The sequence below is a fragment of the Symphalangus syndactylus genome, chromosome 1 (genome assembly GCF_028878055.3).
Source record: "Symphalangus syndactylus isolate Jambi chromosome 1, NHGRI_mSymSyn1-v2.1_pri, whole genome shotgun sequence".
NCBI lineage: Eukaryota > Metazoa > Chordata > Mammalia > Primates > Hylobatidae > Symphalangus > Symphalangus syndactylus.
Window position 1 is genome coordinate 84,294,443 of NC_072423.2, and position 72,089 is coordinate 84,366,531.

Genomic DNA, 72,089 nt, shown 5'->3' on the forward strand with positions numbered 1-72,089 from the left:
GTAAAATTTAAAAAATGAATAAATAAAATTAAAAAAAATAAAAGAAAATAATTTTTCTTCTCTGGGCCGGGCATGGTGGGTCATGCCTGTAATCTCAGCACTTTGGGAGGTCGAGGCAGGTGGATCACGAGGTCAGGAGATCGAGACCATCCTGGCTAACACGTTGAAACCCTGTCTCTACTAAAAATATAAAAAATTAGCCTGGTGTGGTGGCGAGCGCCTGTAGTCCCAGCTACTCAGGAGGCTGAGGCAGGAGAATGGCATGAACCCGGGAGGCGGAGCTTGCAGTGAGATGAGATCATGCCACTGCACTCCAGCCTGGGCGACAGAGGAAGACTCTGTCTCAAAAAAAAAAAAAAAAAAAAAAATTATTTTTCTTTTCTTTTCAGACTGAGTTGATTCGAAGAACTGGTTTTTGAGCTCTAAGATTCTTTCCTCAGCACCATCTATTCTGCTGTTAATACTTCAAATTGGTTCTTTCTTAAAATGTCTGTATCATCTCTTGAACCATTTACCTGAATTTCTTGGATTCCTTAGATTGCGTTTTAAATTTCTTCTTAATCCTGATCATTTTTATTGCTACCCAGATTCTGAATTCTATGCATGTCATTTCAGTCATTTCTGACTGGTTAAGAACCATTCCTGGAAATCTAGTGGGCTCACTTTAAGGTAAAGGGACACTCTGGCTTTTTGAATTCCTAGAGTTCTTGTGCTAATTCTTTCTCATCTGGGAGGACTGTTGTTCCTTTAACTGTGATGTAAATTGAGTATAGTCAGTTGGCTTTGTTTCTAGATGTTTTCAGAGGGCCAAGGCTCTGTAAAGTCTTTATTTGTGACTGTATGCATGCCCTTTGTTTCACAGGAGGGTATAATAGCAAAATATTTTTGGTGTTGTCGTTTGGGCTGCTATCCAGGAGATGATGCTTAGGAGTAATGGCCAGTAGATGAGCTCTGACTCAGCTGCATGGCTTCTTTTGTAGTTTCTTTTGTGTGCCTGCTGTGTGGAGGGGAGAGAAGTGACCCCTCTCACCAGCTTCACTCCTGGATCAGAGGAGCCCCTTCTGATCATTGGAACCATACCTGCATTTCTTTTGTTAGGCATTCCAGGCCACAGGACTCCCTTGAGCAGAAGCTTCATTAGGGAGGTAGCCCACCTCCTTTCAAGACCAGCTCTGCAGAAGACAGCCACGCCAGATTATGAACTTGTGCATCTCACCCCTCTCAGTCCTCTGAGAATGTAAGGTCGTCTCCCACACAAGTACAAGCCATAGATCTTGGATTGGTGCTCCCAACCTGCATGCCATAGCCCTGGGGCACCAGAACTAGCTCACAGCTTAATTCTCTGTACCCTAGGGGTTGTGTACTGAGTGTGCTGGAGAATCCAAAATGCTCCCACCCCACCAGTTACATATTGAAGTGGAGCAAAACATCCAGGCTGGGCAACAGAGTTTGCACTGTGCATACACTTCTGTGGGGTAGCCAGGCAGGGGCCATGGTGGGGGCTAGAAGGCAGGAAATTCTGCAGAACAGATATGCCCCAGTTCCAAGGGGAAACTGGCTCTGCTTTCTCCAAGCCTAGCAGTCAGCTGGGGATAGAGCTTCCCAAAGGGAGATTTAGAGCCCTAGGGGATGGGCACCTATGGCCATGTTCTACTGGAGCTCTTCTATGCACGAAGGCCCCCAGCTCCACTCCAATGAAGCCGTGTCTCTGTCTACTCTCTGGATAGATTCTCCTGCCAGCTCAAATGTTCATCATGACATGGGGTTGCCTCTAGCTAAGATCTCAGAGGTTCACAGTGAGAGTGAGCCATTCCACAGTCCTTTCTCTCATCCAGTCCCCAGGAGCTATTTGGGGACTTGGAGCTAGCTCTAGCATTCAAGTATTCCACTCAGGGTTTCCAGCTTCTTTTATCTTCAACCTCAGAGTCTGCATTACTTCTCCATTCACTCTCAGTGTTTTCTCTCTGAAGATCTGTTCATATTATGTTGGTTTACTCATAATTTGGTTTCTCCCAATGGGAGCAGAACTTCTTGGCTGTGTCTGATCAGTCATTTTGCCCTCTCCTGAATAATCAGTATCTGTAGTTACTTTAAGTATAAATGAATTACATTATCCATTCAAGAGGCAGAAATCGTCAGAATTAATTTAATAAACATCACCCAAATATATGCTTCCTGCAGATTATTCTCATAATTTAAATTGTTGTTTTAGTTTTAGAAAATACAATGAAAATAAAATTGAGAAGATATCTTTTCTAAAAAAATTAAAGAAATGAACACATATTTTGTTGATGTAGAGTTTAATAAGTGTTTATATGGCAAGGAATATGAGCTTCTGTGCAATAACTAAAGAAAACATTGAATCAGAAGCAAGGGATGTTGATAAGAACTTGACATTTAATTGAGATATAAAACTTGAAGATTAGTTTGCCTAAAGAAAAGGAAAAACCTATTTGTGTGTGTTATACTCAGTTTTTGCTGTGGAGCCCAAAATAATGTATTTATACGTACTAGAAATATTCATTAGTGACATTTGCCTCTATCATAGCTTCCTAGAGCAATATTCCATATTGACCATTAAATTACAAAGTTTTCACTGCTTCATAAAAAAGCTATAGAAGGCATTTCTTTTTTACCACCTTTGTTCTTTACACTACAGATCAAGTGGTAAAGCATGGTAATCACTAAAGAGGAAAACATGGAGGTCATTTTATTATTACGAAAAAAAAAAAAGGAACTGAATTTCAGCTGCAAGTACATAAAGTGTAGAAACCCACAGAACACAACCACCACTATCAGACAAGAAACATATGTGAAGAAAGTTTTTTACTGCTCTCTGCAGAATGCATTCAACAAATAGTTAATAGAATCAGCATGGAGGACATTAGGACTACCAGAAGAAAGAATATCAAATTGAGTACCGAAAATAGTGTAATCAACATTTCTATTCCTCATGCATTTGAGTCCACCATGGCTAAGAAAGAAACATTTTAACAGCAGAAATAACTTACGACATTGGAGCCATAGAAGGTCAATGTAAAAATCTTTATAGTGACCATCAGAGCTTAAAGGGTACTATAAAGCTATGGAATACCCACCAGCACATGACAAAGTTCCTGAGACATAACATTTTATAGCAGAAGGCTATGGATGTCCACATAGTGGTCATAGGCCATGGCTGATGAGATGAAAAGTTCACTAATAATGAATATAATGAAGAAAGCCATCTGCATGGTATATGCATGACAGGGAATGGCATTTCTAGCCACAACGAAGTTTACCAGTATCTTGGGATAAATGACCTTAGAATTACCAAGATCAATAAAATTCAGCCACCCGATTTAAAAAATACACAAGTGTTGTGTAGACCCAAGTCCACATTGTTCAAAATGATTATGTATTCTTTGCTCGCCGCTGTGAATGTGTAGATGATGAGGAAGACCCATAAAAGGGGGAGCTGCAGTTCAAGCCGCCTTGTGATTTCCATCGGAATGAATTCAGTGAGCACTGTTAGATTCTTTTGGCCCATTTAGTCCAGTTATCTCTTCCAGGAAGAAACAGAGCAGTTGTTATAAGCTATTATGTAATGTCATCCAAACAAATTATAACATTTGTAGACAAAAGGTGTTATTCATCATAGGAAATAAACATTATTTCCACATCTGATCCTAAAATTAAAAAAAAAACAAGGAAACTTCTATCAAAAGAAGGGACCCATATTAAATACACACATAATTATGATGTAAGTTAAACTGTAAATATCAATAATGTTTGGAACACATCAATTAATAACAAAATTATATAGTTATTAATATAGGAATGTTAGACTTTATTTCATCTACACAGTGGCATCACAGTTTTGTTTTTCTAGTATACTTCCATATTTTCCAAAGAATTCTTGTGGAATTGTGATATTATTAAACAGTGAGATAGAGATAGCATGAAGCTACTGTAGTTTAAATTTTAGTTTCCCTCACTTGCACTTTCTGGACAGGGATTTAACAATAAACTCACAAGTAATATGTCTTTGTAAAAATTCCCAAAGCAAAGATATTTTAACCATGACCAATTAAGGCCACTTTCCCTTAATATTCTGACTTCCACTTCATCACACTTTATCTGACAAAACAGTGCATTAGCATATCTGCAGGCATTTTTAGGACCCAGCTAACAAAGGATTGAGTTAATGATACTTTGATGTTTAATGGCGATATTTACATGGTTCAAAATCAATGACATTATTAAATAATGCTATCTCTTTTGGTGTAGGAATGATCACTAAGAACACCCTTACCACCAAATGTGCAGAGATTTGAAATTTGGAATTTCATTAATAAAATAATATTTATAGATTTTATGATTTTTTGATCATTGGTTTATGACAAAATTTGTATTATTTTTTCTTTTAAATATTTACATATATTTCAACTTAAATGTGTAATTTTACTTTTTAAGAAAAAAGACAAATTCCCTAATAATTACCAACATGTGCCTCTTTCCTACTAAAATATTTGTTTTATGTCAATACAGAGGGATTATGAATATTTAATTTTATGTTTTATTTCTTTTAAGAGATCAATGTGAAAATAACAGAGTTTAGAGGGCATTTAAAAGCATTGAGCATTTATTACATCACATATAAATTACTGTTTATTTCTAATATTGCCCAGTAGAATACAGATCATTACACTGTGATTTTTCAAACATTTCAGTGATAAGTACTGGTCCTCTATTTAATCTAATTAATGTGGAACATGAGCAAAAAAAAGTGGAACAGGTCTGATTAAAGTTAGTAAAATCTGCTTTAGCCTAATCTCTTTGTCTCTCCTCTTCTACCATTCAGTTTCTCTTCAATGAAAACATGGAACTCTGCAAGCGTGAATTTCAATTCGAGCAGTAGTTGCATTTTAAAATATTATTCAGTCAAATAAAATACAGAATTTAGTTATAACTTAATGGAATGCCAGCTTTAACCCACACAACTATCAAGTAGAACCTTCTGGGAGTCCACCCCAAGGTCCAAACCTATAGCGTAGAGGAGTTAGAACACTCTCACCTTGTGGAAGTTAACAGCAACTGATTAGTTTTACGTGTAGATCTTGCTGTTCTGACTCAGAAAGTAAGGACAGGGGAGGAGAGCAAGACTGGAGATTGGTAAGCTGTCTGCAGCCATCCTTCCCAGATGAAACTGTTCTTTCTTCATTGAATTCCATTCTGTCTTTCTGACTCTTTCCTCCCTTACAAGTAAGAACCGTAAGTCCAGCATTTTTGAAAACATTCTTTTGAACTCACAAGATTTCAGGGTATGCCTTCAAAGGATTTTATTGTAGAATAGGAGATGCAGTGGACTGAACAAAGGAATTCAGTATTGCAGCCACAGTGTCACTGCTTTGAAGTGTTTAAATTTTGCCAATAATTCTTTGTTGGGAGAAAAGCTGAGTGTTGAGACAGAAGCTGAGGCAGGGCTTGCATGTCTGCTAGACTTGCTGGCTCCTTGCTTCTAGCACTCCTGTTATCTCAAGCAGTCATATGTTTCTCATTCACTTGATACACTGTTTCCTTTCAACTCCCCACATCCTCATCAACTGTTTGTTTGAGCACCAATAAATAGGGCGGTCTCCCAGAGCTTCGGGACTTCGTAGCTTCCACACTCGCGATGGCCCCTGGTCCCAATTTCTCTCTCAAACTGTCTTTTTCTCACGCCTTTGACTCCGCCGGACTTCATTGCCCCCAAGACCTGGTGTTGGGTCTGAGCACCCCAACATTCCTGATACCCCGGCGAAGGAACGCTAGAGCGTGTGAAAGCAGAGGACGCATCATCAAAGGACACCCGAGGTCGTCTAAAAGAAGTTCCGTGGGAAAGCTGAACACTCGGAAGAACCAGGGTAACAATGGGACGAAGTGAATGCAGACATTCTGCTTATTTAATTTTTTTAAAGCCTTTGTTATGAAGTGGGGGAGTAAAAGTTAGTAGTCGGAGTTTGTTACCACTTTTTAGTACAGTAAAGCAGTTTTGCCCATGGTTCCCGGAACAGGGGACTATGGAGTTGGATGAATGGGAGAGAATTGGAGAGATTTTTTTTAAAAAGGTGTATAAAGACAGAGCAGTGACAGGTACAGCGGAGGGTGCTGCTGAGGCGATGATGGCAGAGGGTCCCGAGGAAGCCCAAGGCTGCCCTTCTGGGCACGACGAAGGTGGAGGGGGCCACGAGTCCGTCCCTTCCATGAGAGGCCCACCTGCCGCCACTGTCCCATGCCCCCATGACGACCCTCAGGCCAAACCCCAGGCCCCTGGCCAGCCCACAGCCCGGGGCCTCACGGCTGTGCCTGACAAATCGGAGCTGCCCCCGCGAGCTCAGGAAGTGCTGGGAGGGTGCTGGGCTGCCGAAGTGCCCAAGGCCACAGCCCACGGGAGAGACCGAGTGCTCCCGGAAAGTGCACGAGTGGCTGTAGCAGTCCTGCTGCAGCTATCTCATCTGGCACAGCCGGCCTGGGCCTGGCCGTCTTCCCCGCTTGCTGTAGTCCCCAACAGTCCCCGCAGAGCTTCCCTTCGGACAGCACTGCCATCCCCGTGGCTGGGCTATTGTACCCCTTCTACTTCCTGAGTCCTGGGCCCCAGGCCCTGACCCCAGGACAGCTGCTGGCATCAGCACCCGGGCTCCAGTCGCTGGCCTGGGACCCCGGGCTTCTCATGTGCAGGCATCAGTCTGGGCCACTCCAGTGAGGAAGGTAGGATCAGCAGCCCCTTCGTGAAGCCTGAGTGAGACCGGGCAACAGGCAGGCAGAGAATATGTTATTCCATCCTTGGCCCAGGATGGTGAATTTCTTTATTCTCTTCTTTGTAAAAGCAACCATTGTCTTAAGCATTATGCACCTCAGTGGGATAAAGGATATCTCTAAGTTTGCTATGCATTATATAATGGAAAAAATAGATAAAGACGTATCAGTGGAAGACTTGCAGAAAATGATGGTTGTGGCTCTTATATACAGATTATTAGTTTGTTTCTATGAGATAATTTGCATCTGGGGAGCAGGTGGAGCTACCCCAGGGAAGTTCTTGGTAGGGCTTCGAGTTGTGACATGTGATACATTAGTGCTTATTGCACTGTCGGGTTTTAGTGATTCTTTCCTCGAATGTTAGCATTACAGTGTCCACTACATGAGCTTTGATCAAGAATATTTCAATTGCTTCTTTTTTCCCTGCTTGCATCTCACTGCTGTTTTTTCAGCATAATCGAACAGCCTATGATATTGTGGCAGGAACCACTGTGGTAAAAATAAATGGGGTCAGATGATGCCCCCAAAGCCCTGATTTCCACATGCTATAATGACAAGACTAAATTATGTATCAAGGCCATCAATATCCCTGGGTTACACTAATCGATGATTTAGAAATTAAAGCAGTCACTCCAGTGTGATACAGGTGACTACTCTGAAAGTATTGATTTTACTTAAATGCCAAAGAACTTGTCTAGAAGAAAAACCTGTTAAATTCACATATTAAAATTTTTAGATAAAAAAGGCAAATGATTTTATAAACAATGGACAATATATACTTAAGACCTAAGGCATTTTCTTAAGATCTAAGCATTTTCAGCTTTGAAATCTCCAAATGAAACTTTAAAATTTATTTTGGTTTATCCCAAAATAATGGAAAATGTCCAGTTGTGTATTGTAAATATCTATGTAACTCATCTTTTAGTTCACACTTCCTGGGGAGCCACCAAAGAAAGTACCCACAGGAGTTAGGGGACCCTTACCCTGAGGAACAGTTGGCCTATTACTTGGAAGGTCTAGTCTAAATTTAAAAGGTGCTACTGTACATATGGGAATAATTGACTCTGATTGTACTGGAGAGATTCAATTAGTTATTAGTTCCTCTCCGTGTTCTGCCTCCCCAAGAGAAAGAATTGCTCAGTTGTTGCTGTTACCTTATATAAAACTAGGAAGCAGCACAGTGAAAAGAACAGGAGGCTTTGGTAATAACAATCCAGCAGGAAAGGCTGTGTATTGGGTTAATCAAGTGTCTGATAAAAGACCTATTTGCACAGTAACTGTTCAGGGAAAATATTTTGAAGGACTAGTAGATACTGGAGCTGTTTTCTCTATTATTGCTATAAATCAATGGCCCCAGCACTGGCCTAAGCAAAAGGCATCCATTGGTATTGTTGGAGTAGGAGCTGCCTCAGAAGTTTTTCAAAATTCCTTGATTTTACCATGTCAAAGGCCGAATAGTCAGGAAGGGACAATCCAACCTATCATTACACCTATTCCTGTCAATTTATGGGGTAGAGATTTATTGCAACAATGGGAAGCTGAAATACCTATTCCTATGGATCAATATAGCAATCATAGTAGACAAATGATGAAAAATATGGGATATCACCGGGAAAAGGACTAGGAAAATATAAAAATGGCCAATCAGAACCTTTAGAATTAAAAGGGCAAACAGATCAGACAGAATTGGGGTGTCATTTTTAGGAGCAACGATTGTTGAGCCTCCAGCTCCCAATCCTCTTGTTTGGCTGTCAAACCGGTTTGGGTGGAGCAATGGCCACTGAAACAGGAAAAACTGGAGGCTTTAAAAGAACTGGTGCAGGAACAATTTCAAAAGGGACATATAGAGCCTACTTTCTCCCCTTGGAATTCTCTTGTATTTTTCATTAAGAAAAAATCAGGGAAATGGAGAATGTTAACAGATTTAAGGGCTGCTAATGCTGTGATTCAACCCATGGGTGTGCTACAACCAGGGCTGCCCTCTCCAGCAATGATACCAAAATAGTGACCTCTCATAGTGATCTAAAGGATTGCTTTTTTATCATTCCTTTGGCTGCCCAAGATTATGAAAAACTTGCTTTTATTGTTCCCACCATAAATAATGAAGAACCAGTGGACAGATACCATTGGAAAGTATTACCACAAGGCATGCTAAGTAGCCGGACTATTTGTCAAACTTATGTGAGAAAGCTATTAAGCCAGTTAGAAGATAGTTTAAAAAATGTTATATCATCCATTACATGGATGATATTCTGTGTACAGCTGAGACTAGGGAAGAATTGATGTTGTGCTACAAACGGTTATAAAAGACCATAAATGTGGCAGGGTTAATTATAGCCCCCAATAAAATTGAAACTTCTACTCCCTTTCAATATCTAGGAATGAAGGTAAAGCAAAGTGCTATTAAGCTTCAAAAGGTTCAAATTCAAAAAGATAATATAGAAACCTTAAATTATTTCCAAAAGTTATTAGGAGACATTAATTGGATTTGTCCAACTTTAGGCATTCCTACCTATGCTATATCTCACCTCTTTTTTACTTTACGAGGTGATTCAAACCTTAACAGTAAATGCTTCATGTCCAAAAAAGCATGGGAGGAACATCAATTAATTGAGGAAAAAATTCAGCAAGATCAACCCATGACTGCAGCTAAACAACACTTGATAGGACAAAGGAAAATAAAAAGGCTGGATGAGATATATGGTAGAGGGATGCACATACAAAGAGCTGAGAAAAAGGAAAGATAATTTTATGGGAAGAAGATTTGCTTGTGTCTCTCCATGTGACAATCAGGTGCCTGTGTGAGTGCCCACCAAACATCTGAAGATCTATCATGAACCACAGCATCTAGTGGACCCACCTGTACAGTGCAAATTGAAGGCTTAAGGATTGCTTTTTTGCTATACTGTTGCACAAGAAGGATAAGCCTCGATTTGCTTTTTCTATGGTTTCTGTTAATCAGAAAAAGCCTGCTTCTCATTATCAATGGTAAGTTTTACCCCCATGATAATTAACCAAAGGGCAGAAGCTGAGTTACAAATGCTTCAGCAATGGCATGCCTCCCAGCTACAGCCACAAATGTTTTTGCTTGTGTTTCTGTACATTTACTAACATGGGGGTGAGGGTATGCTGTGTTTTTGCAGGAGATGAACAAACCATGTAGATGCCCTCAAGATGTGTATGACCATGGAACAGGAGACTGGAAGGACCCATGGATCCCAACCATGGACTGGGTTCCCCCAGTATGAGCCATGCTGAGAAACTGCTGGAGCACCAGTGTTTTACCTATAGATGCTTAATGGACCAATGCTTTCTGACTGAACTCCTCTCTACCCTGAATACAAGAGACCCTAATAGGTAGGCAGGAGTATGATCACCCCTATTCAGCATGAAGAAGTTACAGAAAACAGACCTTCATCCTTCTGCAACCCCTACGATTAAGGGTCCTCTTGTAAAAGGGAAAGGGGAGCTATGTAGTAGGAAGCATTCAAACCAGATCAACTCCATTTTGAATAAGGGCTAAGAAAAATGAAGCTGGATCACCAAGTGGCAATTAAGGGCTGCACAGCCTGCAATTGCCTTGCTTAATTTAAAGAGGCCACGTTATGCTAATAATGATAACTGTGGTGGTTTCTACAAAACAGAAGGGGGCATGTTGGGAGAAAAGCTGAGTATTAGGAGAGAAGTTGAGGCAGGGCTCGCACGTCTGCTAGACTTGCTGGCTCCTTGCTTCTAGCACTCCCATTATCTCAAGCAGCCATGTTTTTCTCGTTAACCTGATACACTGTTTCCTTTCAACACCCACATCTTCACTAAGTGTTTGTTTAAGCACCAATAAATAGCATGGGCTCCCAGAGCTTGGGGCCTTGGCAGCCTCCACACTCACGATGGCCCCCTGGTCCCACTTTCTCTCTCAAACTGTCTTTTTCTCATTCCTTTGACTCCGCTGGACTTTGTCGCCCCCACCACCTGGGGTTGAGTCTGATCACCCCAACAATTCTTCCTGTGTTTAAGTCTGTCTTCATATCCAGTGTCAGTTATCTCCTTTTGAAGAAGTGTGAACTCTTTCACTTTGTACATGATTCTTGTGTGGAAAAGGATATCTCTGGTCTCCTTTTAATATTTTAATGTTTATATTTTAAATGTAACAATGTAGGGCTAAACATTAGGGCAGAAATAATACAGAAAGTATGCAAATGACTGATTTTTCTATCTTCAGGCACAGTAATATCAGTTAGAAAGTTTTTGAGGTTCAGGGTTTTCTCAGTAACTTCATAAGTCTTAAAAGCCATTCTATTTATTTCAGTCTACTAAATGATTCTAATGCCCATTGTTAAAAAAACAAAACAAAACCCCTCAAAGACAGAAGCAGCCCAGGAGGAAAAAGAAAGGATTAAAAATATTTTAAGTTTTTGCATTTGGTGTCCTTAAATTAAAATTATTTTTAGTTTGTAAACTATTGCCATAAAAATACTTATAAAATATTCTCTTTAAAATATCAAATTATATATTAATATAATATTTGTTATTTTTCAAACCTGGATATCATTACCTGTATTTTCTCTAAAAATTCTAACCTTAATGCATTCTAACAGGTAAGCTTACTTATAAATTTTTTAGGTGATTTTAACTTCCTCTTTACTTGAAATATCTAAACATCACATTCAACTCTCACAAAACAAATAGGTATAGGTCATCTGTTCAATTCATAGGATTTAGTGCTCTCTAACACCATATTAGTCCAGAGAACTCCAATTAGCAGAGATGATACTGAAGTTTTGTAGTGTATTTGGAGGAATCGGCTCTCGTTGACCATTTATGTGTCTATATCAGAAGTTAGTAGTCATAAGAAATGACCAACCCTGGGTGATAATGAAAATATATGCCAATTCTTATCGTCTCACCTTTAATGAGTTGAATTTTCTTCTCTCGGTTTACTTGTGCTTTGGGTAGGAAGAAATAATGGTTTGACATTATGTTTTCTTCTAAAAGTACTTTTTATTGTTGTGAATTTATGTGTATGATATGAGTTCAAGTTTATTCCTCTCTTTGTTACTCTCTGAAGAAATGTGTAATTCCTTCAAATGATTTTGCCCAAATTATCTGAGATACTTTAGGAAATCAACATGGCACATGGATACATATGTAACAAACCTGCACATTGTGCACATGTACCCTAAAACCCTAAAGTATAATAAAAAAAAAAAAAGGAAAAAAAAAATGTTGTCTTTTTATGCCTACTAATTACCTAGGACACCCTACACGTTCACCAGAGAGGATACATAAGGGATATCTCAAAGAAAAGAAACAACAACAATAAATGGTCTCTACAGTACTGTGGAGAACCACATGACATAAAGGTATTCACTCACTCACACAGAGCCAACTATAAGTAACAGCTGAAAATATTTTGACATAACTTTTAACTAAATCTGAAAGAGTTATAAAAGTAATGGTGAACTCATAAATGATACTATCATCATCAAATGGAATTTTTTCTTTGAATTTATTAAAATATATGGTAGGCAGTAGGTTGGAATGTATTATTTAACCCACACATGTAAGATATTACTGTTCTCATATTGAATGTAACAATGTAGGGCTGAACATTAGGGCAGAAATAATACAAAAAATATGCAAATGACTGATTTTTCTATCTTCAGGTGCAATAATATCAGTTAGAAATTTTTTGAGGTTCAGGGTTTTCTCAGTAACTTCATAAGTCTTAAAAGCCATTCTATTTATTTCAGTCTACTAAATACATATTGAGAGAGCTTCAAGCTCAGATAAACTGTAATTTTCCTGGAATCTCATTGATATTGAAAGATTTGAAATTAAAGCCTCATATCTAAAGGAGTGATATATATATATACACACACGTGTATCATATGACATATATATCATACATGTATGTGTGTGTGTCTTTTTTTTCTATAGAAAACCTGTAACAATTGTTGTAATGCATTGTGTAGTGTTTTCTTTAATGGTGGTGTTTCCTGAGCTGATGCCACAACTGTTGGATAATGTTCAGTATAACCTTATTGGGAGTAAATTCTAGTAAAATATTGTATGCCTCCTTTCCTGTAACATTTCATCTGTGTACTCTTCCTCCATGGCTTCAATATGTGGAAGAATTGAGGAAAATGTACACAGTGAAATTTGAAACTCAACAAAATGGTTGTTGAAAAAAATTATTTGTACTTAGTTACTAAATCATTATGTAGAATATTTTCAAAACCAGAAATTTCCCTTGTACTCTATAATCCCCAGATCCTAGGACACTTCTATCATAGAATAATTTTCCTATTACCTCAACTCACAACACTATCCTCCCATCACTGGGCAACTGCTGCTTTGATTGCTATCCCTAGACATATTTTCTTGGTTTTTGAATTTCATGTTTGTTGAAATGTTCAATTCATGCTCTCAACCTTGCTTCTTTTAGTCAGTATTTTGCTTTTGAACTTCATCCATGTTTGTATTGGTACATGGTATTTCATTGTGTGACTATATCATAGTTTTCTATCCATTGCCCAATTGATGTATATTCCAGTTTGGGGATGTAAGAAAACTGCAATTGTATTCCCCAAATCTATAAAAATTTTTTAAAAATTACTATAAATACTCCTATACAAAAATATTTGTGGACACATGCATTTTTCTTTGTTATAGATCTGAGTAAAATTACTAGATCATAGTGTAAATATATATTTAAATTTAGAAGAAACTGACAGTTTTCCAAAATTACTGAATTTTACATTACCAATAGTAATTTTTGGAATCCCATTTTCTCCACATTGCTGCTAAATTTGATATAGAAATATTTTTTACTATTTAAGTTAGAAATGGAAAATGGAATAAACTGGTATCTTATTGTGATCGTAATTTTCATTTACCCGATGACTAATGATAACATGTTTCCATGTACTTTTTGGCCATTTGTATATATTATTTTTAAAATGTCTCAATGTATGCCTATTTTTATTTTTTCTTGTTTGTTGATTTTCTTTTGATTATTTTATGTGTTCTAAACAAAATTTTTTCCGATTTTCATCAAAACTTTTATTGTTAAAAACAATGTCTTTGTCTCAGAATCCTGCAATGATAAAACCCAGAGCTGTTTTACCACTAGAAGACAGAACATTCTCTCTCCCTTGAGACCCTCACATATACGACATAGATTTGGATGCCTGGAATAAGGTGGGTAGAAGAAACCAGAGAGTTAATAATGCCATAATCCAAACTTGAGGTTCTGAAAAAAGAGCAGAACTAAGAACTACCTTCTATTTCTACTTGAAGCCTTGCTCTAATTTTCATATACATTTGTGTATCAAGAAATTTTGGATTCTGAGACATTGTGGTTATGCTGGGGAGATGTCTGACTTTTTAAGAAATATACCTCTTAAAAGTGTTGATTTTATTCTTTCTTGAAATTTATTTTAGGAGGAAAATAACATGGCTTGACTCAAACAGCAAACTCTGTCTTAAACGTAGGCTATCTTTTCATTTTGCTGATTGTTTACTTGCTGTGAAAATTATTGTTCGTTTGATAAAGTACCATGTATTTATTTTTGCTTTTTTAACCTGAAGTTTTGGTGTGGTACTCAAAAAGTCATTGCCAAGGCCAGCATAAACAAAATTTTCTGTTATCTTTCCTTAAAATTGTGCTAGGTTTTCAGGTCCATGGTTCAGGTCTTTTAGTTGTTTTGAATTTATTTGTGTGTATGGTCTAAAATAAAAGTTCAATTATATTTCTTTCCATATAGAAATCTATGTATTCCAGCACCACTTACTGAAGACTGTTATTTATCCATTGTGAACTCTTAGTGTCCTTGTCAAAAATTTGCTGACTGTATATGTTTGGGTTTATTTATGTGCTGTCTATTCTGTTCCATTTGTTTAAGTCTGTTTTTATGCCAGTGCTTTACTATTTTGATTATTGTAGCTTTGCAATATTTGAAATCAGAAAGCATGATGCCTTTGTCTTTGTTTTCCTTTCTGAGAATTGTTTTGCCTTTTGGGGGTCTTTGGTGGTTTCATATGAGTTTTAAGATAGTGTTTTAAATGTCTGTGAAAAATGCCTTTGGGATTTGAATATGCATTGTGTTGAATCTGTATATTGCTTTGAGTAGCATGGACAATATTTAACAATACTAATTCTTCCAATCTAGAAAATACTTATTTGTGTCTTAATTTTTTCATTAGCGTTTTATAGTTATAAGAGTACAGATCTCTTACTCTTTGGCTAAATTTATTTCTAAGTATTTTTTGTGCTATTGTTAGTGGATTTATTTTCTTGATTTCTTCTTTTGGTTAGGTTTCCCTTTATGTAAAAAAAAATGTTATTTCTCATCCTGTTAATATACTGAATACAGGTATTTATTTTAACAGTGTTTTCTTGTGAAGTCTTTGGAAGTATTTCCATAAAGGATCATGATATCTGAAAATAGAGATAATTTTACTTCTCCTCTCTGATTTATATGAATTTGATTTATTTTTCTTGTCTGATTGCTTTTTCTAGTACTTCCATTTCTATGATGAATAGAAGTGACCAGAGTGAGCATCCCTGACTTGTACTAGATCATAGAGACAAGGGTTTTAGTTTTTCCACATTGATTATGTTAGATGTGGGGTTTTCATACATTATCTTTAGGACATTGAGATAATTTTCTTCTATACCTAAATTATTGGAAGTTTTTGTTGAGACAGAATGTTGAATTTTGTCAAATGCTTTTTTCACATCATGTGGTTTTATCTTTCATTTTGTTAATGTGATATATAACATTGATTGATTTGTGTATGTTAAACCATTCTTGCATGCTAGGGATAAATTTCCTTGGTCAGGATTTATAATATTTTAGTATGTTGTTGAATTTGCTTTGCCAGTATTTATCCTTTGGAAATTTTTACATATATGTTATCCATATATGGCCTGTCATTTCCTTTTCCTGCAGTATCTTTGGCTTTGGCACCAGGGTGATACTTGTCATGTAAAATGTGTTTGAAAGTATTTCCTGTACAGTAGTCGCTCCTTATCTAAGACTTTGTTTTCTGATATTTCAGTTGTGGTTTTAAAATATCAAATGGAAAATTCCAGAAATAAGCTTCATACATTGTAAATTGAGAGCCACTGTAAGTAGCAAGAGGAAATATTGTGGGGTCCCAAGCCATCCTTCCCTGGATAGAATCATTCTTTTGTTAAACATATGTAAACTGTATACACTTCCTGCCCATTTAGACACTTAGTAGTCTTTTCAGTCATCAGGTAAACTGTTACAGTGTTCAAGTAACCCTTATTTATTTAACAATGGCCCAAAGTGCCAGAGTAGTTATGCTGTCAGTTCAGATATGCCAAAGAGAAGCCATGAAGTATTTCCTTTAAGTGAGACATGAAAGTTCTTCATTTGAGGAGAGAAAACAACATGTATGCTGAGGTTGCTAACATTGATGGTAAGAACAAATCTATCTATGAAATTGTGAAGAAGGAAAAGAAATTCATGCTAGTTTTGCTGTCATATGTCAAAACACAGTATTGGATAAGTGTATTAGTCCGTTTTAATGCTACTGATACAAACATACCTGAGACTAGGTAATTTATAAAGAAAAAGAGGCTTAATGGACTCACAGTTCCACGTGGCTGGAGAGGCCTCATAATCATGGCAGAAGGCAAAAGTCATGTCTTACATGGCAGCAGACAAGAGAGGAAGTGAGAACCAAATGAAAGGGGTTTCTCCTTATAAAACCATCAGGTCGTGTGAGACTTATTCTCTACCACAAGAACAGTATGAGAAAAACTGCCCCCATGATTCAATTCTCTCTCACTGGGTCCCTCCCACAACACATGGGGATTATGGGGTCTATGATTCAATGTGAAATTTGAGTGAGGACAGAGAGCCAAACCATATCATTCCACCCTGGTCCCTCTCAAATCTCATGTCCTCATATTGCAAAACCAATCATGCCTTCCCAACAGTCCCTCAAAGTCTTAACTCATTTCAGCATTAACTCAAAAGTCCACAGTCCAAAGTCTCATCTGAGACAAGGCAAGTCCCTTCCACCTATGAGCCTGTAAAATCAAAAACATGTTACTGACTTCCTTGATACAATAGGGGCACAGGCGTTCAATAAATACACCCATTCCTAATGGGACAAATTGGCTAAAATGAAGGCACGAAAGGCCCCATGCAAGTCCAAAATCCAGGGGGGCAGTAAAATTTTAAAGCCCCAAAATGATCTCATTTGACCCCATGTCTCACATCCAGGTCACTCTGATGCAAGAGATGGGGTCCCATTGTCTTGGGCGGCTCCACCCCTGTGGCTTTGCAAGGAACAGCCTTCCTCTTGGCTGCTTTCACAGGCTGGCATTGAGTGTCTGCAGTGCAAGCTGTCAGTGGATCTACCATTCTGGGGTCTAGTGGAGGATGGTGACTCTCTTCTCACAGCTCCACTATGTAGTGCCTCAGTGGGGACTCTGTGAGGGAGCTTCAACCCCACATATCCATTCCACACTGTCCAATGAGATGTTCTCCCTGAGGGCCCCACTGCTGCAGCAAACATTTCCCTGGACATCCAGACATTTCCATACATCCTTTGAAATCTAGGCAGAGGTTCCCAAACCTCACCTCTTGACTTCTGTGCACCCACATACTCAACGCCCATATGGAAGTTGCCAAGGCTTGGAGTTTGCACCCTTTGAAGCCATGTTCTGAGCTGTACCTTGACACCTTTTAGCTATTACTAGAATGACTGGGATATAAGGCACCAAGTCTCTAGGCTTCACACAGCAAGGAGGTCCTGGGCCTGACCCAGGAAACCACATTTTTCTCCTAAGCCTCTGGGCCTGTGATGAGAGGGTCTCCCACAAAGGTCTCTGATACTCTGGAAATATTTTCCCCATTGTCTTTGTGATTAACATTTGGCTCCTCATTACTTATACAAATTTCTGCAGCCTTATTGAATTTCTCCTCAGAAAGTGGGTTTTTCTTTTCTATCCCACTGTCCGGGTGAAAATTTTCTGAGCTTTTATGGTGTCTCCGTTTCAAAACTGAATGCTTTTAACAGCACCCAAGTCTCCTCTTGAATGCTTTACTGCCCAGAAATTTCTTCTGCGAGATACCCTAATGTATCTTGCATTTCCCTCAAGTTCAAAGTTCCACAAATCTCTATAGCAGGGACAAAATGCTGCCAGTCTGTTTGCTAAAACATAGCAAGAGTCACCTTTACTCCAGTTCCCAACAAAGTACCTCATCTCCATCTGAGACCACCTCAGCCTGCATTTCATTGTCTATATCATTGTCAGCATCTTGATCAAAGCCATTCAACAAATCTCTAGGAAGTCCCAAACCTTCCCACATTTTCCTGTCTTCTTCTAAGCCATCCAAACTGTCCAAGCCTCTGCCTGTTACCCAGTTCCAAAGTTGCTCCCACATTTTTGGGTGTCTTTACAGCAGTGACCCACTCTACTGGTACCAATTTACTGTATTAGTTCCTTTTCACACTGCTGATAAAAACACACCCAAGACTGGGTAATGTATAAAGAAAAAGAGCTTTCATGGGCTTACAGTCCCATGCGGCTGGGAAGGCCTCACAATTATGGTGGAAGACAAAAGTCACATTTTACATGGCAGAAGACAAGTGAAAGAATAACCAAGCAAAAGTGGTTTCACTTATAAAACCATCAGATCTCAAGAGACTTACTCATTACCATGAGAACAGTGTGGGAAACCACCCCCATATTCAATTATCTCCCACCAGGTCCCTCCAACAACACATGGGGATTATGAGAGCTACAATTCAAGATGATATTTGAGTTGGAACACAGCCAAACATATCAAGAAATGCTTAGTTAAGATGAAAGAGCCACTAAATTTATGGGATGTAGACAGATACATGTTCTGATTTATGGCAATCAGGTTCAGTACTATCCATGGTTTCAGGCATTTCCTGGGAGTCTAGGAAGGTATCTTCTATGGATTAAGTGGACTACTGTACTTTTATTTTTTGAAAGAGTTTTAGAATGATGTGTAATGATTCTTTAAATGTTTGGTAGAATTCAACCATGAAGACATCTGACCCACAGCTTTCCTTGTTGGGAGGTTTTTAATTACTATTTATATTAGTTTGTTTTCATACTGCTCTAAAGAACCTTACCTGAGATTGGATAATTTATAAAAGAAAGAGGTTAATTGACTCACAGTTCTGCCTGACTGAGGAGGCCTCAGGAAACTTACAATTGCAGTAGAAGGCAAAGGAGAAGAAAGGACCTTCTTTACAAGGCAGCAGTGGGTGGGGAGAACTCATTCACTATGAAGAGAACAGCATGGGGGAAACCTTGCCCATGATCCAATCACCTTCCACCAGGTTCCTCCCATGACACATAAAGATTGCAATTCAAGATGAGATTACTGTAGGTACACAGAGCCAAAAGATATCATTCTGCCCTGATCCCTCCCAAAGCTCATGTCCTTTTTAGATTTTAAAACCAATCATGCTTTCTCAACAGTCCCCCAAAGTCTTAACTCATTTCAGCATTAACTGAAAAGTCAACAGTCCAGGGTCTCATCTGAGGCAAAAATCCCTTCTCTCTATGAGCCTGGAAAATCAAAAACAAATTAGTTACTTCCAAGATACAATGAGAGTACAGGAATTGGGTAAATGTCCTCATTCCAACTGGGAAAAATTGGCTAACACAAAGGGGCTACAGGCTCCGTGCAAGCATGAAATCCAGTGGGGAAGTCATTAAATCTTAAAGCTCCAAAATAATATACTTTGACTCAATATCTCATATCCTGGGAATGCTGATGCAAGGGGTGGGCTCCCAAAACCTGGGGCAGCTCCAGCCCTGTGGCTCTGCAGGGTAGGGCCCCTGCAGCTGCTTTCATGGACTGGCATTGAGTGCCTGCAGCTTTTCCAGGTTCATAGGCCCAACACCAGGTGGAAGCCATCAAGGCCTGGGATTTGCCCCCTCAGAAGCAATGGCCTGAGCTGCACCTTGGCACCTTTTAGCCATGGCTGAAGCTGTAGCAGCTGGGATGCAGGGTGCCAAGTCCCAAGGATGCACACAGCAGCGACGGGGCCCTGGGCCTGGCCCAGGACATGATTTTACCCTCCTAGGCCTCTGGGCCTGTAATGGGAGGGACTGCCATGAAGATCTGTAAAATACCCTGGAGACACTTTCCCCATTGTCTGTGCTATTAATATTTGGCTTCTAGTCACTTATGCAAATTTCTGCAGCAGGCTTAACTTTCTCCTCAGAAAATGGGTTTTTCTTTTCTACAGCATGGTCAGGCTGCAAATTTTCCAAACTCTTATGCTCTGCTACCCTTTTAAACATAATTTTAAATTTTAGATCATTTCTTTCTTCATACACATAAACATACACTTTTAGAAAATGTCTGGTCACATCTTGAACACATTGGTGCTTAGAAATGTCTTCCATCAGATAGACTAAATTATCTCTCTCAAGTTCAAAGTTCTACAGATCTCCAGAGCAGGGGTAAAATGCCACTTGTCTCTTTGCTAAAGCATAGCAAGAGTGACCTTTGCTCCATTTTCCAATAAGTTTCTCACCTCCATCTGAGACCATCTCAACCTGGACCTCATTGTCCATATCTCCATCAGCATTTTGGTCAAAATCACTCAACAAGTCTCTAGGAAGTTCCAGATTTTCCCACATCATCTTGTCTTCTTCTGAGCCCTCCAATCCGTTTCAACCTCTGCCCATTACTTAGTTCCAAAATTGCTTCCACATTTTCAGGTATCCTTATAGCAATGCTCCACTTCTCTCACTACCAGTCTTCTGTATTAATCTGTTTTCAAACTACTTTAAAGAATTACCTGAGACTGAGTAATTAATAAGTAAAGAAGTTAATTGACTCACAGTTTTATATGGCTGGGGAAGCCTCAGAAAACTTATAATCATGGTGTTATGTGCATCTATATGAAGAGACCACCAAACAGGCTTTGTGTGAGCAATAAAGCTTTTTAATCACTTGGGTGCAGGCAGACTGAGTCTGAAAAAGGAGTCAGCACAGGGTGATAGGTGTGGGGAAGTTTTGTAGGATTTGGGTAGGTAGTGGAAAATTACAGTTAAAGGTGGCTGTTCTCTTGTGGGCAGGGGCGGGGGTCACAAGGTGCTCGGTGGAGAGTTCCAGAGACTTACTCTCCAGGAGAAGGAATGTCACAAGGTTAATTGATTAGTCAGGGTGGGGCAGAAACAAATCACAATGGTGGAATATCATCAGTTAAGGCAGTAACTGGCTATTTTTACTTGTTTTGTGTTTTTTCAGTTGCTTTAGGCCATCTGGATTTATACCTGCAGGTGACAGGGGATATGATGGCTTAGCTGGGGCTCAGAGGCCTGACACATGGTAGATAGCAAAGGAGAAGCAAGCACCTTTTTTTATATAAGGCAGCAGAAGACAGACATTGGGGGCAGGGAGAAGTGCCCCACTTTTATTTAAACCTTTATACCTCCTGAGAACTCACTCATTATCATAAAAACAGGGTGAAAAAACAACCCCCATGACCCAATCGCCTCCCCCCAGGTTCCTCCCTTGACATGTAGGGATCACAATTCAAGATGAGATTTGGGTGGGGACACAGAGCCTAACCATATCACTACTTCAATCTCTATGTTGTTTTTTTTTCAGGCTTTTTGTTTATGTCTGATTTAATATTGGTAGATTGTATTTTGCTAGGAATTTATTCATTTCCTCAATTATTCAATTTATTGACATATAATTGTTCGTAATAGTCCCTCATCCATTTTATTTCTGAGATATCAGTTGTAATGGCTCCACTTTCACTTATAATTTTATTTTACTCTTCCCTCTTAGTTAGCCAAGCTGAAAGTTTGCCAATTTTATTTTTTCAGAATGCCAACTCTTATTTTTGTTATTTTTTTCTATGTTTTTTCTATTCTTTACTGTATTTATTTCTGTTCTGATCTTTTTTTGTTTCCTTCTGATAATTTTAGGATTGATTTTTTTTATTTTAAATGTTGTTTTCTGGGGCATAATGTTAGGCAATTTGTTTGAGATCTAAATCTGACCCCTACAGGCCACAAGTACCTGTTATTATTATTTCACATATTATATAATGTGTCCTAGTGTTTTAGCTGGGACTTAAAGAATATACAAATAGTTTCATCCTCATCAGGGAACTTATAAAGGTAAGATTAACTAAACATGATGTCAACCTATGCTCAAATATGACACACTGGAAAATGGGGAAAACACCACATGCCATTGTGAATGATGTGGTCCTCATTGTTCCAAGATGCGTCAATCACATATACTGGAAATTAGAATATAGTTCCTCCTGTTTCATGACTTCTGAAACTTCTCTACCTTGTAACATGCCTGTTCAGCTCAATAGTGATTTACTCTGTGTCCAGGGAGTCCAAGGATTTGCCAAATTGTCATTGTCCTTCCTCATCTTTTCCTAGGAGGGTCCTTTCCCCTATTAAGAAAACAACCTCAATCTTTCTTTCTCAAAGATGGTTGAACTTATTAGGATAGAAATAAAGAAAATCTGCCTGATTATTTCTTTGTCTTCAGCATATTACTGACTACTTAATGCTAATTTCTGCTATCCTCATCCTCTGCAATTTATTACAACTCTACTCAAACTCTCCTTTTTGATGGCTTTCTACTTGAGCATAGACACTCTTACAAAATGTCAAAATGGACTGATAAGGTTACATTTCTGAGTCAATTTTCTTTTTGATTATGTATTTTGTAAATTAATTTTATGTGTCACATAGTTCACTGCTTTCATTTATTTTCTTATTTGAAAATATTTCATTGACAAAAATATATTTTTAAGGTGCACAGTGTGATAATTTTATATATGAATACATTGTTTAATGATTACTAAGATAACGTTAATTAGCACATCTGTTACCACCTATAGTTCACCCTGCATATGTGTGTGCATGTGTTTATGTGTATATGTGTGTGTATGTGTGGTGAAGACACTTGGAATTGGTTCTTCCATCAAACTTCAAGTAAAAAGTTCAATATTATAAACTACAAACACCATGTGGTACAATGGATCCCCAGCATGTATTCTTCCTATAATTGACTCCTCTGCTCTTTTTCTCTTCTAATACCAAATCTGCCAAAGTGAGGTTTTGCTCTGTCACATCTCAGGGTAACATCAGTGAAGCATACAAATGACATTAATAGACAAAATAGGGCTGGGTGCAGTGGCTCATGTCCTTAATCCTAGCACTTTGGGAGGCTGAGGTAGGCCGATCACTTGAGGCTAGGGAGTTCAAGCCCAGGCTGGCTAATGTGGCAAAACCCCGCCTCTTTCAAAAATACAAAATTATCTGGGCATGGTGGCACATGCCTGTAGTCCCAGATACTTGGGAGGCTGAGGCATAAGAATTGCTTGAACTCAGCAGGCGGAGGTTTCAGTGAGCCGAAATCATGCCACTGCACTCCAGCCTGGGCAACAGAGCCAGACCCTGTCTTAAAAAAATGAGAGAGAGACAGACAGACAGAGACAGAGAAAGAAAAGAGAAAGAGAATATATATAGAGTCAGGCATTGTGGCTCATGCCTGTAAGTCCCAGCACTTTGGGAGGCTGTGGTTGGCAGATCACTTGGAGCTCAGGAGTTTGATACCAGCCTGGGCAACATGGCAAAACCCTGTCTCCATGAAAAATACAAAAATAGGCCGGGCATTGGTGGCTTATAGCTGTAATCCCAGCTATTTAGGAGGCTGAGGTGAGAGGATTCCTTGAGCTCAGGAATTTGAGGCTGCAGTGAGCTATGGTTATGCCACTACACTCCAACCTTGCCAACAAAGGGAGATTCTGTCTCTTAAAACAAACAAAAAAATACAACAAAGCCTGGTTCTATTACTCATTACCTTGGTGATCTCTGACAACTTACTGTATCTAGGCTCTACTTTATCATCTTAAAAATGGAATTTTTAATAGAACCTACCTCACAGAGCTGCTGTGATGGCTAAATTGTTTGAGACATGTAGAATCTCTATAATACAATAGTAAGTGTGAGATATTATTATTACCTGGTAATTTCTATGACCATTTTAAAGATTCATTTTCAGTACAGCAACAATATGATAATATTTATCCTCACATGACAGTGTGCTCTGCAATGTTTAATTTATTCCAATGAGATATATTCATTAGTGTTTCTTTGGCTGCACATGGGATTTTGTTTTATGATTGTGAACCAAGAAAATATTGTAGACTCTGATACTTCCAATAAATTCTTAGGATTATTAAAAAGAATAAAGGAAATCAAAATACATAAGAAAACGTATGGAGTTAAGGAAAGCAACCATGTTCAAAAGGCAAGATAACGATATCATTGCATACAGATCAGACTTCACTTGCATGGTGAAAGTCTGTAACTGTCAAAAGACATCTGTAATAGCCAGCAGATAGATACAGTATGGTGTAGTGCATTTTATTACTTTTATTTGCTTTGTACAAGTAGAAAAATCAACTGATGCAATCAAACAGTGAAGTACATGAAAATATAATGCATTCGATATAGTGCATATTGATAGAAATTATGAATTGTCAACTGAGTGAGAGACTACAAAGTTAATTCATCATAGAATGGTCCTCCTACTCAAAGGTGTAAAAACAACTGGAACACAAATTTTAACCACAGTTTATTACTTTTTTTTAGATAAATAACGGGAAAATCTGTGAAAAAGGCAATTATTAAGCAAGAACACCTGGAGAAAAAGAATAAACCTGAGAATTTCTATGGATGTCTTCTAAACTTAAGCATAATTGATATATCTACTCATGTAAACAGAATGGGCTAACTGAAACAAAATCAGGTGCTAATCAGAATTTCCGATTATTGAGCTACAAAGTATATTCAGTTAACAGACTTATATATGGAAATAAAAGCATTGATAAGGAAAGAGTAGGATCCTAATATTCGGAATAGTAATTATTCAAGCACATTTGTAAGACTTAAAATCATCACATGTCATCTAAACAACCAGTATTAAATGCAATGTCAGGCAAAAAGTGTGAAGGCTAAAACAGAAGGAAAATGCTTATATACACAAAAACACACAAACGGAAACATACAGAAACATACACACTGTAAATTTTATTCCAATAGCAGATAAAAACACTAGAATCCTCGTAACTTCCTTCTGTAATGACTGTTTCCTGCTGCCACCCAGCATACTAGCTTTCCTTGTCTCCCTTTTTTCTTTGTCTATATCTATGGTGCACATTCTACTGTTATATAAAATGGGCTTATTGTGAATGCAATTCATCTATCCATCAAGGAAGGCAAAGATTTCTACTGTTTTGTTTATTAATCTATGTATAGCAATTAGAAGAGCCTATTATGTACGAGACATATGTAAATATATGTTGAATCGATTATGCTTGTTATGTCTTCTGGAAGTATGCACAGCAAAAATTCATGCCCATAACCTAATTTATAGGAATCATATTGTACAAAATTTAAACAAAAATATTACATAAGTTATTCCATGTCCTTCGTAGGGCATATTTTACATCTTTGTTTTGTAAACTATAGATCAAGGGATTCAACATGGGGATAACCAGGGTGTAAAATATAGAAGCCACTTTATCAGTGTCAAAGGAATGACTGGACTTGGGCTGCACGTACATGAAAAGCAAAGTCCCATAGAACACTATGACCACTGTCAGGTGGGCTCCACAGGTAGAAAAAGCCTTTTGTCTGCCAGCAGAATTCATCCTGAGAATGGCTACGAGGATGAGCAGGTAAGATAAAAGAACTATCAGAAGAGATGAAATCAAATCAATAGCTGCGAAGATCAGAATTATCAATTCAATTTCATGCGTATTTGAGCAGAGCAAAGGTAACAAAGGGAGACTGTCACAGTAGAAATGACTAATGACATTGTAGCCACAGAAAGATAGAGTAAAAATCTTTATGGTGACTAGAAGAGAAATGAATGTGCAGTAGAGGTAAGGGATTGCAACCAGCACCTGACATACCCTTCGTGACATGATTACTGTGTATAGCAGAGGGTTACAGATGGCCACATAGCGGTCGTAGGACATGGCTGAGAGAATAAAAAGTTCACTACCAATGAACACAAGAAAGAAAGCTAACTGTGTTGCACAAAAATAATAAGAAATTATATTCTTATCCACAACAAAATTTACTAACATTTTGGGTCCCACAGTTGTTGAATAACCAAGATCCATGAGAGCCAGATGTCTGAGAAAAAAGTACATAGGGGTTTGCAACCTGGAGTCCGACTTGGTGAGGACGATTATGCCCAAATTGCCCATCACTGAGATCACATAGATCATGAGGAACAACGCAAATAATGGTGCCTGCAGCTCAGCGATATTTGTGATTCCTGTAAGAATGAATTCATTCACCGTTGTTAGATTGTGTTGTTCCATCCAGGTTCATCAGAAAACCTATTGTGATAGAGACATCAGCATAGTCAATAGCTTTCCTCTATCATCACCTGAGAAATTTTTTAGTATGCCAAGCTAACATAAGATATACCTAAATTTCACAATTTGCGACATTTGAAAACGTACCTCTCACAAATAAAAACAAGTTTAAATAATTCAAGAAAGAGATAAGACAGATCAGCAGTTTTCAGTTGCTTTTGATTTTACTCACCCAAAAACATTTTCTAATGTCTAGAGACATTTTATTTATCACAATTTGGAGGTGGGCCACTGTTGCATCTAAAGGTTAGAAGCCAGTAAGCTGCTAAACATTCTACTATAATCAATACTCAGCCCATCGCAATACCCAACCCCAAATATCAATAGTGCTAAGGTTGAGAAACTCTGATGAGATACATGAATAGATAGATGATAGATAGATAATGGATAGATAGATAGATTATGGATGAACAGATAGAATCATATGAGAGAGAGAAAGAGATATAGACAGATATTCATGTCTGTATAGATATATAAAGAAAATTTTTAAAGTTAAAAACATTGTTAATATTGTGGATATCTGATATGTGAACAATTATTTTACTATGTTTTTAGAGTTTGGTCATATTTATAGATTACAATTACTATTATGACATAATACAATTTTAGTTATATAAAAAATTTCTGTCACAGATTCCAAAAATGCATAAAACCATCTGCTTCAAAAATCATCCTGTGAATACCCATATCTCTTCGGGTGGTACAGCTGAGACTTTAATAGAGTTGACAGATATTAGGCATATGAGTCAGAGCAGCATAACAGATGACAGTGGCAATTATTTGTATATACAAAGCAAAAAATATCAGGAAATATATGGATATAGATATATTCTACACTTTATTTTTTTATTTATTTTTTTTTTTTGAGAAGGAGTCTCGCTCTTTCACCCAGGCTTGAGTGCAGTGGCGCGATCTCGGCTCACTGCAGGCTCCACCCCCCGGGGTTCACGCCATTCTCCTGCCTCAGCTTCCCGCGTAGCTGGGACTACAGGCGCGCGCCACCTCACCCGGCTAATTTTTTGTATTTTTAGTAGAGACGGGGTTTCACCGTGTTAGCCAGGATGGTCTCGATCTCCACTTTATCTTAATTTATGTCATATTTGAAAGGCTATTTTAGGCAAATAGTGTAAGTTATCTAAAACTGTTTGTTCTTATGTCCAGAACCAACATGTCATTGCAGAATTGTTGGGAAGGATGACTGAAGATTAAGTGATTCAATGTGTCTTTGCTGCCTAGAAGTAGTTCTAAAATATCAAGTATATTGTGAGTTTTCTTCTTGTTATTTGTTTTAACTGTGACAGTGCCTTACTAGAAAGAGGTTTTTTGTTTGTTTGTTTGTTTTTACATATGTACGCTTACATTATTCTGAGTGTGAATTAACTTCTTTGTTAGGACCATAATGATGCCTAGGTGAGTCACAGGTCAAGTAGGATGTAATACTTGCAACTTAGGGCGGTTCTTCTCCCCTCCCCCAATTCATGACTAAACTTAGGTAATCGGTATGCTATTGTTTTGGATTACTTACCTATTTTTCACAACAAATTTAATAATATTTTAAATAAATTATATAAACTTTATTAAAACATTAATCTTCCCATAGTTTTATTCTCAATATAATTGAGAAATGCTAATTTGAATGTGAACGTTAAGTTTGTTTTATCATACAAAATCTTAGGGGAGTTTGAGGAAATCTGAACAAATTGGGAGAAAATGTGGTCCTTCATATTGGTTTTGCATAACGAAAATTAGTAAAAGCTCCTTTTTGGATAAAAAGATACTATAGATTAAAGAAATGATTAAAAGTCACTTTGTTACACAATAACATAGAGACAAAATAAACACACTAAATATGAGATATACATGGATTTCTGGTTGTGATTTAAAAATTTTCTGGACATGCAAGCCCCAGAAACTAGGAAATATGGTATAGCACACAATACAAACAAACATATGTATAATCAAATAAATATATATCTAAATATCTCCCAATAACCCACAGATTTAAAATATACTAGAGCAGGAGATGGAGGGCATGATAACCTAAGATAATTATTATTGGTTAAAATAATTGTAAACCCCAATGTTTTTTGAAAAAAGAAAAGAAAGAAAATAGTGTTTACAATGAAAATTATAGTGACAGCACTCTCAGAGTGAGCTATGAAAAAATAAAGACACGCCATTGTGATACATTAAATATAAAGATGATTACATGTTACTTGAACTTATTTTTTTTTAATAAAATTATGACCTCCTCCTATCCTACCCTGACTCAATGAACACATCTTTCTCATATTAGATATATGGTAATGTGTGGCAGTAGATAGAAAAGTTAGATAAATATCTTTAGTAAATACAGTGATGAGCAACATAAATCCTGTATTTTGTTTGCTTGTTTTGTACAGTTTGGCAATTTAGAAAGGCAAATAATATCGTTGATAAGTACCTGTTTTCTTGTTAGGTAAGGAAATATAAATGAGCTTCCTTTCACCATCTTTGGAATTCTGTGGAAAGAGCCAGATTGCTTTTTTCATATTTTGCTGCCTTTGTTGAACATCAATTGCATTTTTTAAAGCTACAGTCTTTGAGGAAATAATATCTGCTTTTGTCAATTCTTAGTGGAAATTGAATTACTTTCTGAAAATTGTATTGTTCCCTAAAACTGGGTACTTAGCAGTCTCCTAATTTTATTTTCTTATATTTTTAAATGTTTTTTTCTGTGCCTATGATTACCCAAAAAGCCTCATAATTTTTAATAATGCTTTTCACATTCGAATGTAAGGTAGAAACCCCCTTTTTGTCTCATAAGAAGTGATAAAACAATCATATCTACACATTTATTTAAACAATCGTTGAGTGTTAAATTATTGTTAAGGGGACTAAGAGCCTAGAGCATCTAAATAACAAGTATTTGGAAGGACATGAACATGACTGACCAAATAGTTGCAGTTTCTCCATTCTTTCATTAAAAATATATTTATCTCCTTGTAGTTGGGCTTTATTTTCTCCAAGTTTTGGCCTTAATTAGAGAAGAATATTTTATGTAAAATGAATACTTTAGAAACAATATCATGATAATGTTTCAAAGATGCTTATCGCATTCAGCCTGTGAAACCATGTAAAATACTTAAAAGTTATATAAAAAAATGGAGCACTGTTATTTCTGCTTAGGCATTATTGAGTAACAGAAATCCTGAAGAAATGAATCAGAAATTGTCACACTTTACTTTGGTTATGTCATCAAATTAAAGTGGCAGTTTTCCAATGTCATTGAAGCATTGTAGATATCTGTAACATATGGCACCACAAGAAACATTCTTACCTCTTCTTATCTTTTTTTTGTTTTTGGATTTTTTTTTTTTTTTTTACCTGTAATGAAGCCTCTGTCTTGACTCCTTCATGTGTTTCTCACATGGCACAGTGAGAACAATTTATGCATTTTTTAATCTTTTGAGACTCTCCCTGAGGAGATGGCAGGCAATTTGTTGATAATTCCTAAAGCATTTGAGAGCATAACAAAATATTTCGAGGCTGTCCGTTAGTTGTAGAAGACAAGTTGTATTCTGATACAACTCTAGTGTATCAGAGTTCTCCAGAAAAACAGAACCAAGAGGAGATAGATGAGAGATAGATAGATAGATAGACAGATAGATAGATAGATAGATAATAGATAGATAGATAGATAATAGAGATTTATTATGAATTGTTGTATGCAATTATGTAGGCTGAGGATTCCTGTGATTTGCTGTCTGCAAGCTCCAAGAAAGCTGGTGGTATAGATTCAGTTCAAACTTGAAATATTGGGAGCCAGGGGAGCCAAGGGTGTAGGTCATAGTCTGAATTCGAAGGCTCTAGAATCTGGGATGTCAATGTCTGATGGAAGGCAGCGAAGGATGTTCTAGCTTAAGCAGGGAGTGAACTCACCCTTCCTCTGTCTTTTTGTTCTATTCAAGGCCTTAATTGATTGCACTGATACCCACCTATATTGGTGAGGATGATCGTTACTCTGTCTAACAATTGTAGTCTCTTCCAGGAGCATCCTCACAGGCATACCCAGAAATAATGTTTGCCAGCTATCTGGGCATCATATAGTCTAGTTAAGTCAACACCTTAATCATCATTACTCCACCGCTTGTCAACTTGGCAAACATAAGCATGTACTTAAACCATACTTAGTCTCTCTAAACATAGACGATAACAAGGTCATAGTTTTGCTTTACATGACACAACTATCCTGCATATAAATAAAAACTCACTAATCCCTTATTCCAAACAGGACATATATTCTTTGAGTGATATTGACTCTTCTCCTGATTTTCTCAGAGAAAAATTCTACAGTGTAAAACTAACAATATTTAAATATTGATGTAAAGTCCATATATCTTATTTACATAATAAGGTAATAAAAAATGGAATAAAGCATCTTTATAAATATACAGACATATTTATAATAAAATTAGGATGGAATTCTCATTACAATTACAGTCCTCATTTCTGAACTGGCCGCATGATTATAGCTGGTATTTATAACTGTCTTCTTCTTTCCATACTGTATTCCCTTTGTCTTTAGCAAGCACCTTAGTTGGCCATGGTTCTTTTTTCCTTGTGAAGTGGCCCAAACCTTTATTCCTGAAGAATTTGGGCCATTAGTAGTTCTGGCTAGTTTGGGCTATTACAGTTTTCTATATATTATTATTACAGTTTTTCTTATTAATAAGAGATGTCCTAAGGAATGTCCCATATTCCAGGCTTATTCTTCCTTGTATTGTGAAGTAATAGCCCAATTTCCCCTGGAAAGTCAGGATCAAGTATGATAACTTCCTGTTTTTTCTATTGATTCAGTTGCATGAGGAGCTCAAAATGGCTAGGTAAGAGTCTTCTGATTCAATAGAATTATTGCTATTTCTTAGGTGGAAGCATTCATTCCTCTGTGACTAAGACCTGTAGGTCGGTAAAGCTTAAAGTCAATGGAGCAGGAAGCAGAAATTTTGACAGTGAGTCACTAGGGTTAATAGTGAGTGGTGTCAGTCACATTTCCATCTCTTCATTCCTAGGCTCCTAGATCCAGTCTGTGGCAAAAAACAGCGCAATATACTGGGGACTAATTCAAAGTATATATAACTTTCTTGCGAACTTTTCCCCAGCTATTCGAGTTATTGCCATCTGGTTGAATTGTAATTAAAAATTCAAAGCCAGTTTCCTTGGGATGTTGGGCAGCATGGTAAGTAAGACTAGCGAATTCCATGATCATGGACACATTGCTGCGCTTCTTTATCTGTAAAGTGAGTTTCTTGATTATATGTAATGCCATGTGTAATATTATGATGGTACATAAGGCATTCTACAACTTGGAAGGTAATTTTGGCAGAATTGCTTACAGAGAAAGACAATCTGTATCCAGAGTAAGTATATATTGCAGTAAGAACAAAATGCTGTTCTTAAATGTTGGAAACATTCCAATGTAACCAAACTCCTGCCAGGCAGCTGGCTACTCCCATTGGGTAATGGTGCCGTATTAGTGGCTCTGTGTTGTTCTCTGCTGCTGGAAGTTGCTGGACACTCAGCAGTGACTATGGCCAGGTTGGTCCTCATGAGTGGAAGTCCATGTTGCTGTGAGACCACACATAATCTATGTCCCTGCCACCATGTCCACTTTCTTTGTGAGCCCATTGGGTGATGACAGGGTGCCTGAAGAAAGAGGCTGACTAGTATCCACAGAATGTGTCACACTATTGACTTGAATATTATAATCTTCCTCTGCTGAGGTCACCTTTTTGTGAGCATTCACGTGGGACACACAAATATCTTCACATTTTTTGCCCAGAGAGTTCTAGTCATACTTCTTCCCTAAATTTCTTTGTCATTAATTTTTCAATCATGTCCTCTCTACATTTTTTTTTACTATCTAGCCACACCACTTGCCACAGCCCCTGAATCCATATATAATCATAATTATTGCATGTCTGGTCTCTCATGATCACCTTCTAAGCAAAGTGCATGACCAGGTGCACCACTTAAAGTTGTGCCCAGTGAGAGTATTTCCCTTTACTTCTGTCCATCAGGAATGTCCCAGAAAAGGCTTATAGTGATACATTTACCCACTTTCAGGGTGGTGCCGGCATATGATGCAGAACTATCTTTAAATGGGACTGGTGTCTTCTCTTCCTCTGTCAACTGACCATAAGGCACTCTCCATGAGGCCATGGGTGGAGACTGCAAGACAGAAGATAGTGTAGGAGGAGTGGGGACCATGTGCATCAGGCTATTTCTTCATGTAACTTACTTGTGCCTCAGGGCCTGTTCAGTCTTGAATATCATATACAGCAGTCCCTTTGATACTTATTTTTTTCTTTTTGTGGTTTCAGTTACCTGCATTCAACTGTGTTCCAAAAATGTTAAAGAGAATTTCCAGAAACAAACAACTCATAAGTTGTAAATTACGTATCATTCAAAATAGCATAATAAATTCTCGCACTTTTTCACTCTATCTTACCTAGGGCGTGAATCATTTTTTGTCCAGTTATCCACAGTGTATACTTTCCTTGTCTGTTCCAATTAGTAGCCATCTTGGTTATCAGATGACTGTCACAGTATTGCAGTAACTGTGTTACATAACCGTTATTTTACTTAATGATGTCCCGTACTGCAAGAGTCATGATGCTGGCAATTCAGATATGTGAAAGAGAAGGCATAAAGTGCTTCCTTTCTTTCAGTGTAAAGATGAAAGAAAAAAAATCCTATGCTGAGGTTGCTAAGAGCTGCAGTGAGAACAAATCTATTTGTAAAATTATGAAGATGGGAAAATGGGACTGTGTATGTCCAACTTTATGGCTGAGTGAGTCAGAAATCATGCAGTTTGTGATGTGTCACTAGTCAAGACTTCAGTTTCTAAGGCCTAATAGCAGGCCAAGAGGTGTTTTTTTAAATTTACTCATTTGTTTGCTACCTATTTTTTACACTTGCTTAAATTTGCATTTGTACCATAGAGAACTCTTGATTAAAATATTGTATCTACAGTGCAGGCTCACAGAAAAAAATATTGTATATACAGGGCAGGCTCATCCACAGTGGTTTCCTCAAAAAGGTGGCAGAGTGGAGATGGTTTTCAACATTGTCTTATTAATTTATTTAAAAATTTTACATGGAATAAAATAATGCATAAAGGAGAGGTGTTGCTTTTTTATTCATTTATGTTTTTCCTTTTTATTTCTTCAGGGATAAAATCATTTAATTTTAATTTTATTTTTTGGTTTTTTATTCTTCAAAAACAAAATGGATATAATTACCCCTACTATGTACCTATAAAAATAAAAAATAGTATTTAGAACACAGTAAATGTATTAGTATTAATAAATTATCTTAATTGTTATTTTATTGTGACTTACCATCATGTCTGTTTACAAATTATTTAGATTTTGTTTTTTTCTTAATTACATATTACAGCATTTCATTTTTTTATTCTGTTTAACCCTCAACCAAATTTTTCTTTTCTGTCTTGACAAAAACTCTGTTTTGTTAATATATATGTCTTATATTATTAATGTGTTCCTGTGAACACATACAATTTGTGTGTATGTGTGTGTGTGTATTTAACATGCATATATGTTATTGTGTTATAATTTCATTGCTGTATTTAAGTCATTTTTTATTTGTGATGTATCAATATTGTAACATTTGTATTTCTTTCTGCATTTTATACCTGCATTATATCATATATAATTATATATCTACGATACATGTCTGATAATTTTACCTTGTTTATTTTTTGTTCAGGGCAAGCCTATCCATAAAGACCAGCAATTTCCATGTTAAAGGCAGGGGTAGGGGGTAATTAGATTTGGAGTAAATGATAGAAAATCCATGCACAGTAGTGAACACAACTCTTTTTACCTCAGGTTATGGTCATAGTTGGGGTAAGTCGCAGAAGGGAGGACTAGCCAGAAATTTAAAGTTCCTAGAAAGAAGATGCCAACTGAGGGATTTGATAAAAACTCCAATATCCTACACATCACCAGCTGTCTGACAAACTATATACCCACATAATGGAGACTTGAGAGTACTCAGAGGAAAGTAAATGCTGGGGTATACTTGAACACTAATACAGTTTAATGTGCTCCCCAAACCAGGCACAGGTCAGCAGCAGAGGGTGCAAGCCTTATGAAATCAAAATTTTTAGAACAACTTTGACCACTAACCTAGAAGACAAAGAGCTCTTAGAAAGTCAAGCTAAAAGTTAATAATGCAAAGGAAATACTGAGTAGATAAATTAGTGGCCAAATTCTGCATATTAATTCTAAACAAGGTATTTTATAACAAAGAAACAGAAACACACACAGCAACAGAGAATCATAGAGGGAAAAAATAAACAAAATCAAATTTTAGAGGTGCTAAAATATATTACAAAATTTCCAGTTCTCAGTACAAATCTGAGTCATGAAAAACAGAAAGAGGAAATAATGACCTATACTTGGATATGATTGATAGGTAGTCTATAAGCACTGCCTGTGACTGGACATAGATGTTGGATTTAACTGACTCATATTTCAAAGAAACCATAACTAGTATTTCAAAGAATTGGAAAAATGTTTATAGTACTTGAGAAAATAAATCCACAAAAAATGAATACCAATAAGGAAATTGAATCCATTAAAAATAGATTTTAGAGTTGAGTATGGAAGTAATATACTAAGAAAATTTATCCTCATGGTTCAGTTATAATATGCAATTGGTAGAGGTTCTTAAAATACAGATATTCAAGTGACAAACCTAGAGGCTGAAACCATGCTGACTTGAGGCTCTGCAAAAGGAGAAAGCGAGGGCTTCGGCAGAACTATAAGCTGCCTGTGCATTTGTTTTAGTCCATTTGTCCTTCTATAACAGAATACCTAAGAGTGGATAATTTATAAAGAACAAAAGTTTGTTTTCTGACAGTTCTACAAGTTAGAATTTTCAGAAAAAAGTACTGTAGAAAATGATTGACTTACCAAAGGAGAAAATCAAAAAAGCATTTTTTTTTTCCTGAAAGAATCAAATAGAAAATCTGGAGTTAAAAAACAGAATAACTGAAATGAAAAATTTACTTGTTAGATGCAACAGAAGATTGAGAGGCAGAATGGAGAATCAACCAACTTAATAAGAGGTAAATAGATATTATCCATTCTAAATAAAATAGAAGAAAGGTCACCAAAAAATCAAGAAATCCTTGGACACTTGCAGTACTACTATTATGTTTATCAATAGAGTCAGAGTAGCAGCAAAAGTTAAGGAGAAAAGAATAAAAATATTTCAAAAACTTCTGCAATTAGAGAAATATCAGTGATATGCAGATATAGGAGACTAAACCAAACAAATTTGATAAACACAGAAAGATTCTCACAGAGACACATAATAGTCAACTTTTTGGTAGCAAAAGAGGTAAACAATGTATTTAAAATATCAATATAGAGGGGGAGCCTAGATGGTTGAGTGGACACAGTCAGAAAGAATATTTCCCAGTTCCTAAGACACTGGGAAGACTGGCACACTCTGAGCAGATCTTCAGAGAGAAGGCATTGAAAGTAGACAAAGAGAAGGTGCAGACACTGGGCTAAAGGAGTAGAAAGCCGAGAACCCTACACAGGCCTGCTGAGCACTGGGACCCACGCCTGGACCCCACTCACTCCTGGCAAATGGGTGAGTTGAACAGACAAAGAATAACCTGCTTTATCCATGGGCCTCCAGAATCCTAGTTGCAGGAGAACCAATGATCTCCCATGGACACTTGAGCTGGCAGGAATTGCTGCTTAGAAAAGTAATGGGCGCAGGACTCCAGATTTTACAGAGCACAAAGGGTTTGGTGCAGGAACAGCTTCAGTGGAGCATGGCCAGGGATACCCATTCTCCAAGGATCACCAAGCTCCTCTAGGAGGCTTTAGCCTTTAGGAGACTTATGGACCTGGACAGAACAGTGAGATCTTATCTGTGTGATGGGGACAGTCTCATCTGAGTGCCCCACTGTCTCCTAGCCTTTCCTGGGGCTCCAGCCTGGCTGTCCCTACTTGCAGCACAGCCTCCAATATCTAATCAGAGTGCTTTCTGGGGGCCCTCATCATAGCTGCTCTGCTGGTAGGCCACACATAACTAATGAAGAGGTCTAGCAGACAGGACCCAGCCAACATGAGCAGCCCATACACAACCATCCCCTGCTGCTTTGCTAACACCCACCCCCCCATGGAAGTCCCACCACAACTTGACTAGCATGTGCATATGGACAGATCTGTCTTCCCTCCTCTGATAGCGCATATGTGCATACATACCCCACCATCATACTGCCAGCATGAGAAGACCCCACTGTCCTACCCATCCCTGCTGGCATGCTGCCCCACTGAGGCACTGGCAGCCAGCCACGTTATCACTACAGTAGCCAGTGCAAGTGTGTGTACAGACACTGGAACTGTCTCCCCAACCTGCACTAAACCATTGCCACCACCAATGCCACCAACACAAATGTGTGTGTAGATGCCAGTGAATCCATCACTACCCTTCCAATGCATGGGCACCACACCATTACACTGCAGCTGCTGGTACACACATGTGAGCATGGATCTCAAGCCACCACCTCTACAAAGTGCTCTGGCTGGCATCCCTCATCACAGTATTGGGGCCAGTGGACTGGGAATACCTTGACCCCTTCAGCACAGCAGGTTTCTAACCTAAAGGCATCAGAGAACAAAGTCAGTGGCACAATACAAACCCTCACAATTAGAGCACACAGCCTAGGAGTGATGAGCTGAGCTCATCTTCCAGAGTCAGAGCCAGTTGACTGAACTCATAAGAAAATCAAACATCCCAGGGTATCAAAGATGATTAAAAAGAAAACAAAAGTCCAAAGGACAGTAACTTCAAAGTTTAAATGAACAGCAGGCCACATAGGTGAAAAAGAACCAGAAAAGAACTCTGACAACTCAAAAAGCCAGAATGGGCTGGGCACAGTGGCTTACATCTGTAATTCTAGCTCTTTGGGAGGCTGAGGCAGGTGGATCACCTGAGGCCAGGAGTTTGAGACCAGCATGGCAAACATGGCAAAACCTCATCTCTACTAAAACTACAAAAATTAGCTAGGAATGGTGGCAGGTGCCTGTAATCCCAGCTACTCGGAAGGTTGAGGAAGGAGAATCACTTGAACCTGGGAGGCAAGGTTGCAGTGAGCCGAAATTGTGCCATTGCACTTCAGCCTGGGTAACAGAGGGAGATTCTGTCTTAAAAAGAAAAAAAAAAGTGTCTTCTTACCTCCAAATGACCACACTAGCTTCCCTGCAATGATTCTTAATCAGTAAGAAATGACTGAAATGTCACTCATAGAATTCAGAATATGGATAGGAATGAAGATAATTGAGATTCTGGAGAAAGCCCAAACTCAATCCAAGGCATCTAGGGAATATAATAAAACAATACAGGAGATTAAAGAGGAAATAGCCATTTCAAGAAAGAAGCAAATGTATCTGATAGAGCTGAAAAACTCACTTCAAGAATTTTATAATACAATTATTAACATGGAATCAACCAAGCTGAGGAAAGAATCTCAGAGCTCAAAAAATGGATCTCCAAAATAACTCCATCAGACAAAATAAATAATAAAGAAGAATAAACAAAAGCCTTTGAGAAATAAGGGATTATGTAAAGTGAGCAAATGTATGGCTCACTGGTGTCCCTGAAAGAGAGGGAGAGAAAGCAAGCAACTTGGAATACATATTTGGGGATATTACCCGAGAAAATATCACCCATGTCACTAAAGAGGTCAACATTTAAATTCAGGAAGTGCAGAGAACTCATGCTAGATATTATGCAAAACAACCATCCTTGAGACACATAGTCAATTCTCCAAAGTTGACATGGAAGAAAATAATATTAAAGGAAGCTAGACAGAAGGGGCAGGCCACCTACAGTGGGAAACACATAAGGCTAAAGGCAGACCTGTCAGCAGAAACTATACAAGCCGGAAGAGCTTGGGGACCTCTTTTTAGTGTTCTTAAAAGAAACTCTGTCCAAGAATTTCATATTCAGCCAAACTGGGCTTCATAAGCAAAAGACAAGTAAGATCTTTTCAGATGGGCAAATGTTAAGAGAATTTATTACCACCATGCCATCCTTACAAGAAGTCCTCGAGGGAGTGTTAAACACAGAAATGAAAGACTGTTACTGGCCACACAAAAGCACACTTAAGTACACAGACCATTGATCGACATTATAAAGCAACTACACAATCAAATCTGCATAATAACCAGATAACAGCATGATAATGGGACATATCAAATTTTCACATATCAATATTAACCTCCAATGTAAATGAACTAAATGACCCAATGAGAAGGCATAGAGTGGCAAGCTGGATAAAGAAGCAAGACTCAACTGTATGCTGTGATCAGGAGACCTATCTCTCGTGCAATGACACCCATAGGTTCAAAGTAAAGGGATGGAGAAAAATCTACCAAGCAAATAGAAAACAAGACAAAACAAAATTGCTATTCTAATTTCAGACCAAAGACTGTAAACCAACAACCATTAAAAAAAGACAAAGAAAGGCATTATGTGGTCCTTAAGGGAGTGCTAAATATGGGTTCAATTCAACAAGAAGACTTAACTATTCTAAATATGTATGTACTAAATGCAGGAGCATCCAGATCTATAAAACATGTTCTTAGAGACCTACAAAGAGAATTAGATAACCCTACAATAATAGTGGGAGAGTCCAACACTCCACTAACAATATTACACACATCACTGAGGCATAAAACTAATAAAGACATTTGGGACCTGAACTAGATACTTGGCCAAATGGACCTAACAGGCATCTACAGAATGCTCCACCCCACCAAAATAGAATATATTTATCATCTGCATATGGGACAGAATCCTAAATTGACAACATAATTTGCCATAAAAACAACTCTAAGTAAATTTTTAAAAAATCTCAAATTATACCAGGCATACTGTTGGACCACAGCACAATACAAATTGAAATCAATACTAAGAAGATCACTTAAAACCATATAGTTATGTGGAAGTTAAATAATCTGCTCTTGTTTGAATTCTGGGTAAACAATGAAATTAAGGGAGAAATCAAGGAATTCATTGAAACTAATGAGAACAAATATACAACATATCAGAATATCTGGGAAACAGCTAAAATACTGTTAAGAGGAAAGTTTCTTGTTCTAAACACCCAAAGCAAAAAGTTAGAAATATCTCAAATTAACATCTAATGTCACACTTTGAGGAACTAGAAAAACAAAAGCAAACCAACCTCAAAACTAACAGAAGACAAGTAATAACCAAAATCAGAATTTTGAATTCTGATTTAAATTGAGAATTAAGTGGTCTGAATTAAATTGAGATGTGAAAAGTGATACAAAGGATCAACAAATCCAGAAGTTAGTTATTTAAAAGAATAGATAAGATAGTTCACCAGATAGACTGATACAGAAAAAAAAGAGAAGATTTAAATAAACACAATCAGAAATGACAAAGTGGACATCGGCAATGACCCCATGGAATTCAAAAAAAACTTTCAGAGACTATTAAAGTCATCTAATATGCATGCAAACTAGAAAACCTAGAAAAAATTGATAAATTCCTGGAAACATACAACCTGTCAAGATTGACACAAAAGAAATTGAAATCCAGAACAGACCAGTCATGAGTTCAGGAATTGAATCAGTGATAAAAAATCTGGAAAAGCCCAGGAACAGACAAACTCACAGCTAAATTCTACTAGATATATAAAGAAGAACTGGTACCATTTCTACTGAAATCATTAAATAAATAAATAAATAAATAAATAAATAAATAGGAGAAACTTCTTTCTAGCTCATTTTATGAGGCCAGCATTATTCTAATCTCAAAACATGGCAGAGATACACACACATACACACACACAGACACACACACACATACACACACACAAAAGAAAATTTAGGCCAATAGCTTTGATAAACATAGATGCAAAAATTCTCAATACTGGCAAACTGGATCCAGCAGCACATCAAAATGCTAATTTATCATGACTGAGTAGGTTTTATCTCTAAAAAGCAATGTGGTTCAACATATGCAAATAAGTAAATGTGATTCATCACATAGACAGAAAATTTTTAAAAAACATAATCATCTTAATAGTTCCAGAAAAGACTTTCGATAAATTCAGCATCACTTCATGTTAAAAAAATCCTCAACAAACTAAGCATTGAAGGAACATATCTCAAAATAATAAGAGCCATCAATGAAAATCTCACACCAACATCATACTGAATGGATAAAAACTGGAAGCATTCACCCCGAGAACTGGAAGTGGACAAGGATGCCCACTCTCATTACTCCTATTCAACTAGTACTGGAAGTCCTAGCCAGAGCAATCAGGGCAGAGAAAGAAATGGCAGAGATCCAAATGGGAAGAGAGGAAGTCAAAATATCTATGTTTGCAGATGATATAATTTTATACCTAGAATATCGCGTAGCCTCTGCCCCAAAACTCCTAGATTTGATAAACAACTTCAGCAAAGTTTCAGGGTACAAAATAAACGTAAAATAATCGTGGTATTTCTATACATCAGCAATGTCCAAACTGAGATTTTATGATGAAGACTCCAAAAGCAATCACAACAAAAACAAAAATTGACAAATGGGGCCTAATTAAACTGAAGAGCTCTGCACAGCAAAGGAAACTTTCAGCAGAGTAAGCAGACAACCTGTAACAGAATGGGAGAAAATATTTACAAACTATGCAACCAACAAAGGTCAATATCCAGAGTTTATAAGGAACTTAAATAAATTTTCAAGCAAAAAACAACCCCATTATAAAGTGGTCAAAGGACATGAACAGGCATTTTTTAAAGAAGACATACACTTGGCTAACATAAAAAATGCTCAACATCACTCATCATTAGAGAAATACAAATCAAAACCACAAGAAGATACCATCTCACATCAGTTAGCATGACTATTATTTAAAAGTCAAAAATTAACAAATCTTAGTGAGATTGTGGAGGAAAAGGAATGTTTATACACTGCTTGTAGCAAAGTGAATTAGTTCAGCCATTGTTGAAAGCAGTTTGGCGATTTCTGAGAAAAACTTTAAATACTCACCATTCAACTCAGCAATCCCATTATTAAGTATATGCCCGGAAGAGATACGAATCTTTCTACCGTAAAGGCATATGTGTGTGCATATATATATATATATTCATTGTACTACTATTTATAATAGCAAAGACATGGAAAAAACCTAAATGCCCATCAATGCTAGACTGCATAAAGAAAATGTGGTATATACACACCATGAAATACTACACAGCCATAAAAAAGAATGGCATTTTGTCCTTTGCAGCAATATGGATGGAGCTGGAGGGCATTATCCTAAGTGAATTATCATAGGATTAGAAAACCGAACACCGCATGGTCTCACTTGTAAGTGGAAGCTAAACACTGAGTACATGTGGACACAAAGAAGGGAAAAACAGACACAGGCATACTTGAGAGTGGAGGGTGGAGGAAGGGTGAGGAGTGAAAATGTAGCAATCAGGTGCTATACTTATTACCTGGGTAACAAAATAATCTGTACACAACCCCAGTGGCATGCAATTTATCTATATAGCAAACCTGCACATACACCTCTGAACCTAAAATAAAAGTCAAAAACTATAAAAATAGGCCAGGCGTGGTGGCTCATGCTTGTAATCCCAGCACTTTGGGAGGCCAAGGTGGGCAGATCATGAGGTCAAGAGATCGAGACCATCCTGGCCAACCTGGTGAAACCCCATCTCTAGTAAAAATACAAAAGTCAGCTGGGTGTGGTGGCGCACACCTGTAATCCCAGCTACTTGGGAGGCTGAGGCAGGAGAATCACTTGAAACCAAGAGGTGGAGGTTGCAGTGAGCCAAGATCACGCCATTGCTTTCCAGTCTGGGCAACAAGAGAAAAACTCCATCTCAAAAAAAAAAATGTAAAAATAAAAAGTAAATTCATGTACTAATGACAAATACTCCAGAATATCTGATATCAAAACTGACAGATAAGAAAGGTAAAAACATAATTTAATTTGGAATTTTAATGTCAGTCTTAATAACTGACAGAGCAAATAAAGAAGAAAAGAGCAATATTTTAGAAGACTAGAACAGCACTCTTCTCCAGCTTGAGCTGATTAAAATCAATAAAGCAATTATTAATCACACAATATTAAATAACAGTTGTTCACATAGGCTTTCTCAAAATTGGCACTATCAACGTTCTGGACTGGATAAGTTTTTTTGTGAGAGGCTATCTTGTGAAGATTAGATTATTTTGCAGCTTAAGTAACATCTACCTTCTAGATAGCAAAAATGTTTGTTCACACCACCTCATTTTCATAAAATCAACAATATATGCAGACATTGCCAAAGGTCTTCTAGTGGGAAATCTCACTCCTAGTCAAAACCACTAGTTTAAAGTTTATTGTAATTTAATTGGAAAATATTTAACTTAATTGGAATATATTATTTAAATTTAAATTTAAATAGTTTGTTAAACTACTTTTATTAATATGTCCGTCATTTTGTTTAGAATATCTTCCCTACAATATAGTAATTATTCTCAGAGTTCAAAAGAAAGAATTTTACCTCTCAAAAAAGATTTTCATGATGATGTCTTTGAGAAAATTGAGCTCCTTCCTCCTTTCTTCTATCCTTACACATTGCATTGTAAAAATGAATTGCAATTTTTTGTTTTCACTTTCAACCCCTCTTTTGATCTGTTTGTTTCTGTAAGGAAATGACTGTATATTATTTAACCATGCTCCCAAGGTTACTAGGACAGTGACTGTCACATAATAAGTGCTCAATTTTTATTAGTTTAACGAATTGGGAAGTTAATTATTTCATAGAGTTGTTTTTTTACCTATCACACATTTGCATATTTGATATTGAAAAGTAAATAGATAAAAAAATAAATTAGATATTTTTCAAACTATATTACAGTTATAAAAAAGCTACACTTTTTAAATAAGGCTTTCAATAACAAAGAGATTGTGATATAAATAGTAAATAAAAATATCTAATTAAATAATCTTCGATTTATCAAGTTCCATTAAATGTGGAGCTTGATACGATATAAATAGTAACTGTAGACAAAGCTATGAAACTGATGGTCGGGGACTATGTTCACAGAAATAAACATTTGTCCAACCACTCTAAAATGCCTCACAGTAGTGTGTCATGAAAAGTCATAGTTTTAGTGCCACAATAGTACTTCTAGTTCTTTAGTTGAAGAAAATAAATCCACGCATATTTTGCATTAAAAAACATGTTAAAGACCAGATGTGGTGGCTCATGCCTATAATCCCAGCACTTTGGGAGGCCGAGGCAGGCGGACCACCTGAGGTCAGGAGTGCGAGAGCAGCCTGGCCAACATGGTGAAACCCCGTCTTTACTAAGAATACAAAAATTAGCCGGTCATGGCGGCTGATGCTGTAATCCCAGCTACCCAGGAGACTGAGGCAGGAGAATCGCTGGAACCTGGGAGGCAGAGGCTGCAGTGAGCCGAGACTGCGCCACTGTACTCCAGTCTGGGCGACAGAGCAAGACTCCATCTCAAAAAACAAAAAACATGTTAAAACTCTGATTAATGGAGATACCCAACAGTAGAGAAAATAGTTTAATAAATGGGGATGTATAAACATGATAGATTATTATAAAATCACTTGTATTACCAATGTAGGATAGATATGTATGATACATATCATATCCTCAATATCATTCTAAATGTTTCATATATAATATTTAATTGAATATTCACAGACACATGAGGCAGGTATAGTATTGTCACTTTGCAAACATGGACACTGACGATATGAGAGCTTAAGAAACTTTCACATGTTCACAAAGTAATTATATGATGTTTCTAGACACAAATTCAGAATTATGGCTTACAAATATAAACATTTTTTACTATAGCATAAAGTCTTTATTTGAAAAGTTATAATTGCAAAATGTTGAGAATGTGAAAATATTCAAAGTGCGTGAATCCTTATTAAAGGGAAAATATAAGTACACATATAATAATAGTATTTTATTGTTCAGATCCTGTTTTCTAAATGCCGTAATCTCAGAAAAGCAAGAATCCTTGGAGAAGCGGTTAATTTTAGAGCTAAATCCAGGAAAATACAAGGTGACTTGGAACACTTTGTGCTGCTAGAGTGTAAGGAGTGAAAAGAAAACAATGACAAAAAGAATTTTAAAAGACAGGGACATGTTCAAAGAGCAAAGGGCCCAGGAGCCAATTTGATGGTGATTCTATTAGCAAAGCTAGAAAGATTTGAGCAACAGAATAAATGATGCCAGTATGAGATAATAACACAAAGAGTAAAATAATTATGAGTGTGTATTGATTTAAATAGAAGACTGAATAAATAAATATATAGGGAAGAAATAACAACTCTTCCTTACAGAATAATTCCAGTATATAGAAAGAGTAAGAGAAATAGTAAATTTCTACCAAAATTATGCAGTAATAATTGCTACAAGCAACACACATTGATGAATGGTAAAAAGTAGTCATGGAATATTTACATAGTCTAAATTAGCTTTCCCCCTATAAATATTTAGTAAATACAAAGAAAGAATTATACTTCTACAGTAAAAAAGTCCAGCATACACTACTTTAAGTGATCAAGTTTAATATCACTAATAATATCACCTATCAACACATATACCCTGTGATAAAATGGAAAATGGTTTACAGATTGCCTCTCTGGAACTATTCCCAATCATGAAAATCCTCAATTTAATCAGTAGAAAACAGCAGGCAAAGTTTAATTGAAGGATAGCCTATAAAATATATGACAGGTACTAAAAAAGTATCACAGTCATGAAAGAAAAGAAAAAATATAGAACAGGAACAGACTCCAATAGACTAAGGAGACATGATACTAACCACAACATGGCATCCTGGATTGGATCCTGGAAAAGAAAATAGGACTTCAGTGGAAAACTTGGTGAAATTTAGTAAGTCTGTAGTTTAACTACTATTATTTTATCACTATACACTTCTTAAGTATTAATGTTCACCCTATGATTAAGTTAACATTAGTAAAGCTAGAATAGTTAATGAAAAGTTAAAAAGAGTTCATTGACAGAAATCAAAATAGATGTGTAGGAAGTTGTAAATTCAGTTAATCAAGTAGTTATTAAATGTCTATTTGTCCTGTAACATGGTCAACAATAGCCCCTATAGCAATTGTGTATTTGTGACCACTATACATATTAGTTCACCAAATATCAGAATATTAAATAGCTGAGACAAAATTTGAATCTTGAGACAATTAACTCTAGGTAGTGTGAAAGGAGAAATAACATCATTTTCATAGTTGTAGTCCTACAAAAAGCATAGTGCCTGCCATCTAATAGCTCTTTAATCAATTTGTGTTGAACAAATAAGTAAAAGTAGATGAAAAGTTGAGATTGAAGGTGAACAGCCCAATTCTTTCAAAGTATTATTTTATCAAATTGCATACTTAGTGGGGGATAAATTACTGTAGTCTCTCTTTATCCTCAAAGAATCTACAACCCCAATGGATACCTGAAATTTCAGATACTACCTAACTTGATATATACTTTTTTCTATACATACATACTTGTGATAAAGATTAATTTGTAAATTAGACACAGTAAAAGATTAACAATAACCACTAATAAAATGGAACCATTTTAACAATACTCAGAAATGCACAATTTAAAAACCTCTAATTTGTCTATTTCTGGAATTTTCTATTGAATATTTTTAGACTCATTGACCAAGGGTAACCGAAACAACAGAAAGTAAAATCACAAAAAATGGGGGACTTTTTGTGAGAAAGAATATACAATTTATTTTGTCCTAATATCTGATAATATTATCAGTGAGTGATATGGCACATCTATAATAGATTTTATTAGTTTTTTAAAACCTCTAATGTGACAGGTAACATTAGAGATGGTTTCTGTTGCTAGGAAAAATGTATTATTTTTCTTTTCCCCATGAAAATATCTGTCTTGTTTCATTATGTAACAGTAAGAAGAGATTTGTTAAAGGATGCAAAATTACAGCTTGAGAAGAGGAATGTGTTCTACTGTTCCGTACTACTGTACAATGACTACAGTTAACAATATCATATTATGTAGGTTCAAACAGCTAGATGGAGGATATTGAACATTCCCAACACAAAGAAATGATGAATGTTTGAGATGATAGATATGTATGACCTCATCACTACACATTATGTTTTGGAACATTACTATGTACTCCATAAATATAAACAGTTATTACTTGTCAATTAAAAATAAGCCCCTCTTTAAAAACAAGAAATAAGAAGAATGTAATGATCACAGCAGAAAATAATCTAATTAGACAAGTCTGAGAGATCCTTCCAAGCTAGTATTTGCCGAAGTATAATCCATGTAATGTGGGGCATTTTAAAAAATTTAATTTTATGGGTCAATACCAAACCTAATAAACCAGAATCTGTATAGTAGCATAGGCTAGGAAGCTGCTCTGAAACAAACAAAAATAAATGATAATAATGTGAATACAATTGTGAGAAATATTGTATTTACTCATAAATTGATCATTAAATGGAAAGCATGAGTTTGATTTGTACCGTAGGTTTCTTGTTTATTTTCTTAGATGGCATACTTATTATCAGCCAATGATATTATGTATATACCATTAAGCACAATTAAAAATAACTGCCTGAGTTAAAAGTAAACACATCTATGATTGTTGACATGGATGGTCATGTAATTTCAACACATATTAACAGTATTAAGTCAATGAGTAGGAAAGCTTACTTCTGTTTCATAAGAGGGTTATCTGGGAAACGGTGGTTATCTGAGATACCCTAACATCATATGTCACCTTTATTTTCATAATGATTTAATGTTTCATAAATGTTTCATGTATACATCTACCAATAACATGTAAATAACATGATTTTTAAAGCTACATCAATTGAATTTTTAAATAATATCTGCTGTTATTTAACTGAATACACAAAAATAAAGATTATACATTTCCAAACACTTCTATTGGAGATACACCCCAGACAAATTAAGAAGAGACCCTAGAGTACAATTAAGATAGGAATCTCAAGAGATTAAAGACGATCATTGTCTAACCTCTTTATTAGGTGAGTTTAAGTGTTTGAGGAAGAGTTGCAGGTATAAGAATACTGCTTAACATACGAGATTTCAGAAGAAAATCTTTTGTCATGGGATTGCTTTAGAAATACGCTAAGATCAAAACTAATCCTAAATAAGAATCTAGACTTGAGCAAAAAATATAAACTTTCAATTCTCAAGAATGCACACAAAAACAAGTTAACAAGTTAATTTGGCTCATTTCTATCCTATCAATGGAAAATAATATATATAATACCCAGTATTATCATCAAAACCACCAGTATTTTTTCATCAACATCATAATATTTAGGGTCCATTATATAGGAAATAGAGCTCTATGCTAAATAACTACAATGACAACAACAACAGATCCAAGTCATTATGTTGACAATTCATGGGATTCAGAATTATAGATGAGGCAAATATGACAAACCTGAAAATAAATGGAAGATAGCTGAAAAAAAGATGTTTCATTTGGGTGATTGAATCCCAGGCATATCTAATTTTATTACCTTTTTTTCCCCCAAATTTGCATGTCTGCCTGCCTGTGAGTATTATTTGCATGTTTCTCACATCGAGAAACTTTTTATTTTTTAATGTCTGCGTCTTCTATCAGGCTTTAAGAAAAATGCCCTTCATGACAAGCAAGACATTTGGTCTCACCTTACCCAAAGAGAGAAAGAATATATGATAGGAGAAAAAAGTATAAGAAGTTTTAGCATTAATATGTCAAGTGAGCAGGATGCGTCTAGTTTTCTCTTTTCTATTTTTTTCTTAACAAAATCTAAAAAGCTTTATAGAGTCCAAGGAAATATTAGCTATGTCCATCTAAGATTTTATTAAGCTCCTAAAATAATCCTGTGAAGTAGTTGTTAGATGTTAAGAAAATAAGACTGCAACACAAAGGAATTATTAAGTTCACAAATTGTAGAACTTCCTTTTCTAAATGGGTTTTATATTTTTTCTAAGAGTATCATATAATTAATTTCATTAGATAAATTGCTGAGTATCATACAATTAATTTCATTAGATAAATTGCCAATTAACTTCAATAGATAAATTGCTATATTTGTTAGACAAAATTAATTTCATTAGATAAATTACTGTATTCATTAGATAAAATTAATTTCATCAGATAAATTGGAATATTCATTAGATACAATTATTTTCATTAAATTGCAAGACCCGATGATAGACTGGAGGAGAGAATGGTACATCTCAGGAGGAATCTTTCCTCCTAGACATCCTTCCAGACACATGTTTTTTCGTCCAAAAAACTGTGAACTTTTTTTTAATTAATGTCTGTCAGTTTGTAAAAAATAAAAATTATGCATAAATCCCTAACTAATTTGAAATCCTAAATTTTACTTTCCATTTGTAACTCTTTCATTGTTGAAGTCTGAGTCAAATTTGATTATAGGGCCTATAGATTTGAATCCTTCTCTAACTTTCCTTGTTGTTATTCAGCAGGTAAGTCAAAGGCCTGAGTTGATATAAACGGCTGACAACAATTTCACTGAGGTGACTGTCTTCATCCTCTCTGGATTTGCAAATCACCCTGAATTACAAGTCAGTCTTTTCTTGATGTTTCTCTTCATTTATCTATTCACTGTTTTGGGAAACCTGGGACTGATCATGTTAATCAGAATGGATTCTCAGTTTCATACTCCTACGTGCTTTTTCCTGAGCAATTTAGCATTCATTGACATATTTTACTCCTCTACTGTAACACCTAAGGCATTGGTGAATTTCCAATCCAATCAGAGATCCATCTCCTTTGTTGGCTGCTTTGTTCAAATGTACTTTCTTATTGGAGTGGTGTGTAGTGAGTGTTTTCTTCTGGGACCAATGGCCTATGATCGCTATGTAGCAAACTGGAATCCCTTATTCAGTAGTCATGTCTTAGAAAGTGTGCAACTGGCTGGGAGTAATGCCATATGCGATAGGTTTCACAAATTCTCTGATATCTGTCTGTGTGATAAGTGGTTTGGCGTTCTGTGATTCCAGCATCAATCATTTTTTTCTGTGACACCACAGCTCTTTTAGCACTCTCCTGTGTAGATGCATACAGCACAGACATGGTGAGCTTTGTCTTAGCTGGATTCACTCTTCTTAGCTCTCTCATTACCACGGTCACTTATATTGCCATCATCTCAGCCATCCTGAAGAACCAGTCGGCAGTAGGAAGGCAGAAGGCCTTCTCCACCTGCGCATCCCACCTCACAGTTTAACTATCTTCTATGGGTCCCTGATTTTCATCTATTTGCAACCGGATAAAGCATCATCCCTGATCCATGCACAGTTGGCAGCATTTGTATTCTACATGACTGTCATTCCCATGCTGAATCCACTCATCTAGAGTCTGAGGAATAAAGATGTAAAAAATGCTCTTTGAGAGTCATACACAGAAAACATTTTCCATGACAAATTTATGTATGTTACAATTAAAACAAACGTGGATGGCTTCAGGAATTCAATTATGCCAACAACTAGGAAAATAGTAGAGTAACCTCAAAAAGGATAACACAAACTAAATGATAACTTAGAGTCTTGCAGTTTGTAAGTTGAATTATTACTTAATTACATGGACCACTAACTCACTGTATTTGGAGGTCAGTTCAGCATATAAATTATTCAGACATAGACATGTACAAGGAAATAAGAGGCATCCGAACATTCATATGTGAGTATGCTATCACACTGAAACAGGTTCAAAATTATTACATTGAGAATATGCGATTTTTGCCATTCTGTGCCCAGCTTATATCACGTAACTGGATTGTTCGTAATAGCCTGGTACGAAAGTAATGGCAGTTTTCTTCATAACAAAACAAAACAAAACAAACAAAAAAACAAACGGCAAAAACGCCATTACTTTTTTTTTTTTTTGAGATGGAGTCTTGCTCTGTCACCCAGGCTGGAGTGCAGTGATGCAATCTTGGCTCACTGCAAGCTCCGCCTCCCAGGTTCATGCCATTCTCCTGCCTCAGCCTTCGGAGTAGCTGGGACTACAAGCGCCCGCCACCACGCCCGGCTAATTTTTTTTTGTATTCTTAGTAGAGACGGGGTTTCACCATGTTAGCCAGGATGGTCTCGAGCTCCTAACCTCATGATCCACCCGCCTCGGCCTCCCAAAGTGCTGGGATCACAGGTGTGAGCCACCACATCCGGCCACAAAAACCGCCATTACTTTTGCACCAACATGATAAGTCTATGGATAAGGGCTTAGAAGAAGGATAAAGCATTCTCCAAGATGTGCTTATTTCACATTGCATGCCTGTATCAGAACATCACATGTACCCCGTAGATATACACATTTACTATGGACCCATAAAAAACTAAGAATTAAAATTTTTTTAAAAACTAAAAAAAAATCAAATTGACAATATAATTTGACATTCTGTTTTCTCAGCTAGTGGCAACTTGAGAGTAGAAAAATGGAAGATGAAAGAATAAGAACAGTTACATTTTGCTAAAAATATTAAATGACAGCTGATCACCTGGAATCAAAGAGTACAGAACTAAACAAACAAACAAAAAATAAAAATAACAAAGTAAATATTAGCCACAATGAAAAATAAAACATTGAAATAATTTCAGTGCAATTACTAATGGAACAACAGATACCAGGCAGTATAGAGAAATCTCTTGATAATATGGAGTCATTTGCCCCTAACAGATGAGTTCTTGATCATATATGTATGAACACAATTTTAGATTACATAGAAAAGTGCTCTGTTTATGGCATATATATTCTATAAAGAAAGGAGAGTTTAATTTATCATTAACTATAGATGTCTCATTAGTGGTAGCATAATTCCTAGAATATTTTGGGTATATACAGAGATTCTTGCATCTCCAAATCAAATGGAAAAACTTTGCTAATTCTACAGCATTAAAGGTAGAAAATGTGTGTGTATTGTTCATGTGTGTGGTGTGGGAGAGGTGGTGCTTTCCTTGAAAAGAGACTGAAACCTGATTTAATGAACTCTCCCAGGTGTTGTTAGAAGATAACCATTGAAAATGTTTCATCAGTACCGGCCTGGCCAACATTGTGAAAACCAGTCTTTACCAAAAATATATAAAAATTAGCCAGATGTGGTGGCACACACCTGTAGTCCTAGCTATTAGGGAGGCTAAAGCAGAAGAATCGCTTGAACCCAGAGGCAGAGGCTGCAGTGAGCCAAGATCATACCACTGCACTTCAGCCTGGGCAATAGAGTGACACTCCATCTCTAAAAATAAATAAATAAAAATCAATCAATCAATATTTGTAAGATAAAAATAATTTTAACTCAAAGTTTTAAAAAATTAGAATTATAGTTTTATTAAAATTTTAATAATGATTAAGCATAACTGAGGTTAATCTTAGTCAAATAAGAAATAAAAATATTAACTTTACACTATTTTCATAATATGCCACAAAAGGAATAATTCAGATCACTATATATAAGTGAAAAGTGACACCAAGATGAATAATGCAAATATTAAATTCTGGTATTATTAAACAGGTAACCATAAGAAAATACTTTTACTAGGTATTTTCAATACCTAGTAAAAGTATGCAACCTGATAAAGTAGAGGAAATAAAATAATAACCCAAAAATAACTAAAATAACTAATGAATAAGCAAGTTAGTATTTGAACAAAATTTATCAAAAAAAGGTCATTTTTTTTATTGAGTCAAAGACGAAAGACAAAGAAAACAATAGTAAACATAATCCAGAAGAGAGAGAGAGAATAGAAGGGGCATAAGTAACATGGTTTAATTTCTTAGAACTAGGTTTTCAGGTAATGGGGAGGGACAGGCTGTACCATTTTGTACACTTCACAATTTTAGAAATATTTTATCACCATGACATGTGTAAGAACTTGTAATTACTTTATCTTCTTCAATCTGTGTCAAGAAGATAATAAACGTGCATTTTATACAGGGCAAAAAAAACAAAACAAAACATAATGACTTAAGGCCAGGCACAGTGGTTCACACCTGTAATCCCAGAACTTTGAGAGACCAAGGCAGGAACATCACTTGAGCCCAGGAGTTCGGGACAAGCCTTTGCAACTTAGTGAGACCCTGTCTCTACAAAAAATAAGCCCAGCCTGGTAGTGAGCACCTGTAGTCCCAGATACTTGGGAGGCTGAGGCAGGAGGATTGCTTGAGCCCAGGAGGTGGATGTTACAATGAGTCAAGATAGCACAACTGTACTCCAGCCTGGGCAACAAAGCGAGACTCTGTCTCTAAATAAATAAACAACAACAAAAATAAGATATAATTACCTAGGGCATTGCACTGTATATCATTTAAATTGAGAGATTTAAAATCTCTGATCATAATTAGGCTTTTGCCATAATACAATAAATTGTGAAATAACTTTCTTGCCATTATAAACAACTCTGAACCTGAACAAAATAGTTTTTAATGTTAGAAAAAACATGGGCAATAAAACCCCTTGTTCATGGCAACTTTGCAATCACCAAGTCTATTGAGGTGGCCTTGACATAAAAAGTCACTTTTTCCCTCTTATTTGGCTTAAACTCTAATGATACCTATTGTCAAAGGGTGTGATTCTGGCTTTCTAATCTCCACATTAGCCTGTCTCAGGATCACTAAATTTCCGATGAACAGAATTGCTCTTTCAAAAGCTCATCGAATGTACGATAAATACATACAGAAGTAGCTGCTTTATACATAGCAACAAATTATCTCCTGAAATTCTAGATTATGGGCATGCTTCCTTCTAGACTCACTTTCAAATTTACATGAAAATTGATTTTATTATCATGACAACACAAAATCATATTAATATTTTACTCTGATTCACACTGTGTTCTCTTTCAGACTCTTTCTTTGCTTCCCCATCTTGGGCAAATAGTTCTCAGTAAAATATTTCAGCTCAATTTTTATATTTTAACTTTTAACCCATATTTAAGAAAAAATTTGATCTGATTATATATGGAGGAAGTAAGTTTTAAGCAACTAAATTAATTATAAAATGTTTAGTCTCAGGGTTGATTTTGTCTTTCTGCTCTCACTTTTATTTCATAAAAATTTAAAAAGTACATGAAAATAGCAAAACATATTGCACAAATATTTCATGTAGATGAATTAGGTGACATTGCCAAACCAGAATAAATAACCTGCATCACTTTTTGGTAATGCTTCAAAATGTCTATTTATCAGCTGGTAAGCACTTAGTTAACTTAGTAAGTTACCCCAGGGCACTAGCCAATACCTGAACCATAGAATTGTAAGGTTTATAAAAGGTTAATATAACATAGTTCATGGCATCGGAAAAAATTTTGGTTATCAAATGATGAAAATACATTGAATATATAGTATTATTATGCAACCTATGCATACATGTACAAATAGGAATTAAGTGCACAAAAGAAAATAATTAGTAAAAGTTATACTGTTTACAAAATGTGAACAGTTTAGAATTATTTTCATTTTCTTTTTTGAATTTTATTATATTCTGATTCTTTTCTAATTAGGATGTTTACTTCTATGACAGTATCATACATTTAAATATACAAAATTTTAATTGAAAAAATGTGTTATTCCATTTTTGATGGTGTCGGTCATAGAATAATTATTTTTCTGGAAATGGCTTCTCCAGCACCCCAGTAAAATATTGAGAACATCATAAGAAAAGACCAATCCATAATTTCCTTCATTTATGTGGCTTGTAAGGTAAAAAGGAAAACCTTTGCTCAAAATCTATCATGGCTGCATTTATTCCTTGCACCTTTATCCTTGGAAACATACCAAGCAATTCTTCATTGGTAATTGGTCCACAGGGACTACAAAAAGGTGCATTATCATCAGCCCCTCATGTATGAGATACTCTGGAGTTATCAGAGTGAGAGGTAAAGAATAATCTCCCTATTGTCACAGGGGCTCCCAGTGTTCGTTTGACACACTGCTTCCTGGTAAACTTTCCATTTGACCAGGACCTAAAAGAAATTTCTAGGTTGTTTTTTTGACACAGAATAAAACAAAATGAATGCACAAAAATGTAAAAACAACTTATCTCAAGGAAAACAAATATCATATCAGATAAAATTTTATCTCCTTAAATGCTTTTCGTATTTTATTTATAAGAAAAATTGAGGTTGACAAATTTCTAGACAGATAATATGAGAAGAAAGCTTTTTCACCAACTTTGGCTCAGACACGGTAAGTATTATTCTCAAAATTGGAAGATTTTATTTCGGATGAAATTAATTCAGGACTTTATCATAAGAATATACATATACATATCATTTAGTCCTTACCCTGATTAATGTAGGGGTTTGTAAAAGGAGAAATGTAGAGTTGATGGAATCGGAGTCTACAAGCAAGGTATATATTTTGATCGTATAATTTTGGGAAGAAATTTGATTTTGATTGGTTAAGTTACTAAAACATCGTATTTTTATAAATTAATACTTATATATGGTCTATAATTTTGGTGTATCCTACTAAAATCCTTAAGGGTGAAATTTATTTAAAATTACCATTAAATAATATTAGAAACAAAGGGGCAGTAAATAATCTATTAAAAACTGTTTCCTCTCATTGTTTATTGCATGTTTAGCTCTTTCTCAAGTTTTCTGAAATTATTTATAAACAGGAGTATAGTATTATAAGCCTTCTCTCTGAAGTCAACATATGTTGGCAGAATCAGTGTCAACATTTAATTGTTCTTACTTTGGATAAGTTACTCAAACCTTCCATACTCTTTTTTTCTCATCTGAAATATGTGGATAATAGTAGCATCTATGGTATAGTATTTTCTTGTGGATTAAATGTATTAATAAAGGAAGGCATTCAGAACAAGGTCAGGTTCATTCTAATTATGCAATATGTTACATTTTATTATATCACATCTAAATGTTAATTTACACTTTTATCTACATTGGCAATATAATTCCGTTTTTAGGTCACATTCTATAAATGTATTAGCAATTTATAGAAACACTAAACGAATTAAATGCTAGGTTATTGTATAAACAGAAACCTTTTGAAGTCATTCCTGTTAAGTATCAACTTTGATTTCTCAGCAGTTTAAAGCAATTGAACATGATGGGTAGAAGAAATAACACAAATGTGGCTGACTTCATCCTTACGGGAGTGTCAGATTCTGAAGAGGTCCAGATGGCCCTCTTTATGCTGTTTCTCCTGATATACCTAATTACTATGCTGGGGAATGTGGGGATGATATTGATAATCCGCCTGGACCTCCAGCTTCACACTCCCATGTATTTTTTCCTCACTCACTTGTCATTTATTGACCTCAGTTACTCAACTGTCATCACACCTAAAACCTTAGCGAACTTACTGACTTCCAACCATATTTCCTTCACGGGCTGCTTTGCCCAGATGTTCTTTTTTGTCTTCTTGGGAGCTGCTGAATGTTTTCTTCTCTCATCAATGGCCTGTGATCGCTATGTAGCTATCTGCAGTCCTCTACACTACACAGTCATTATGTCCAAAAGGCTGTGTCATGCTCTTGTCACTGGGCCCTATGTGATTAGCTTCATCAACTCCTTTGTCAACGTGGTTTGGATGAGCAGACTGCATTTCTGCGACTTAAATGTAGTTCGTCACTTTTTCTGTGACACATCTCCAATTTTAGCTCTGTCTTGCACGGACACATATGACATTGAAATCATGATATACATTTTAGCTGGTTCCACCCTGATGGTGTCCCTTATCACAATATCTGCATCCTATATGTCCATTCTTTCTACCATCCTGAAAATTAATTCCACTTCAGGAAAGCAGAAAGCTTTCTCTACTTGTGTCTCTCATCTCTTGGGAGTCACCATCTTTTATGGCACTCTGATTTTTACTTATTTAAAACCAAGGAAGTCTTATTCTTTGGGAAAGGATCAAGTGGTTTCTGTTTTTTATACTATTGTGATTCCCATGCTGAATCCACTCATTTATAGTCTTAGAAACAAAGAAGTGAAAAATGCTCTCATTAGAGTCATGCAGAGAAGACAGGACTCCAGGTAATTAAAACAGCAGGAATGCTGAACATTTAAACTCTTCTTTCTTTTCTATTTGGTATTTCCTTGGTCTCTCTATAAAAACAACTGAATCCTTTATGTTTGCATTTCTGTTGTGCTAACCTTTGCTTGACTAAACGTGATCTTGAACATTTCAAAGTGTATGTTTTCAGAAATCCAGATTGCAATTAGAAATCATAATATGTGTTGGCTGGGCGCGGTGGCTCATGCCTATAATCCCAGCACTCCGGGAGGCCGAGGAGGGCGGATCACATGAGGTCAGAAGTTCAAGACCTGCCTGGCCATGGTGAAATGCCCTCTCTAGTAAAAATACAAAAAATTAGCCGGGTGTTGTTGTGCATGCCTGTAATCCCAGCTACTTGGGAGGCTGAGGTAGGAGAATCGCTTGAATCTGGGAGGCAGAGGTTGCAGTGAGCTGAGATCGTGCCATTGGACTCCAGCCTGGGCAACAAGAGCGAAACTCCGTCTCAAAAAAATAAAAAAATAAATAAATAATAATAATAATATGTGTGTCATATTTACAGTCTAAATATATGTTTTTAAAAGCAACTGATGTGGAAAATAAGAAAATATGGTTGTCCTTCAAAATTAGATTTTACAAATTCCTATGCATACTTCAGCTGTAGGTAAATCTGTTATGGAAAACAAAGATTTGGGGCACAATGATAACAGTTTCAGAAGTTATTTCATTTATTATATGCGGCAGAATTATACCAGAGTCTTTAGGAGTACTATTTTGAAATAAAGTTTTCCAAGAGTTAGATTCTAAATATGCTACATTTTCAGCTATATAACCCAGAATATGTTACCTAAAATGTAAAACTCTCTTTCCTTAAGTGCACAAGATAAATAATAACTCCAAATTTGATCAGAGAGTAGTTATAAAGTGTTTAAGGTGACAGTAATCAATGCTGCCTATTCTCATTAGAAGACTTGCATTCCAGCACAGTGCCTTTTGTGAAGGATGTTCACTTGTGTTTTACAAATTACTTTTGGTTAATTTAATTTACAGACACACAAGCAACTAAAAAGGAAACAACAATATCAGTAATTCACAATTTGGAGTTTAGGAAATTAAATATTTCAACAAAATTAAGTTATAATAAAATGGCATATATTGTTAGAGAAAATTTGAAAAATATTATAAAGTATTATGGAAAATAGAAACCCTCAAAATAATGAGTTTTGGCTATTTTGCTTATGGCGTAGCCATTCTTTTGTCTCTTTATTTTTCTAATAAACTTGTTTTCAGTTTAAGAAAAACAAATCAAGTTTTGTGCATGTTCTTCTAGATCAATAGTTTTGAATATGTGCAGGTATATAACATATATGAACTGCATTTCTATCACTTTCTGTGTACTGATTTTCAGCTTTCTGTATCCATTTACAAGTTTAATATTGGATAATCTCTTTGTCATTGACAACTCTAATACAAATTTTTTCTTGATACATGGGCAAAATCAAGACTCATTTCACAATGTTTTGGACTTGAAATATGAACTCACCACATTAAAAATCTACATGCAGTGTTATCTCTTTTGCGTGCTAAACATTTGAAAACTTGACTTCTGTAAAGTGTCAAACTGTTTCTTTGTTAAAATTCTGTGTGTTTTTAAAAATCATTGCCTTGCTCCTGATGTCTACAAGTTTTAGTTTTAAAAATAAATCCTTGAATTAAATGCTTTATTCATTGGTTTTACATTTCTTAATACAGAAAAGTTGTAAATCAAAGAATTGACGATGAATTCAGATGTTGTGACATCTCATAAACTTTAGTCAGGTAGAGTGATAAAATGTCTTTTATTTTCAAATTTTTCTTTTACGTATTCTGGAATCACAGTATTGTTTTTCTGTGCTATTTAAAGTTTATTTTAGAAGCTATTTTCCATTTTCCAAGTATTTGATTTTTTATTTAAATTTTTGTAACAGTTACTAGATTGTTTTCATTCAAGCAATTTTTTTTACCTTTTGAAATTTTTCTTTGTAAAATTGTATTTGATTTTTAAGTGTTTTATGAATGTTTAAAATAGAATGTAACCTCCACTTTGAGTTAATATTTTAATATTTTTTCAGTAATTCAAACTGTCAACTAATTTATTCAGATATTTTAAATATATATTATTTCCTCTACTTTCTTAATTTATTTCAAAACTTTGCCTTATCTAATACTAGTGCTGTATAAAATTATTACGATCTAATTTTTGCTTTGATATCCACGTTGTCCAGAATATATATTTATAGGTTCCCCTATTTGTTTTCATTTGCAATTAGAAACAAGTATGTGGTAGAGATTTATTGTTTAATAATAGTTTTTTGGCTCATTCTCATCTTATAAATGCATGATATAATTTCATGTATTTGCAGGCTCTTTCCATTTTTCTAGTCATTTTTATAAGCTAGGGTTTTATCTTGCTTTCATTTATGTCTACTTTTATGATTTAGATAATGGATCCTGTTAATTTGAGTTACAAAGATGGCCAACAGAATCTATCACTTTGTAGACAACATTTATGCTGAGAAATTGCTTAAATTCTATTTTAATCAGGACTACCCTATCCTCTTGATTGTATAAACTAAAATGTATTCACATAATGTTATAGAAAAGTATACAATAATCTGTGTGCAATATGAAAGATTTAGACTGTTCACATTTAACCTATATTTTCCCTATTATAGTGATGTAAAGTATTTTTTTTGTAAGATATTGTCTAATTTAAGACATAGTCCTCTGGTTCATAGTGTCATGCCAAAATGCCATATAACATAAATACAAAAAAAACCTGTAAATCAGCATAGCAAAATATGAACAGCTAGTTTTTCTTTCAAATAATGATAGCTAGATGAAAATAGTAATAATATTTTTTTTTGGAGCACTGCTCAGAAAATATTCAATGGGCTTTAGATATATAATTAACATACTTTATCATTATAATTTAACTGCCAGGTCAGTACTAGCAATATCTAAATTTTAATCACACATTAATGGAAAACCACCCTTTACTTGTTCAAGCAAAGATTTAAGAATTATATTGAAGTAATGTGATTATTATGCATTATTAGCCTGCATCAAATTATCTCATATACTCTATAAATATGTATCTATTATGTACCCACAAAAAAAGTCAAATTAAGAATTTTTAAAAAATAAATAAAACACAGAGGAGCTGCAGAACTGGGTAAATATAGGCTTTAGCTTGAGCTGAAACAGAGCATTGAAGCCAGCAATGGGTGGGCCTGGGACCTTTACTTGGCTTGAAGTCAGGACAGTGCCCTCCTCTCCTGAGGACTCATTTGTACACTCAGCTCATATTATCATGTAATTCTTGTCACCTTTCATTAATTTTTCTTACAAGCCTATTTCTTTCAACTCTATGTGGCCAGGAGAGGCTTTCTGTAACTATTTCACATATAGACACACATCTTAGGGAGAACTGCCTGTGAGTGATGGCTTTCTCAGCCACAAATCAGAGAGGTGGAGAAATCATTTTAAATTCTGGGCATTCGATCAAATATTCAGAAAAGGATACTTTGCCCTTTGAAAGGGCACAATAAACAGAAGTACGGCCTGGTAAGCAAATGTACTTCTGATTATTTAAACTGAAGTTCTAGAGAGGATGGGATAGTCAGTGGTTCCAGCAACTTCAGTAGGGGAATTTCAGGCAAATGCAGAAAACAAATACAAAGGAATATCAAAGTAGTCCTGGTAACATCAGAACCCTATTGATACTCTCACATCTTGGAAAGTGTTTGTCTCAGCCCTTTGAAATTATTATCTGCAAACTGTTTGCAGTTTGAATGGTTTTCATCAATTAGTAAGAATCTATACCCATGTCCTTGTGTTTGCTTTTCTTTTGTATCATCAGCTCATAGACATTTAATGCAATACTAAGAAAACATGCTCTCTCCTCCCCGAAAAAAAAAAAGAATTGTCTTGGAATTTTATTTTTATTAAATACACTTTACTTCCATTCCATTAGTACATTAAAGTTCTTCTAAATATGGAATACATTTGGTGTCTGAACACATTTTTTGCTACCATCCTGGCCCGGATAACTGTCTTTTTAGTTTCAGAATTATTGCTGCAGTGTGGTAGCATGCATCTAATTTTATTCTTATTCCTCTTGAGTCTAATCTCTATGTAGGAGCCAGAGTTATACTGTTAAATAGTAGGTTGGATTATATCATTTCTCTTCACAAACGCTATACAATATTTCATCACACTAAAAATAAAAACCAAGAACTTTATAAGTGTTCATTGGTTGAAAATGATGTCCTCAATTCTTAAATCTGTGAACTCATTTCTTATTATTCCACCTGTCACCTTACTTTGTCTCTATTCCATTATCTCCCAGCTCTTCTCTGTAAATAGTATTACTAACACTGCCTGAAGTTTTCCATTTTCTCTTCTTCCTGAAACTTCCTTCCCACAGATAACTGCATGATTTTTTTTAAATTTTTTATTTCCATACATTTTTTGGGGAACAGGCGGTATTTGGTTACATGAGCAAGCTTTTTAGTGGTGATTTGTGAGATTTTGGTGCACCCATCTCCAGAACAGTATACACTGAACCCAATTTGTAGTCTTTTATCCCTTACCCCCCTCTTACCCTCTCCCTCAAGTCCCCAAAGTCTATTGTGTCATTCTTATGCCTTTGCATCTGCATAGCTTAGCTCCCACTTGTGAATGAGAACAACAATGCTTGGTTTTCCATTCCTGAATTACTTCACTTAGAATAATAGTATCCAGTTCCATCCAGATTGCTGTAAAGCCATTAATTCATTCCTTTTTATGGCTGAGTAGTATTCCATCATATATCCATATACATGGAATATGTCTACATAGAGCAATATTTTATCCACTCATTGATTGATGGGCATTTAGGATTCTTTTCTTAACAAAAAAATCCCTTACACCCTATTAAAGGCATTAATGAAATAATAGAGGTTATTAAAAGGAACATGATGCTGATAAACATTTTCCAGGGCTGTTGATAGAGGATAGTGATTTTGGCAGTACTAGCTGAATCTCAGATGTATAGGTACAGTCCTATTTACAGAAAAGGCACTTGATAAAGGAAAGAACAGTTTATCAGATGACAGGATGATGCTGGGGAGAGAATTTGTATTTAATCAGGATACAGGCTTTTCTGATGTTAAAAAAAAAAAAAAAAAGGATTCAGAAACAGAGTGACCCAACAACAACAAAGTATCCTTAAATATAACCTGCAGAGTTTTCTTTGTTTTATTCTTGTTACTCTTGACCTGACTAGACTTTGTGGGGAGATGTTTTTCACAAGGCAATCTCAGGACACAGGTTCTTCTATGTTATTGCTCTATTATCTCCTTGATGTCTTCTTCTATGTTGTTGAAGAGAATTAATCTAGTACTTTGCCCACATTCTAGTGTGAGAGAAAGGTGAGATTTTTTGACACTAGGAAGACAATTCCAAACTTTGTGTTCATATGGATGGTTTTTAGAACATATTCAATTTATTAAGTAGACATAGGACTACACTGGTTACCCATTTCTTCTGATGTAAGCCTCTTTACAGAATTGTATTTTTCATTTAATTGTCAATTTTATTAGCAAAATGTTGTTTATAATGTTCTCATTTTCCTTTCCATATTTGTGGGGACCAGAGTAAAATACCTTATTTCATTCCTGATATTGGTTATATTTATCTTCTCTCTTCTTGGTGTTGACCCTGGATTATAAAAACATGTTTTATGTATTATAGTTTACCTAAAATAATCTATATCTCAACTTTTCACACAAGACCTTTAGGGTAGTGTAAAGTCAGATCTCTCCCATTCATTTTGCTATATTTGTTATAAATTTTACATTTACCAAAATGTTTAAAGAAGAACTAATACCAATCTTACTTAACTATTCCAAAAACTAGAGGACGAGTACTTCCAAACTCATTTTACAAGTCCAGTATATCAAAACCAGACAGACCCATTGAAACAAACAAACAAACAAAAAAGAAGCTATAGGTCAATATCCCTGATGAACATCAATACAAAAATTCTCAACAAAATACTAGCAAACCAATTTCAACAACGGTTTAAAAATATCATTGATTATGATGAAGTGGGAATTATCCCAGGGGTGCAAGTATTTTTCAATATACACAAATCAATCAAAGTGATTGATACATGATATCGACAGAATGAAGGACCAAAAACATGAACATTTCAATTGATACTGAAAAAGGATTTGATAAAATTCAACATCGCTTCATGACAAAAACCCTCCAAAAACTAAGTATAAGAGGAACATAACTCTACATAAGAAAAGCTATGTATGTCAGACCCACAACTAGTAACATACTGAATGGCAAAAAAAAACTGAATGCCTTTCCTCTAAGATCTAGAACACGACAAGAATGCCCATGTTCAACATTATTATTTGAAAGTGTACCGGAAGTCCTAACTGGAGAAATCAGACAATGGAAAGAAATGAAGAGGATTTAAACTGAAAAGAAAAGAAGTCAAATTATTCTTGTTTGCAGATGATATGATCTTATATTTGAAAAAATCTAGAGACTCCACCAGAAAACTAATTAAAAAGCTGATAACAAATTCAATAAAGTTGCAGGATAAAAAATCAACATAAAAAATTAGTAGCATTGCCCAGGCGCGGTGGCTCACGCTTGTAATCCCAGCACTTTGGGAGGCCGAGGCGGGCGAATCATGAGGTCAGGAGATCGAGACCACAGTGAAACCCTGTCTCTACTAAAAATACAAAAAAATTAGCCGGGCGTGGTGGCGGGCGCCTGTAGTCCCAGCTACTCGGAGAGGCTGAGGCAGGAGAATGCTGTCAACCCGGCAGGCGGAGCTTGCAGTGAGCCGAGATTGCGCCACTGCACTCCAGCCTGGGCGACAGAGCGAGACTCCGTCTCAAAAAAAAAAAAAAAAAAAAAAAATTAGTAGCATTTTGAGGACTAAGCTCTAATTGTTTTATCTTGCCCACATTCTTATCTAAATGATCTGGGTAGTCATGTCCTACAAACCATAGATTTTCAGCAGATGAGTTTTATTTAACCCTATGTGTCATAACTTACTTTTCAATCTGACTCTGGCATAACATTATGAAACAAAGAAGAAAATAAAAATATTTTACCCCAAAACATGTGTCTTTGCCATATCTTGAAAGGCCCTCTAAAGCTGTCCTTAAAGGAATATTTGCCTCTGTAAAGAATCTCTATTAACATAGCTATATGTTTTCTTCCAGGCCTTCCCAATCCTAATGAGATAAATTAAAAGTCTAGCACCTTTTAAAGATCTAAATAGGAAACATTTGTCATCTATTGTCTCCAAGGGCAGACACTATAAGACTTCAAAAGAACCTTGGTCTCCACAATCTTTTATCTTAATCTGAACATTTCCTTTCTATGGATTCCAGATCTTTAGACAAACTCAACTAATTGTCAAGCAGAAAATGTTTAAATTTACCTATAGCCTGGAACCCTCTGCCTCCCACTGTTTGACTTGTCCCACCATTTTGGACCAAACCAATGTATTTCTTAAAAGTATTTGATTGATGTTTCATGCCTCCCTAAAATGTATAAAAACCAGGCTGTGCCCTGACCACCTTGGGCACATGTTGTCAGGACCTCATGAGGGCTGTGTCATGGGCAATGGCCACTCATATTTGGCCCTGAATAAATCTCTTCAAATATTTTAAGGAGTTTGACTCTTTTTTTTGACCATTTATATACACTGCAAACTGAAAATGTTGATGACAGGTCTCAGTCAATTTAGAAAGTTTATTTTGCCAAGGTTCAGGGCACCCCTGTGACACAGACTCAGGAGGTCCTGATGACATATGCCCAATTTGGTCAGGGTAAAACTTGGTTTTACACATTTTACAGAGACAATACATCAGTCAATACATGTAAGATTTACATTGGTTCGATGTGGAAAAGTGGAACAACTTGAAGAAGAGGAAGGTCATAGATAGATTTAAAGATATTCTGATTGGCAATTGTCTAAAACGATTATTATCAATTGAAAGGAATTTCTGGGTTAAGATAAGGAGTTGTGGAAACCAAGGTTTTATCATGCAGATGAAGCCTCCAGGTAGCAGATTTATAACAGATTGTAAATGTTACTTATCAGACTTATAGTCTGTATTGATGTTAACACTGGAAGAGTATAGTGAGGCACATAGGACCCTCAGTTACAGTCATGGCCTGATCCTGTCTTTGAGGTTAATTTTAGAGTGCCCTGGCCTAGGAGGGAGTCCATTCAGATGACTGTTGGGTGAGGAAGGGGATTTGAATTTTATTTTTGGATTACAATGTCAGTAGCAATCAATTCAAAAATAAAAATAAAAAGTCTGCAATATCTACAAATAAAGTTAAATACTTAGGAATTAGCCAAAGAAGTGAAAGAGTTGTACCATACAAACTATAAAACATTAATGAAAGAAATAGAGGAGGACACATGACAAAAGAAAAACTTCAGCCAAATTAAATTTAAAAGAATTTTGTTAAGCAAAGAATGATTAGCAAATCGGGCAGTCACTGGAGCCAGAGTAGGCTCAGAGATTCCAGTGCAGCCACATGGTGGAAAATTTATGGACAGAAAAAAAAATGATACAGAAAACAAAAGTGAGGTACAGAGATAGCTGAATTGGTTACACCTTGGTGTTTGCCATATTTGAACATGGTTCAAACAGTTGGCTCCATTTGATTGGCCAAAACTTGGTGATTGGCACAAGTGTAAGCTTCAGTCTGTTTATACCTCCACTTGTTCTAGTTTGTGGTGTACAAAGAAATCTTTTGGCCAAAGTTAAAATATGTAATGAGGCAGCTTTAGGCTAAACTTGATTTAATAATTTATCTCTTTAGTCATCTCTCAGTTTTTAAAGGTGGACAAAAAATTTAGTAATTGATGTCAGTTTCACCTTTATAAAGGTACTTATTTGGGCTTGAAAGCCACTGGAAAATAGCAGAACAATAGGTTTTGTAAGTTGGGAACAGGGTTATTTATTAATTTTTTTGGAGGGATTAGAGTAGAGGGTACTTCCTTATGCTGGAACATCCTTTTTACAGTGGAGAAAACAAAACCTAGTGTGTTCTAGGATCTAAGTGTATCCTTAAAGTCTTAGTTTAATTACGTCACATTTAGTATGAGTGACTCCATTTTGGTTTAGTCTGGTCTGTTGGGGCCTAGTGCATGAGCTCAGTCCAAAACAATGACCTCCTATAATTTTGTTTAAAAATTTTCCACTTTTGTTCAGGTTCTCAGGTGACAGTGTGACAAACACTTAGGGCCTAAGCACCACTCTCAGTTACCATCATTTTGGGTTTCCAGTCTCATCATGTCTTTCATAAGTTACAGTACCCATATGGTCACACATTTCTTTCAGGTCTTGTCATTCCAGTTGAAGAGATATTTGACATTCTAGGGATGGCTCCATGCAAACATTTAAAACTTTTGAGATAATACAGTTCACCAGGGAAACTACTATTATCAGGAAGATAATACCAAGAGTTTGGATTATGCTCCTTACCCAGGGTCCCCCTAAACCAAACCACCTAAAATCAAAAAGATAAAAGAATGAGCTAAAAAGTCTATTCACTTTACTAAGCAGTCTCTTTGTTAATCTCCTCTATAAGACCTGATGCAATATATTTCTCCATAGGCCCCAAGTGCCAGCAGTTACACAGATACTTCTCTGTTTAGCCAGTAAGTAATGTAGAGCAATTCTATTATTTAGCATAACTTTTACAAGAGATTTTAAAGTCTATTGTATAATCATCACCTATACAATAGAATCTGCTATAGAGCCTATCATGAGGGATACATTTCTAATCATTGCCTTTTATTTAAAACCATGGGAAAAGAGGACCTAACAAATGATGCCATTCTAGTAAAGGGCCTACTTTTAATGTTCTCTTTAACGTATGAGGTAGGTTAAAAGGAGTGAAGCAATGTTCTGTTTCTGACTGATTATGAGGCAACATATGTACCATTAAAATTTCTCATCTACCTTGGGCCTTCATTTTCCATCTATCAAGGTATTAGGTTATCCATATATAAGGCTGGCTTCAAAATTCTTTACAAATAAAAGTATACCCCATGAGTGCACACAACAGACCCCCATTTCACTTCTATTGTTCATAGAGACTTAAGCAAGGGAAAAAAAAGATTCAAAGAATAGAGTCTCATGATAGTAGAGAAATCTTAATCTGTGATCTTGGGAAAAAGCTGTTCACATCAAGGATGCTATCTTCTTCTGCGGAGAAACATCCCTGGTTACCCTTACCATAAGGGTTCCAAAGGGGAGTGTACAATTTATATAGTGTGGATGGACCCTTTTGAGTTTTCAGATTTTGAACCCAAGGTTCAAGGTATTGAAGTTCTGCTACAGTGTGGATGACAAGGGCAGTCTTTCTCTGATGTCCTCAAAAGATCCAGTCTTTGGGTTCTTCATTGTAAAGGAGTTGATTGTCCTCAGTCAGCAAACTATAAAAAAGCTTTCTTTACCTGGTGAACATATACTGCAGCATAATAATCTACTGTTATAACATCAGCCCTCTTGTATGAGAAAACTTTTATACAACCAAAACCCATGCATTGAAAATGACAATTGCATGAAATCCCTCTATAAATGTTTGAATGATCCATCAGGTAGCGAAATGTACCTGAAGCTTTGATTGTTTTCCTAGGAATATGGGTTTGACAAACCAAATATTGGTCAGAAACTATTTCAGCAATTTAGAAGACACCACACCAATATATATTTAATTTGGATCATTTTATCTTTTGCATGATGAGTCACAGAATGCAGAACTCTTAGCAACAAAAGCTTTAGGGACTCAAGAAGGACAAGGTGGCTGTCCTCGTTCTCCACAAGTCCAGGCTTAACATTGAACTTATGTCCTCTTGAATATCAGTTGTTTCTCCAATTTAGGTGCATAGCACTGATAACTGATGAGTTATCATAGGTAAATTGACTCAGACCATGGAGTTCATTCAAATTGTATATCTAAACATGTTTAGTAATGGCTGATGTAGCATAAAAATCTGGCAAAGTGTTTTCTTGCTATTCAATTACTCTTTGTTCTACTTAGGTTAGCAGTTTTATAAACCAGTGAGTCCTTTCATTAAAGTTGAGGAAATTCTCACCCAGTCCAAATGATGTGATTCTAAAGCTATCAGAAAGCTGTATTTATTTGAGAATGAGTGCTTTTCAGGGTCCTTTCTATCCTTTCATGAACCTCCTAAAAGATACCATATTCTAGGATTTTGTGTGCTTGTGAGGTTTTCAGAAACTGCATCAGAATTAAGCAGTTAATCATGGAAATGACTTTAAATAGTCATAGTAACAGACAACTGACAAAAAAATTTGGTTACCTCTGTGTTCTACAATAGATTAAATAATAACCATAATTATGACTGATAGCCTACAGTAAGACATATTCAAATTTTAGAAATTTCATTCATCAGTGCATGTAAAATTCCATTGGTTTGATGTGGAAGGGTGCGACAACTTGAAGCAGGAGGTGGGGAGGGGTGGGACTTCCAGGTCATTGGTAGTTTTAAATAGATTCTGATTGGCAATTGGTTGAAAAAGTTGTTTTCTGTAGGAAGAAATGTCTGGATTAAGATAAGGGGTGGTGCAGACCAAGGTTTTATCATGCAAATGAAGCCTCCAAGTAGCAAGCTTAGAATAGATTGTAAATGTTTCTCATGAGACTTACGGTCTGTGTTGATGTTAATGCTGGAGGATTATAATGAGGCACATCAGATCCTACTTCCAGTCATGGCCTAATGTGGTCTTTCATGTTAAATTTTAGAGTGCCCTGCCCCAGGAGGGAGTCCATTCAGACAGTTGTGGGGAAGGGTGGGGGGCCAGGGCTTTGCATTTTATCTTTGGTTTACAATGCCAATAGCAATCAATCTGAAAAGGAAATTTAAAAATCTACAATATCCATAAATAAAGTTAAATACCTAGGAATAACCAAAGAAGTGAAAGATACGTACCATAAAAACTATAAAATGTTGATGAAAGAAATTGAGTAGGGCACATAAAATGGAAAGATATTCCATGTTCGTGAACTAGAAAAATCAATATTATTAAAATGCCTGGGCTACCAAAAGCAACCTATAGATTCAATGCAATTCCTATCGAAATACAAATGACATTCTTCACAAAAATAAAGAAGAATCTTAAAATTTATATGAAAAAACAAAAGACCCAGAATAGCCAAAGCTACCATAAGCAAAGAGAAAAAAAATGGAGGAATAACATTATCTGACTTCAGATTATACTATGGAACTACAATAACAAAAATATCATGTTACTGTATAAAAACAGACAATTCAATGGAACTGCATACAAATCCATACATCTATAGAAAGCTCATTTTTTTTTCAACAAATGTACCAAGAAAATACATTGAGGAAAGGAGAGCCTCTTCAATAAATAGTGCTGGGGAAACTTACTTTAGCACCCATTATAGAGTTATGTAGGAACATATGAATCCATAGAATCCAGAGGACATCATTATTAACATAGCCAGTGAAAATCAAGTTATATAAAAACTAAAAACAGCAATGTTTGCACATCAATGAATATTTAATGCAGGTTAGTTTAAACATTGTCATAGGCTATGAATACAGGCCATATTTTATGCACGAGACAATATATTGATACTTCTAAAATGGTGTATTAGTAGGCTGATTGATGCTTTATTTGAAAATATTCTAGAAGTTACCAGCACTGTTAACTAAAAGAAACACATTTTCGCTACTTTCTGACCACAGAGATGTGGACTGATACCCAACATTATTTACAACTTTACTCAATTTTAAAACTATAACTTACGTATGAACCAATTTCTCACAAGCAGTCTTTTGATTGCCTCCTTTACATCTTTGTTCCGCAAACTATAGATGATGGGATTCAGCATGGGAATCACAATGGTGTAAAATATTGACACTATCATGTCATTGTCTGAAGCGTAGCTGGAACTTGGTCTCACATACACGAAGAGGATTGTCCCATGATAAATTGTCACTCCAGTTAGGTGAGCTCCACATGTAGAGAAGACTTTTCTCCTCCCTTCAGCAGAATGCATCTTCAGAATGGCCAACAGAATCAAACCATAGGAGATCAGGACAATCAGGATAGTGACTATCTCAATAGAGCCCACAAAGTAGAAGAGTAGAAGCTGGTTTGTGTGAGTGTCAGAACAAGAAATAGCAAGGAGAGGAAGCATATTACAAAAGACATGCCTAATTTCATTGGATCCACAGAAGGACAGGCGAAATGTAGCCACTGTATGTATAGTAGCATGTAAAATGCCAACAACGTAGGAAGCAGTGATGAGTGGCACATAGACTCTGGGTGACATGCTCACTGAATACAGGAGAGGGTTGTAGATGGCTACATAGCGATCATAAGCCATTGCAGCCAAAAGAAAGCATTCTGTGGTTCCAAAAGCACAAGCAAGAAACATCTGTGCTACACATCCAAGAAATGAAATGGATTTATTTTTTGCTAGGAAATTGACCAACATTTTTGGAGTGAAAACTGTAGAATAGCAGGCATCCAAGAATGATAAAACACCAAGAAAATAGTACATTGGGTTGTGAAGCCGGAAATCCCCAATGACCAATACAACCAGCCCTAAATTGCCTATTAGAGTGAAAAGATAGATTGCTAAAAATAATAAAAATAGGAAGACTCGCACATCAAATTCTTCTGTGAAGCTCATTAATATAAACATGGTGACTTCAGTAAAATTGTTTAATTGAAGCTTGTATAGATCCATATCTGAAGGCAACCCTGATATTTTAGCTATCGTTTATATGTACTAAATGCAACAGCCTGTGAAAATTAAGTTCATCCAATTATATCCTCATGTTTGTTTCTTGGAAAAGCAAGATGAAATCCTTGTCAGCGAATGCATAGGTGGTGATAAAATTGTGTCCAAGTGGATACATTACTGTAATTAAATAAATTAAATTATTTTATTCAATCGTGGGCTAAATATATCTTTTTAACATGGATGAAGCTGGAAGCCATCATTCTCAGCAAACTATCTCAAGAACAGAAAACCAAACACCGCATGTTCTCACTCGCAAGTAGGAGTTGAACAATGAGAACACTTGGACATGGGAAGGGGAACATCACACACGGGGGCCTCTCGGAGGGTGGGAGGCTAGGGGAGGGATAATGTTACGAGAAATACCTAATGTAGGTGTCGGGTTGATGGGTGCAGCAAAACACCATGGCACGTGTATACCTATGCAACAAAACTGCACGTTCTGCACATGTACGCTAGAACTTAAAGCGTAAAAACAGTCTATTTATAATCAGTTTAATTTCCTGTTCATTTTCCATCAAACATACTACCATCTATTCTTAATATTGTTTCAAAATTCATGAAGACTGAGTTATGGGAACAATCATATCTACCTTATAAGACTGGGTTGTATTTAAATGAGAAAAACAGTATGTAAGTTATTTAATATTTAAATATGCCCAGATAACTAGAAAATGCAATAAGTTAGGCTTACATTAAAATTTATCATTTGAGACAATCTTTCTGACCAAACCATTTCAAATCCTTTTTTTTTTTTTTTTGGCAATTATCCTGTTGCATTAGTACTTATAGAATGGGGGTGGACACAAGAGATTTGATTCTGGAGATAGATGCACCTTGTTTGCAAACCAAAAGAATTTGGTGTTCATTTTTCATTTATTTTTGTTTTTGTGTTTCACTTTTCTTTCCTGAAACAAACATCACCAATTTGTTCATTTTGGCCTGCGCAGGTTTTTTTAACCATTATTATTTTTCAAATTTTAGCTTAATACCAATATCAGACGTGTCAATTTATGTGATCATTTGGTCATTATGCCTGTGAAGTCCTTGGGTGTATTTTTGTGACATATTTATATCAAAAATGAATTATGTCTATCCTTTTACTATGATTCTTACACAACTTCTGAAATTTCTATATAATAAATACCATCCAATAACAAGTAATATAATTATTTATATAAACTATTGCTAAAACAACACACGTATTCCCTCCTATGATCCTTGGAAAGTATGTGATTCAATTTGTAATAGAGCTTTGCATTAAATAGAATCCTCTTTCTTATATTTAAATAGTAAGGAATATATTTTAGTCTTAAATTCAAGGTGAGAGCTTCTTAATATTTTACAAGTGATCAAATTCCTTTTCTCTTACCTTTGGAAATGAACTGCTCACTCAATTCAGGTATGCTAAGAATATAGTGCATTTGAATTCTTATACTGGGCCCTTGAGCTCTAGAATTCCACAGGGATGCCCAAAGAAGAAAACACACTAATTCTCTTCTGGGATAAAAAATATTATGATTTTTTTTTTCTCAAGTGAACAAGTAACTGATCTGGAACATGCATTACATGATTCCAGTGATCACATAGGTGTACTTTCTACCTAGGTCCAAAATAATCCCCCAGTGGAAAAAAATATGCATATTACTGAAAAAGAAAGCTAATAATACAGGCCATAGGGCTAGCTCTGATTCTAATTATCTATATGCTATCAAATTAATAACTTAAATTCTCTAAAATTCAGGTTCTTCTTGAAATTACAACCTATGAATTATCTGGAAGTCCTATTGTCACATACATAATGAAATAATATGAAA

At 35.9% G+C, this 72,089-nt stretch overlaps 3 protein-coding genes and 2 pseudogenes across 3 annotated transcripts in view; 3 read left to right on the forward strand and 2 right to left on the reverse strand.

The window, feature by feature from the left end:
• The first annotated feature begins 6,143 nt into the window (after positions 1-6,143).
• On the forward strand, positions 6,144-7,295 carry LOC129489928 (protein FAM8A1-like; annotated as a pseudogene).
• A 17,959-nt stretch (positions 7,296-25,254) lies between these two features.
• LOC129489929 (olfactory receptor 8K3) lies at positions 25,255-26,193 on the reverse strand. Its single transcript, XM_055293177.1, has one exon. The coding sequence runs from the start codon at positions 26,191-26,193 to the stop codon at positions 25,255-25,257; it is 939 nt and encodes a 312-aa protein (XP_055149152.1).
• Positions 26,194-48,905: 22,712 nt separating this feature from the next.
• Positions 48,906-49,800, forward strand: LOC129488522 (olfactory receptor 8I2-like; annotated as a pseudogene).
• Positions 49,801-54,284: 4,484 nt separating this feature from the next.
• LOC129489934 (olfactory receptor 8H1) lies at positions 54,285-58,062 on the forward strand. Its single transcript, XM_055293190.1, has 2 exons — positions 54,285-54,588; positions 55,455-58,062. Exon 2 carries the CDS (start codon positions 55,474-55,476, stop codon positions 56,410-56,412), a length of 939 nt encoding a protein of 312 aa, XP_055149165.1. The 5' UTR covers positions 54,285-54,588; positions 55,455-55,473; the 3' UTR covers positions 56,413-58,062.
• An 11,196-nt stretch (positions 58,063-69,258) lies between these two features.
• OR5T1 (olfactory receptor family 5 subfamily T member 1) overlaps positions 69,259-72,089 on the reverse strand; it is a 7,451-nt gene continuing 4,620 nt past the window's right edge. The window contains exons 3-4 of the mRNA XM_055290832.1: positions 71,645-71,772; positions 69,259-70,244 (exon numbers count right to left, since the gene is read on the reverse strand). Coding sequence (XP_055146807.1) covers positions 69,259-70,244; positions 71,645-71,772 — 1,114 coding nt within the window. The remainder of the gene's footprint in view (positions 70,245-71,644; positions 71,773-72,089) is intronic.

Coding starts and splice junctions, on each gene's coding strand:
- LOC129489934 (XM_055293190.1), top strand. CDS start 55,474: ATGATGGGTAGAAGAAATAACACAAATGTGGCTGACTTCATCCTTACG.
- LOC129489929 (XM_055293177.1), bottom strand. CDS start 26,193: ATGGAACAACACAATCTAACAACGGTGAATGAATTCATTCTTACAGGA.